At 38.4% G+C, this 72,089-nt stretch overlaps 3 protein-coding genes and 1 long non-coding RNA gene across 7 annotated transcripts; 3 read left to right on the top strand and 1 right to left on the bottom strand.

Moving 5' to 3' along the window:
* The first annotated feature begins 4,231 nt into the window (after positions 1 to 4,231).
* LOC110703724 lies at positions 4,232 to 5,443 on the top strand. Its single transcript, XR_002507747.1, has 2 exons — positions 4,232 to 4,696; positions 5,305 to 5,443. It is a non-coding gene; the product is annotated as an uncharacterized LOC110703724 (long non-coding RNA).
* A 31,061-nt stretch (positions 5,444 to 36,504) lies between these two features.
* LOC110703740 (E3 ubiquitin-protein ligase RGLG4-like) lies at positions 36,505 to 40,601 on the top strand. Of its 4 annotated transcripts, none has more exons than XR_002507764.1 (3): positions 36,505 to 36,812; positions 39,007 to 40,084; positions 40,419 to 40,601. XR_002507764.1 is itself a non-coding variant. In XM_021881523.1 (3 exons), exons 1-3 carry the CDS (start codon positions 36,550 to 36,552, stop codon positions 40,425 to 40,427), a joined length of 369 nt encoding a protein of 122 aa, XP_021737215.1. In that variant the 5' UTR covers positions 36,507 to 36,549; the 3' UTR covers positions 40,428 to 40,601. The 4 variants fall into 4 exon arrangements, 1 of the variants encoding a protein (XP_021737215.1); XR_002507763.1 differs by having other exon boundaries at positions 36,506 to 36,812; positions 37,129 to 40,084; XR_002507762.1 differs by having other exon boundaries at positions 36,507 to 39,124; positions 39,988 to 40,084.
* Positions 40,602 to 41,151: 550 nt separating this feature from the next.
* Positions 41,152 to 41,739, bottom strand: LOC110703756. Its single transcript, XM_021881542.1, has one exon. It carries the CDS (start codon positions 41,737 to 41,739, stop codon positions 41,152 to 41,154), a length of 588 nt encoding a protein of 195 aa, XP_021737234.1.
* Positions 41,740 to 49,459: 7,720 nt separating this feature from the next.
* Positions 49,460 to 67,229, top strand: LOC110703739 (galactan beta-1,4-galactosyltransferase GALS3-like). Its single transcript, XM_021881522.1, has 2 exons — positions 49,460 to 50,860; positions 66,163 to 67,229. Exons 1-2 carry the CDS (start codon positions 49,770 to 49,772, stop codon positions 66,509 to 66,511), a joined length of 1,440 nt encoding a protein of 479 aa, XP_021737214.1. The 5' UTR covers positions 49,460 to 49,769; the 3' UTR covers positions 66,512 to 67,229.
* Positions 67,230 to 72,089: the final 4,860 nt, after the last annotated feature.

Below are 72,089 nucleotides of genomic sequence, written 5' to 3'. Positions count from 1 at the left end.
GGAACTAGCGTCAGGGAACAAAGTCTAGCGCCAACAATTTGACGTTAGCGCTTGACGACAGCTACCGTCGCAAGGTGCTAAAGCCAAAAGGTGGCGCTGGACTCTGTTTGCTGGCGCCAAGTTCTTCCAATACCGAGCCAAAAATATGCGTTCTAATTTCGACCAGTTTTTAGTACTGTTTGCTCGATCCTACTTCCTTATTGAGTTTTTCTCACTTTTCTGAAACCCATATGTGTTCTACATATGGACATAACCCCCTTGGAATTCATGCTTTATCTACTTGATTGAATGCTCTGAGCAACAAAGAGTACATCCGAGAATGTTGAATTCACCAAACCATGGAAGCGAGTTTTTCTTAACTCGCAGTGTCCCATCCACTAGCGCCAACCATTCACAGTTAGGTTCCGCGCGGTGTATCCGAACAATTAACCATGGACCCTCTATTGACTAACACATATCTCGAACTTTAGAGAACTATAGCCATGGTTAGGTTGCAAACTCATTGCATCATGTTGCGCCTACTTGACTAATTGTGCATTATTGGTTGTGCATCCTCTATGTGTTTTTCCTAACTGTTTGTTTGACTTGTGCTAAGATTAAATAAAATGATTTATGACTAAAAGAACTTTGCCTAATTAATTAATTAATTAATTAATTTGAGTAATTAAAGTTTAATAATTTAATCAGAGTTAACTTAGTACGACTTTAGGCATACCTTGTAGAGTAATAATACCGAAAGCAGTTCCAGATCGACGTTCCAGCAATGGCGCCAAGATTTAAACTGCAGCTCCACTCCGTGGAGTGTAGCGCCTGGAGACAATCCTATCGTCTGGCGCTACATTGCAAAGAGAGGCTCCAGTCCTGTCGTTTTGGCGACAATTCGGTTTGTTGCTCGAGTCGTCATCTTATGTCTAATTGAACAGTTTTCTAGTCGATTCAGTTAATTTTTACTGGTAATAGTACCTTGTCAGGTGATTAATCGAGTCTAAGCACTAAGTCCCATGGTCTTACACAAGAGTCAAAGCATGTCACTTACACTCACTACATAAAGCACACACTAATGTACACTTTGACCATGTCTAAGGGAGTCTTATATGCGCGTATTTTCCGTCATTTTTTTAAGGGGGTAAGTCGGATATTAATCCTCCAATTAAACCATTTGTTTGAACCCCATAATTAACTCCCAAAAATATATACCCTATTTTTGCTTTTTTCTTTTTCAAACCGTAAGTTCAACGTCAATTTGAGTCAAGTAATACAACAAAAATGGTTTAATCTACAGCGCGTGGTCAAGAAAGGAAGGGAGTTTGATCAAAGACAACCTTTTTATTCAAGTCCAACTTTTTGACAAACCGATTTCTCGTAAAAGGAAAGCTAAGACAATAATGGCAACTTAAGAGGAAGTTAATGAGCTCAGGAACCAACTGATTACTATGACTAAGGCGTTAAAGGTTCTAACCCTCAAGATTGATGGTCCTGTGAAACAACAACAGATGGACCTCATGCAAGAGAGTCTGAGCAAACTGTCTAGTGACTATAAGTTTCTAGGAATTAGCTCACAAGGGGTCTCGGTGGACAAGGATCTTCTTCCGCAGAAGTTCAAGCCAACGAATTCCCGAAATTCAAAGCGACTGACAACCCTTATTTTCATTTAAGATCCTTCGAAACAATAACGAGTATTAAGGGTATTGACAAGAAGGCGTTTCCCTCTTTGTTCTCACTATCTCTCGAAACCGTTTGCCAACAATGGTTCTTTTCTCTTGAGAAAGAAAGAACCTCTACTTAAGAGTCTATAGTAAACGCTTTCATTGATAGATATAAATGCAATATTCAAGTGGAGACTGACTATAGGGAACTTGAAATCCTCAAACAAAAAGAGAATGAACATTTTACCTCTTTCTACAACAAATGGAGAAAGACCTCTGCTAAAATAATCGAGGTGCCGATTGAAAAAGAATCTGTGAGGTTATTCATCAAAAACCTTCAAGAGAAGTACTCCAAGCATCTCAAATACCATAATAATCTCCATACCTTCAAGGCCGTCTATGACATTGGAATCAATATTGAAGACGACCTGTCTAAACTAAAAGCTGCTAACAGTAACTCCAACAGTGGCTGGAAAGGCAAGAAGAACGACAATCCTTCTTATTCCAAAACCACCCACTCAAATAATGTTAGTACCTTTAACTTAAGTGAAGTCCTTTCTATGAATAATCAAGGACTAAAGAAACCATTTAGGAAGAACTTTACTCATATAGGTATGAGTTATGACACCGCATTTGACCGATTAAATGCAAAAGTTCTTATAACTCCTATTGGACCATTCAGGGACCCACCGGTCGAGAAGAGGGCGGCTAATTGGAACCCCAATGCACATTGCAAGTATCACCAAGGTAGGGGCCATCTTAACGATAATTTTTGGAAGCTTAAGGAAGCTATCCAAGATTTAATCGACAACAACAAACTGACATTACCTCCTGACAGGTTGAAGCCGAGCATTGATAATGCACCTCTCGCTCACTCTTTGGCCATCTCTGATGAAGAAAACGAGTTTGACCCCTCATCTCTCATCAGGCCTATCGAGGAAATCCATGCTATCGAATAAGAGGAGGAGATCTTTTTCGATGCCATGGATGACTTTCCAGAATTAGCAAGTAAAGAGAATGTACGGTTGCTTACATTATCCATGTTAGAGGGATCAAACTTGATACATGAAGCTCTCAAAGTTGCGAAGAAACAATTAGAGGAGCTTCAGAAAAAGTGTGACAAGGTTCCACCCACGAAAAATAAACCCAAGAAAGAGTTCATACCCATGGGAATGACCTATGATGCTACTTTTGATCGTCTCTATGATCAAGGACTAATCAAACCTATTGGCCCTACCAAGGATCCAACACCTGAAAAGCGATATTCGCGATGGGATCCCAATTCCTATTACAAGTACCATCGAGTGAACGGTCAGACCACGAATGAATGCTACAGATTTCGAAACCTCATTCAAGATCTCATGGAAGCAAACAAGATCCCATTGCCTCTAGCTAGCGAGAAAACGAAGAAACCATTTTCTTTGCAAGTAATTGATAAACCCAAGAAGAGTAATAGACTCTATACTCCAATTGGGATTCCATATGCTCAAATGTTCAAAATGCTCTCCGAGAGCGGCGAAGTCAAACCTCTCGAACCGAGACCATTTGAATCATTAAAAAGGACAGATAGGTTCTACTGTCAATACCATAAATCAAGGGGGTCACACTATTGAAAACTGTTTTAAATTTAAAGATTTAATTCAGAAAATGGTTAATGACAAAAGGCTAGTCCAAATTCCACAAGAGGAAGACATAAGTATTAATAGAATTTGGGACAGTGATGAACAAGACGTTTATTTAAAAGACATGGTAAGACCTCCACCTTCGGTGTCATATGCCATGGATGATTTCTGGGTTGAAGAAGATTCATCCATAGACGTCCTCACAAGATCCGGGAGAATGCAACACCCTATTTTGACACAACCTATGCCAACCACGCAACAAGTTCCCATACCTATCATAGAAGACAATGATATTGTCAAACAGTTCAAGAAAACCAAAGTTAAAATGAACGTATGGAAACTTCTAGCAACATCTCGAGAACATAGGTTGGCAGAAATGAATGCCTTGGATAAGATAGGGATAGATTCTGACACCACTCCTGAGGGGTTGGCTAACTTCCTTATGAGTGATCTCCCTAGTCCTATCAACTTGATCACCTTTTCCGACAAGGACTTACCTCCAAAAGGTGACAAGCATTATAAGTCATTAAACCTCACAGTGGTTTGCAGGAGAATGAATGTCCCTATGACTCTTGTAGACAATGGATCGTCCATTAATGTCTGTCCACTCAGAACTGCGAGGATGCTAGGCATAAGGGATGAAGACCTAACCCCGTCAACGCAAGGAATAAGAGCTTATGACAACACTCGTCGTCAAGATCTTGGTAAGATTACTATGAATATACCGGCGGGAGCAATAGAACACGCTACTACATTTCAAGTAGTAGATATTAAGGCTTTATTTAATGTATTGTTGGGACGCCCTTGAATTCATGACCTAAAGGGCGTCCCTTCATCTCTCCACCAACAGGTAAAGGCCATAGTTGGAGGAATCCCCATTACACTAGTAGAAAAATTAAAAATGCCACCGCTTAAAGGCCACCGGTTTTTATAAACCGGTGGTTTAAAAAATGGGCGGGTATAAGGCAAATATTATTGCCACCGGTTCAAACCGAACCAGTGGAAAAAATGTTTAAGGCCACCGGTTTTGAACCGGTGGCAATATTTGAATAAAAAAAAACCCGGCCCTTCTTCTTCATATAAACCCCTCTTCCCTCTCCTCTCCTCCTCTTTCTCTCTCCTCTCAGCCGTTTCTCTCTCCCCTCTTCCCTCTCCTCCTCTTTCTCTCTCCTCTCTTTCTCATCTCCTTCAATCGGTCTTCTCCTTCGATCTGCACCACCACCACCACCTCTTCTCCTTCTATCTCCACCATTATCTCTTCTCCCTCGATCTCCACCACCATTTCTTCTCCCTCGATCTCACCACCACCTCTTCTCCTTCGATCTCCACCACCACCACCAATTTTTCCACCACCCCCGCAACAATAACACCACCGCCGCTACAATAACACCACGAACACATGCATGAGCAACACCGACTTTAATCGAGGTTAGGGTTTGATTTTAATCGATTATTAAAAAAAATTTAATTCGATTTTAATTCTTTTTTACTCGATTTTAATTCGAACTTTATTTGATTTAATTTTAATCTATTTTATTCGATTTCTTCTTTGTTTTTCTGGGTTTTTTAATCCAATTTATCTGGGTTTTTAAATTGATTTTTTCTAGGTTTTTTTAATTGAATTTTTGGAGTTTTTTATTCGATTTTAATTCGATATCTTAGGTTTAATTTGATTTTAATTCTGGGTTTTTTTTTCTGAGTTCATGAAAATCAATTTCGGGGTTTTTGTTTTTATTTTTGTGGTTTTTTCTGGGTTTTTTTAAAACTAATTTTAGTTGATTTATTGGGGTTTTCATCCTTTAATTTTCATATTACTTTTTTCGGATCTAGAGTTCTTGTTTTTTCGGATCTATAGACAATTTTTTATTTTAGGATTTTCATCCTTTTCGTATTAATTTTTTATGCGATTATTATTAGGCGAATTTTCTGGGTTTTATTTTGTTAACTGATATTCTATGTTTTGTTAGGCGAATTTTCTGGCTTTTATTAGGCATTTTTTTGTGAGTTTATTAATTTTTGGGTTTTAATTGATGCAGGTGTTAATTGATGCAACAAGATTCAAGACTTTGATTTTGGAATAATGTTTTTGATGTTGTAATTATTATTATATATTTTTTTTGATTTTGAATTGTACAATAATAATTTGAAGTTGAATTTCATTGTTATTATAATTCATTGTAATTTTTTTTTTGTACTGTACAATTACTGTTATTGTTGAATATAATGAAATTATATTTCATTGCTCTCCTATTGTATTTGCCTGATATTTTAACTACAATTTTTTTTATTACTATTATCATTATAATTGTAGCAAAATAATAATAAAAAAAAAATTCAATCATGTATGTTATTGCCACCGGTTAACCGGTGGCATTTATATGTAATATCCAAAAAAAAAAAGCAAGAAACATTATTGCCACCGGTTAACCGGTGGCAATACTTGTTTTTGCCACCGGTTTTGAACCGGTGGCTTTTTAGAAGATTATTGCCACCCCCAAAATGACCACCGGTTCAAAACCGGTGGAATTGGGGGGTTTTGAACCGGTGGCCAATTCATATTTTCGTCTAGTGTTACGATCGATGCTTCACCCATGAGGATTAAAGCTATAGAAAATCCAATAATTAATGTGGATCACAATGAAGATGATGAAGATTTGTGGGGCTTTAATGAAGAGGTCTCCTTAATCGAGGAGGATGAAAGGACCCCTCTCTTCCATGACCCCCACTCCAATATGATAGTGAACGCTATTTTGAAGAAACAAAGACATTTTCCTGGGATGACCCTAGGAAAGAAGAAAGGAACAGCAAAACCGCTGGAATCACCTGGCCTCCCTAAATTAGACACTTTCGGACTTGGTTTCGAACCGACTCGGGAAGATCTCAAGCGATCCCAAGAAAAGTCAAAATCACGTATGGACGCTCGTATCCAAAAGAAAGGAATCCCAATGGATCAGTATCCTCTTACCCTCAATGGAAAATTCATAAAAGAAGGAGAGGACTATCCATGCTACGAATTTCCCGAACCTTTTATCGTAAATGGCATAAGGCAACCGGGATTCGAAATTTTCCAAGATTGCTATTTTATAGATGAAATCCCAACTCCTATTCATAAGGAGAAAGCACCCCCATGCTTTGACTTTAATGTCATGGGATTACTATTTGGGTGAGAAAAAGATGAGCCAACATACAAAGAAGATAACTCCTCGCTCATCCAAACGATCCTACAAAGCAAAAGCTTTTATCCCTCAAAGCTCATCACTCCAACGGAAGGATCACTACAAGGGTAGCACAAGACCGTCAAGGTGACTACTCTAAGCGGAAGAAAATTCTCCATCACAACAAGGCAAGGACCAATGTTTGAAGAGTCGTCTCAAGCAGAGTCAGAGTAAGAGTCTCTTCCTACAAAGTCATCTAAGTCTTTAGTTGTAGCACCCCCTCCTTCTATCTCTTCCCCTAGGATAGTTAGCGATCAAGTCCCTGAGGACATATCTCTCTTCGATGTAATGATCTCAGAATTTAATAACATGTCTTCTTCTGCTTACTCCTCGTATTTTCCTTTAACCCAAGATGAAGAGCATTGCTTAACTAACAATGAAAATGACAAAGAACTTATTAAAGCAATGGAAACACTTGAAAAGAAAACACCGATAATTGAGGAAACTGAGACGGTTGATATCTCAAATGATTAAACCAATAAAAGAGAAGTTAAAATCGGATTAACACTTAATGAACAAGAAAGAACCGATTTAATCAATTTGCTTAAAGAATTCATCGATGTATTCGCTTGGTCATATGAAGATATGCCAGACATTAATAGAGAAATAGCTCAACACACCATACCGCTAATTCTAGGAATGAAACCTGTAAAACAAAAGTTGCGTCGAATGAAACCCGATGTAGCTCTTAGAATAAAAGAAGAAGTTCAAATACAAATAACTACAGGTTTTATCAAGGTATTCAAATACCCTGAATGGGTCGTCAACGTCGTCCCAGTTCTGAAAAATGATGGAATGGTAAGAATGTGTGTCGACTATCGAGATCTAAAAAAGGCAAGTCCAAAGGACGACTTCCCTTTACCACACATCGATATTCTGGTAGATAACACAGCGAATCATGCACTTCTCTCGTTCATGGATGGATACGCGGGATACAATCAAATTCTCATGGCGGAAGAAGACATGGAGAAAACAACCTTCATAACACCATGGGGTACTTACTGCTACACGGTAATGCCATTCGGGTTGAAAAACGCGGGTGCTACTTACCAACGAGCAGTGACTGCCTTGCTCCATGACATGATGCATAAAGAAGTTGAAGTATATGTGGACGATATGATTGTGAAATCAAAAGATCGCCTAGGCCATCAAATATCCTTGAGAAAATTCTTCGAAAGGCTAAGAACATACATCATGAGGTTGAATCCATCTAAGTTGCTTTTGGAGTCACCTCAGGAAAGCTTTTGGGTTATGTCATAAGCTCTAGAGGAATAGAGATAAACCCAACCAAGATCAAGGCAATCATGTCAATTCCACCGCCCAAAATCAAAAGAAAATTCAAGGATTTATTGGCCAGTTGCAATACATAAGCAGGTTCATATCAAAATTGACAACAATATGTGAACCAATTTTCAAAAAGCTAAAAAAGAATGTACCAGTAATATGGGATCACGAGTTTCAAAAAGCCTTTGAAAAGATCAAAGCCTATCTCGCAAATCCTCCCGTATTAGCACCAGCACTTCCGGGAATACCCCATAGGTTGTACTTAACAGTCACCAAAGAGACAATGGGAGCCATGCTAGCGCAAGAAGTAGAAGGCAAAGAAAATGCGATCTACTATCTAAGAAAAAATATGTTCGAGTATGAAGTACGCTATAAACCACTTGAGAAATTGTGCTTTGCATTGGTGTGGGCCACAACCAAGTTAAGACATTACATGCTCGTGCATACAGTCTTTGTAGTTTCCCGATTGGATCCACTCAAGTATTTATACGAGAAATCTACACTCAATGGGCGCATATCAAGATGGATAGTCAACTTAGCCCAATTTGATGTAAGATTCATGCCCCAAAAAGCTATCAAAGGATCTGTGGTTTCGGATTTTCTAGCAGACTTTCCAATAGAAGATTCGACTCCAATACCCGACAATGAATTTCCAGACGAAGACTTGATGGTCACCGAGGACGATACTTGGACCTTATACTTCGATGGAGCCTCAAACCAAAAGGGATGTGGCATTGGAGTATTACTAGTATCACCTAAGAAGAGCATGTTCCAATCTCCATAAAGCTTGATTTCGACGTTACCAACAACGCTGCTGAATACAAAGCATGTGTGGTAGGCCTTGAAACAGCTTTGGCATTGGGAGTGAAAAATTACGAATAGTCGGAGACTCTTCATTGATCATCAATCAAATCTCTAAAAGATGGAAATTAAGGAGCGAAAGTCTAGCCCCTTACCAAACTTATCTGAAAACTCTCACTAATCAGTTAGAGAAGGTGGAATATACATATCTACCTAGAGAAGAAAATCAATTTGCTGATGCCTTATCAAGACTAGCCTCAATTGTTAGGATACCTACGGAAATCGAGCAAATGCCTCTAACTATAGAAAAAAGGCATAAATCGGCCTACATTCAAGCTATAGAAGATGATGAAGTGATCCAAGAAGAAGAAGAAGAAGAAGAAGAAGAAGAAGAAGAAGAAGAAGAAGAAGAAGAAGAAGAAGAAGAAGAAGAAGAAGAAGAAGAAGAAGAAGAAGAAGAAGAAGAAGAAGAAGAAGAAGAAGAAGAAGAAGAAGAAGAAGAAGAAGAAGAAGAAGAAGAAGAAGAAGAAGAAGAAGAAGAAGAAGAAGAAGAAGAAGAAGAAGAAGAAGAAGAAGAAGAAGAAGAAGAAGAAGAAGAAGAAGAAGAAGAAGAAGAAGAAGAAGAAGAAGAAGAAGAAGAAGAAGAAGAAGAAGAAAGAAGAAGAAGAAGAAGAAGAAGAAGAAGAAAAAAAAAAAAAAAAAAAAAAAAAAAAAAAAAAAAAAAAAAAAAAAAAAAAAAAAAAAAAAAGAAGAAGAAGAAGAAGAAAGAAGAAGAAGAAGAAGAAGAAGAAGAAGAAGAAGAAGAAGAAGAAGAACCGTGGTATACGGATATACTCAACTATGTCACCAAAGGAGAATACCTCCCCATGCTGACAAAAGAGCAAAACGAGCATTAAGGCTCTTGGCTTCCCAATACGAACTCATAGACAACGAGTTACACAAAAGGGTACCTAAGGGTCGAGCTCTCTTATATGTAGCAAAAAAGGATGTTCAAAGATCAATGAGGATAGTTCACAAAGGAATATTTGGAACTCACATAAATGGAAATTAAAAATGCTAGTCCAAAAGATAATGCGAGAAGGATACTATTGGACTACCATGAATAGGGATTGTCATCAATACGTAAAAAGATGCCCTAAGTGCCCAATCTACGCTAATTTACAACATGTTCCTCCATCTCTACTCTACACCTACACTTTGCCATGGCCATTCTCTACATGGGGAATTGACATCATTGGTAAAATCACTACCCCGGAAACAGGAGGTCATGAATATATTTTAGTGGCAATTGATTACTTCACAAAGTGGGTCGAAGCACAATCATACGCTAAACTCACTGCAAAACATGTAGCACTCTTTATCGAAAGAAATATTATTTGTCGATATGGAGTCCCACATGAAATGATAAGTGACAATGGAACTCAGTTTCAAGCCGAGTGCGAAGAATTGCCACAAAAATATGGTATTCAACATCATCATTCTTCTCCTTATAGACCGCAGGCAAACGGAGCAGTCGAATCAGCTAATAAAAATTTAAAGACTATCATCGAGAAAATGACGGAAAATTATAAGGATTGGCCTGACAAACTCTACTTCGCATTTTGGGGTAATTGCACGTCAATTCGCACCTCAACAGGAAATACGTCATTTTCCTTGGTTTATGGAATGGATGTCGTACAATCTGTAGAGCTAGAGATACCATCTCTACGCATTGCATTCGAAAGCAAACTCGATGAAGTTGAATGGACTAGGGAGAGATATGAGGAGCTAATTCTACTTGATGAAAAACGACTAGAAGCTCTACATCATACTCAGTGCTACCAAACTCGTATGGCTAGACAACTTAATAAGAAGGTCAAGACAAGAAACATTAAAGTAGGAGACTTGGTGTTAAAAGCATTAATGAAAAATGTTTTAGATCCAAGGGGAAAATTTAGACCTAATTGGTTTGTACCCTATATTGTCAAAACAATCCTGTCAGGAGGTGCAGCAAAATTAACTGATATGGATGGCAATGAGTTCTCAAACATGACAAATCTTGACCAACTTAAAAAGTACTACCCATAATTACTTGAGTAGGACACTCAAGAGAGCTACCTTTGGCCTGATTCCTTAAGAAATGATACGTAGGCAACCCTTTACGGGTGCGGCCACTTTATTTTTTTTCAAACCTCGCATCCCTAACTTAATAAAAAATTTGATAGAAAATCGACAAAACATCGGCGTCACAGAAAAAATCCTAGCGCCAGCCAATGGACCTTAGCGCCAAACGACAACCCCTGTCGCCTGACGCCAGACTGACGCAGCTGGCGCCAGTCATAAAATCGCGGCGCCACTTTTTTGAAAAGTACCTGGGAATATTTCGGTGTTTTTCGGAAAATTTTCGACTTCCGTACTCGAAAAAAATTTCTGGAAATTAAATTTTAAGTTTTCATTGCTTTAATAAATTAAATTTAAAGGAGATAATTTAATTAAAAAGGCTTCAATTTCATTAATAAAATAAACTAACAATTACATTATTGATGGAATTTAAATAAAGCTTAAATAAATTAACTTTGAATTTAAAATTAAGTCTAATAATTGAAGGCTAAGCAATACTTTAATTTTTCCCTTTCTTTGCTCTCTTCCAATTTTTATCTGCATCCTCTTCTTTATCCATAACTTTAGCTAGTAGGCATCCTTTAGAGGACCTACATTCAATTTTGGAGTAAATGGTTTCTCCTTAAGCTAGGACCCCATGTTTCTTCTCTACCCAAGCCTTCTTCTCTGTAGTGTCAGCTTTTCTCTTTCCTTTATCCTTCGTAGAGCTTTTCTTCTTAGGCATTGTAGGTGTTTTGAACTCAACTCTTTCACCCAAGCGTTCCTTAACGCGAATCACTTTGTCACCTAGACGAATCTTCACATCAATTTTACTCTGATTTTTCTTCATGTCCTTTGAAGGTTTCTTCAGAAGCCACTTCTTCACATCATTGGGCAAGGAAGGAGGAACCTTTTGGGTAATCACTTCCCATAAAGGTTTAGCGCTCTAATAAGTATCAAATTTGTCTACTTCTTGAGAGATAGGAAATTCATAGGGACGACGAAGATCCCCGGAAGGAATTGTTTGAAGTAGGTCATACTGACTTTTTACCCTGCAGGGGTAATAAAAAGTCGGTAAAAAGTCATTTTGGATAAGCTTGGAAGACGGAGAACGGTTGCTTGTTGACACCAATCATTGCAACCAAGGGATGACCCACTTGATGGCAAAATTGCAAGATACGAAGACTTTCTTCCATTCATGGCGCCCCATCTTAGAGAAGCATTTCTTCCTTCTCACAAAGCAGTTTGGAGTGTACTTTTCAATATTGTCTGGAGGACTAATTAATTCTAGTCTTTCCATTAGCCACATCTGTAAAAACATTCAATGCAAATGAATTATTATTACTATACAAAAATATGTTTTAGATTTTTGTAATTAAAAATATTATTTTTCTACCTGTAATAAAATTGGAGAGCCCCAAAAAGGCGCTTTTGGATTCTTCTTTAATCAAGACTAAGCATAGTCTCTCCAACAATTAAAGGCATTGGATTTCTCCCAGATTCAATCCACTCCAAAACAGGTTATATGATTGCTTGACCCTCATTAGTTCTACCACTAGTGAGAAGATATTGATTAAACATGCAAAAAAGAAAAGCCCTTCTTCTATAAACATGAAAAGACTCAGAATAAGGTCTATCAAAATAATGGAGAGCAAATTCTTCCAAATTAACAATGCTACCATCTACTATATTTGTTAGTTCTTTGTCTTTTAAATTGAAGAAGCGCTCAAAATCCTTATAATAATATTCGTTTATTCTAGGGATTACTACAAGATCTAATGCAGGGAAGCCTAAGATAGCACCGAATTCTTCCGGTAAAGGGTTAATTTCATCATACCCTAATCTAAAACAATGAGTATCCACATCCCAATATTCTAGGGCGGTATGAATAAAGTCTACATCAAGATCTACCCCTTTGACACCATAAATACCCCCCATATGAAAAACATCTAACTTTTTTCTCTCCTTGGCAGTTAGAGACCGACACCATTCATGGGTGAAGTTGGTAAAACTTTTAGAAACTAGAGACATAATTATTATTTTTTCAAGACCTAAGGTTGTTTTTAATCTGCTGAAATTATGATGAAAATCGGCTGCGTAGGGGGCTATTTATGCACAAAATCGGCGCAGTTTTAATCCGGAAAGGATTCGGAGTCAGCGCTCCTTAGCGCCACACGCCAGACATTGGCACCTGACGCTAACCCAAAACGCGTGGCGCCAGAATGCGCTGACGTGTCTTATCATACAAGCTTCTCAAAACCGCGTTTTTTGCCTGATTCGAGTCTGACCAAAGACTTTACGATTTTTTATTCTTTTTATACCTTTTTTCTAAATTATTTTTTCCTTCTTCTTAATTAATATATCCATTATATTAATTATATTATTTTTTGGATTCTATTTAGACTTAAATTTTATGTTTTTTATAAATCCAATATTTTTGCTTTTATTTTTTTCATTTTTTCTTTTTGGGGGAGAAAGTCGGGTACCCTCCATCAATAATAAAAATGACGGAATTTTAGCGCAAAATTAATTACCACAATTCTTTGCACACACAAACATGCACATAAAAATGAAAAATTAATAAAATAATAGATAAATAAACTCATAGTAGTATGTATATACATGTTGGGGTTTGGTGAGTCCGACTCACCGCGGAAACAAACCCAAAAACAAGACCGCACTCGCAATAAATAAAACCATAAACATAATTATATTAATCACAAGATTAAGATAAGCTAATTACCTTTGACGCGTGCTTCGCTCCAAAATGAGCTCTTACTTGAAAGCTTCAAGTCCCGCTCACACGGAGACCTCCAACGAAGTCTACCCGCACCAACAAAACCGACTAGGTCCAATGTCTTGGGGTTAGCAAGACCCAACCAATAAAACCCGAGTAATTATATTGAGTTCAAAGGTTTTCACTAATTGTGATGCCTTTTTCAACTCTTACTCAAGCATCATTCCCAATCCCCATACTTGGGTATTTATAGGAAATGATGGGAGTATCATTTACTCTCCCTTCAATGTGGGATAGTATGATTTTTCCATTTTATTTTAAAGCTAAAATAAAATTAATAATCAAGCTAGTAATAAATCAACAAGTGGCAAGCTCATGTGAGTGGTTAGGTGAGGACCACTTGGAGAAGGGGGGGACCAAACTTGCTCCCCACTCCCTCTCCCATAACCGGCCACCTCACTCCACACACACTCAAGGACCACAAGCCACATGGCACCCACTCTTGGGCACCAAGGCAGCCAAGGTGGGCTGCCATGTGCTGTTGTCCGTGGCAGCCACGCCCAGCAAGCCCAGCAGGCCCAGCACTCGCATGCGGGCTACCATGCGCTGCTGGCCAGCAAGCCTAGCATGCTTGTACGGGCTGCAGCTGGCCTTGTGCCTTGGCCAGCGCTGCTAGGCAGCAAGCAATGGCCTAGCCATGCTGCTACTAGATGTGGCGAGCTGGCGCGCCTAGCCTTGCGATGCTAGCATGGGTGCGCTAGCACGCACCAGCCAGCCTAGGCTCGGCTTGGTGCGCATGCTAGCCACCATGCTAGGCCATACGCCCTTAGCACTCGGTTTGCTTGGGCATTCCGATGCTAGGGGTATTTTGGTCTTTTGTTGATTTATAACTATTTCTCGTCTCGTCTTTCACTGTTTTTCGACTCGACTTCCGACGCTCGGTTTCGACGCTCTAAGCTCGAATTTCTGACGTCTAAATAAATATTACTCGGTCGACTCATTAATTCCTTCCGAATTAATTCGTCGTTTCGGTTTGTTGAATGCTTGGGTGTGACCCGAAGGGTTCAGTCAAGATTAAGCTGTAATATTAATTATTCATTAATTTTAGTGATCGGAAGCGGCCTCCACCCAGGCATTCCGATCACTTGACCTCACTGAATATATTAGCTTTCTAATAATTCTGAACCCACTAACGAAATAGTACACTTGTTCGAAGGACACCATTCCTTTCAATACAAACATGTCTAAATAATCAGTCTAAATAAAGGCGAAGTTCTATACAAAGTCAAAACAAAAAAAGCACAGGAATAAGCTACGGCGCCGGAGGACGTACACCCATCTTGTCATAAAACTACGTCGTACTAGGAGTGACCTCTCCACCAGCTCTAGCTCCAGCTCCGGTCTCCTCGGGAGGTGGAAAACTCAGCATAGGACCTGTCCACCCAAGATCAACCTGAGGATGAGGCTGAGGAGGCTGCTGCGATGACGAGTCGACCTCATACATCCCACCACCTCTAAGAGCCGAGGTAGCCTTCCCCTGGCCTACCGCCGTAGCATGCGCGCCCTCAGATGAAGAGCCTGAGCCCTCTACCGCCTCGTTGCGGGCAGCCTTGGAACGACCACCCCGACCGCCAGAACCAGTACGGCGACGTCTCGAGCTAGACCTCGCCGGCTCTCTCCGCACCTTAGGTCTCGTACAGGTATGAGAAGGAATGGGCTGACCCTGCAAGAAGAAACTAAAACAGAAAAGGCAAAATAGAAGCAGTAATGCAAAAATAAGAATGGAAACTACCTCTTAAACGGCATTGTCGCGACGACACGTAGCCACATTCCTCATCCGAACGAGCTGGCTCCGGAAGGCATCTATGCACCGTGCCATCGCCATGACCACCTCGCGCGAGAACTGACAAGGAAATAAAGTCAGTAATGATGCATAACATATATGGACACTAGTTGCAAATAAATAAGCTTACCCGAGTCTGGTGACGAGGGATCGACCGCTCCACGAAGCGCTCACCCTCAGGAGCCGGAGGAATCATCTCCTCGATTGGCCCGTATGTCCCCTGATAATGGTTGGAGATACGAGGTGGCACGAACTCAGTAGGTCCAGCCTGACAAAAGCAAATCAAAGTAATTAAAACATTACTTGGGGGCAACTTAACAAAAGGTAAAAGCTGAAAATTATACCACCACCTCCTCAGCCAGTGCAGGGACTGAAGCTAACAAAGGCACTAGCTCCTCCTCATAGCACCGTCCAGGGATTGTATAAGATCGCCAAGGGGTACCAGCTCTCTCTAACATGCTCACCAACCTCGCGGCGTTGAACATGTGACGCGGTGGAGGAGCAGGAACGACAAAAGTGTCCGAAGAATGCTAAATAGCAACCCTCTCTCCAAGGTATGAAACTACTCCATATGTCCCCAAGAAGTAGCAACGCTCAGTAGTATACTGCGTGGCTAACCCGGGGACAACCAAGCCGACCCACGGCTCGTATAGCACGTCAGAGTCCTGCGAAGAATGCCTATCAGATAAGAATCCATCAAAGGTAATGTGAAAGTGTTCAAATATATAAAGAGCCATACCAAGATGATCCAATCTCGGACATAAGCAATAGACATCCCAGCACGACAGCTTCCCCAGGAGGCACTCACTGGAAACCTACGCGGCGACGGTCTCGCCGGCACAACCAAGGGACAGTACTCGTAGAAACAAATCTACAAAAGGCAAAAAGCATCAGCAAGTGCTAATCAAAGCTTAGAGCTAAAATTTAAAGGGAGATAAAGTATACCTCTACGACCGTCCAAAATCCAGATACAGCGACGTTCCCCATGAAGGATCGGTGTCGACACGAGTCTCGTAACGCTCGAATAAATTCAGCATAGGCCAAGCTGGCCCAATCATAAGTCCAATCAAATGTAGATCACGGACTGCAGGTAGGTAGTAAAGAAGCACGCTGCTATCCTTGTTAGGGGAGAACGTCCCTGACAGCAAAAATAAGCACAAAGATGCGCACCCTCTACTCTCAAGTGGTCGCATCATCATTGAAAGCCACTGCTGGAGTCGAACGGCGAATCCCCTTGGCACTGAATTGAGTCGACTCTACCTCAGCACGAACCCGAACATCAATCGGACCCAACAGCTCCTCGACCTCAGGGGAAAAGACGCTGATCTCGTTGTCAAACGGCAGTGCAATAGAGTTAAACTCCAGTCTCGTAATAAGACTGAAGCCGGTCGGGGTGACCATCATCTCACCCTAAGGAAAGTGGAAAGTGTTGGTGGTGTCCCAAAAGAACTCCACCAAGGCACGAACCACGTGATGACTTCCTCTAGAGGCATCATGGCCTCTGAGGTCTCAAAAAGCGCAGCCAGTCCGCAAGACTCCCAGAGAAGTCTCAGCTCTCCGTCATTGCCGATATGCACCTTGTACATGTCGCCCAAGGTATCGCAACCTGAACCGTGGCAGTGCGCCCTACCAACCGTAATCCCACGTCGCACCCTCTCAGAAATGTGGTGGACAAGGGAGAAGTACAGAGTCCGCTCATCCCACTCAGGGAGAGGACCGAGAGAAGTGGACGGGTCGACTTCTTCCTCTACAAGCTCGTGCTCCCGTCGTACGTCTCGGGACCGTGAACCCGAACCTCGCTGTCTAGCCATACTATATTGTGAAAAATCATCATAAATTAAGGTTCTATAGTATCTAAGGTTCGCCTAGCCGCATGATATTATGTTAAAAAAAACAAAGTACGTAGCACTAAAACAGAGCACAAATTCAAATTGAGCATATACGGCATTTTTCAAGCATTCAAACAATTTCTTGCAATACTATAGTAATTATTGTGACAAATTGGACAAGAATTTCTAGAAAAAACATCAAGAACAAGCCACATTGTCTTCCCGACCTTAAAAGGTTCAACAATGGTGATTTGTTTGTTTCTTCACCAAATTGAGTCAAACAAGTCTCAAATTACTCCAAGGCAATATATAAACATATTCAAGCAATTTTATGGCATAAAACTTGACAAACAACGTGAATTAAGCAATTTAAGTTTCGAATTTTCAAGTATTCGTGAACAAACTTGTGCAAAATTCATTAAAACCGGAGTGGGTTTGAAGAAAACTTACATAGATCGAGAAAATAGATGGAATAATATTTGATTTGCAACAAATTTGAGCGAATTTGGTTTAGAAACGAGCAAGAACGGATGACTTGAAGTTTCGAGCGATTCTCGAGCAAAAAACGAGCATCAGCAGCGGAAATGAAGAAGAAAGGGGTATTTATGGAAAACCCGACTCTAGCGCTAAGCGACAGGCCTTGGCGCCAAACGATAAGGCTTAGCGCCTGACGCTAGTGCCAGCGTCTGGCGCTACAGCCAAATATGCAGAGCTAGCATTATATCAGCGGCGACAGAATGTTCAGCCACTCAGTGCGGTTGTTTCGACCTCTTGCAACATTTTGGGTTCCTTGGTACGCCAGTTAGCCCCTCTAAGCAATTTGACATGATCGGCTTGATTACAATTGCATAAAGTGATCGACCTAAAGAATGATCGTCTCACTTAGCTTAAAGCGCCTAAGCATTGGCTCATCATAACGCACCGACATACTAGTTCATAAAGCAGAAGGCACCGACATACTGGTTCATACAGAAGAAGGCACCGACATATTGGTTCAAAATTCAGCAAAAGGCACCGACATACTGATTCAAAATTCAGCAAAAGGAACCGACATACAGGTTCAAAAGCAGCAAAAGCGCCGACGTACAAGCATAGCAGAAGAAAAGTTCAAGTGAGCTTTTAAAGAACGACAAGCGTGGGTCTTCGGTAATTTTCCTTGGAATATTATCGCAACAAATGAGGATAGCGTCAAGCGAGGATATCTTCGGCAGCGTTCCCTAGCTTGCGGAGAATTGTCACAAACAACTGGAGGTGAATTTTAAGCGAAGTTGTCTTTGATCGTGTTCCCTGGCTTGCGGAAGATGGTCACAAAGTGCTAGAAGGTCGTTTCAAGCGAAGCAATCTTTGATGAAGTTCTCTAGCTTGCAGAAGTCTATCATGGCGGAACTGGAGGTAGTTACAAGAGTAGCAGTCTTCAGGCGACATTCTCTAGCTTGCAAGAGGTCGTCAAAAATACAGAAATACAACAATACAACAACAAATCGGTTACCTTAAGAGACGTGTGCTCGACGATGCAAGTCACGCGTTTCTTTAACTCTCTTATTTGTTTTAACTAACGCTAGTTTGTAGGTATCGGCGTTACAAGAATGATTTAGGATCGAAGAACATTCTGGATCATTCTCCGTCCCTATCGATACTTTGACTTTTTTTCGAAACTTGCGTTTCTCCAAACTCAATTAAAGTGGGGGCTTCTGTAGACACCCATTTGTATCTCCCCAAAATCAAACCCGGTGATGAGTACCTTTCACGTCGAATCATAGTCGAATGAAGTGAAAGTGTGGAAAGTCTAGTGTTGCGGATAGTTTTAATTTCTTTTCTTTTCTCTCTATTTTTGAAAATCTATTTTAAGAAAATACTCAATCCAGTTTTCTTGTTCCATAGCAAGGGCCAATAATGGTGTAGTTGGATGGGGCTTGAAAAGAGCTTTCCAACGATATATTATAAGCCCAATTCCAATGAATAATGAGGAAGTTATGGCCAAATTACTAAACTAGGCCCGGTTTGAGCCTTATATGCGGCCCAATGATCTAGAGGAGGGCCTAATATGGATTTATCATTCCTAATGCAATTAGGATTGGTTTTAGTCTTCTAGATTCTACTAGAAGTTTCTTTTCATTCGTAATTCAATTAGCATTGATAAATTTACTTTTCTTGACTTTTTAGAGTTTTAATCAGAATAAAAGAGTGTTTTTAAGGAAAATACATTTTTGCCCTTCTGTACGGCAAAATTTTATCTGAATTTAGAAAACTCGTGAAAAATTTAATTAGGGCCTGACGACAGACATTAGCGCCTGACGCTAATGCCTGGCGCCTGGCGCTAGCGTTAGTGCCTAGCGCTAATGTTCAGCGCCTGGCGCTAACTTATTTTTTCCTCGTCGAAACTCTGATTTTTTTTTCTATATTTTTGGCTGATTTTCTCTATAAATAGCCTCCTAAAATCTCCGTTTTTCATCACCAATTCTCACGAATTATAAATAACTCCCTAATTCTCTCTTCTCTCGAAGCTAAAGCTTATTCTCTCTCTCTCTTTTCAAAACCAACCTTTTTGCAAACAAAATTCCGCATTCACAAGACCAAGAAACACCTAGCCAAGTTCGAAGTTGCATTTGCCCTAAACGTGAAAAGTTTTAATTTCTGAGGGTTTGGTCCCAAATCTCTCTTTAAATTATTTAATTTAATTGTTTGATTTAATATTTTCCTTGAAGTTACTAACACGTGTATTTTGTTATTAGAAAGACGTACGAGGCATCCAAGTAAGTGCTTTAATGGTTTTTATTGATATTATTATGTAGAAATCATGCTTAGGTTGTTATTATGATTCCTAGTATCATGTTAGGATGTTTTATTGCTTCCTAGTATCATGTTTAGGGTAACAACTAAAAAATCCTAATGTCAAGTATGATTAAAAGTGTGATGCCTTTTATATTCTTTCCTAATATTTATTCATGTTTTTGCTTCTTAGTATCATGTTAAAGCTTTGATTTTTATTGTTTAGTGACATGCTAGGGTTTGTTATTAATCTTGTTGGATCATGCCTAGGATCTTGCTATGCTTTAGCTTTAATATGATTATTTTAATTATGATTATAATTGTTATAATTTATTGTTATAATTTATTATTATGATTATTATGTTGATTTATATTTATTATTTATTGCTTGATCACGCCTTTTATGCATGTTTAAAGGGAATTTGTATTTCTAATCACGCTTAATAAGATAATTAATAATCTAGTTTAGGGTTAATTTGATTATAATTCAAGTGATCGCCAATAATAGTTTTATTTGTGCATTAATATTAAACCAACATAGATAAATAGGTTTAGGGTTAATCCTATTGTTTGCATGTTAGTCAGAAAGCGCACATGAATACGAGAAGAATAAAGTAGAGGCCTATTATTAGAGCAGGTTCAATCTCTTTTAGGTTAGATTTGTACCTTCATCCCCGAACTACCAGTCATGGTTCAAGACCTATTGGAGTTGACAATCTCCTGGATCGTTAAGGGGTGTAACCTTCACCTCGTGAACGGTTTACAAGTTCCTAAAACTTGTTGGCGACTCTTTTTCTCTATATTCTTTCCCTTTGGACGCCACTGTACTTTAGTGTATGATCACAATGGGGTTCAGGCTAGGGATAACGCTTGAAATATTCCCTACAGTTGTCAATATTGACAATTTGAGTTTGCAACTCAATACTTCATGTTTTATCAAAACTACCAAGTATTTTGAATACATGATGTCCAACCATCCTTTCAGACTTTGTTATAAAAGTCATTTATGAGAATTGTATTTTAGAAATGCTTTACTTTTCTTTAAGAACCATTCTCAAAGATTTCCTTTACCAATCATGGAAAGCAATACAGTTTAATTTGGAATTCTACAAATATATGTGCAAAGTATAACAATTATCAAGTAAATAACATTAAATTTTGAAAATTAAAAGGTATTCATGCAAATTTTCAATCTTATTTAACGTCTTATCCACGCATTAAAATTGTCCCTATATCGCGAGAATAAGTCTATTCCAAGATCCAAATAAACAAAGAGTGGTTAAGCATGCTTTGGCTTGTCTTAACACTCAATCTCCTAAGGTAAGAAACGCTTTTGCTAATGGCTCCAAGCCACTCTTGGTTGAATAAATCGTCGCATCTAATGCTCTCTCAACAATTTATTCACTTTGACATAACATGTTAGGAGTCCATCACTCATATCGTTGAGTACAACCAAAACCAACTTGCATACCCGGTATGCCTTACGTTCCTTGGAGAAGTAGTGATGCCTCGCTTTGGCGTAGCCCACTGTTGGGGTTTGGTGAGTCCGACTCACCGTGGAAACCACCCCGACCCAAAGAACCACTCGCAATTAATAAAACCATAAAGCATAACAAATAAATATAAAAGGATAAAATAGGAATTTACCTTTGAAGCGTGCTTCGCCCTCAAATCCGGGCTCTTACTTGAAAGCTTAAGCTCCGAAAATACGCGAGCCTCCTACGGAAATCCACCCGCAAAAACTACTAGCGACTTTTAGGTCCGTTACCTCGAGGTTACAGAGGTCCGACCAAAACCCGAGTATTATATGAGTTTAAGAGCTTTTGCTAATGCAATGCTCTATTGAATTCCTACACAAGCAAGCAATTCTCTTGTCATGCTTTGGCTATTTATAAGGAAGGATAGCTTGTGAATTCCACTCATCTTTCAATGTGGAACTTTTCACAAAAAGATCCCACATGGAAAGATTGATGAATTCAATCCTTAGTTAAATAAACCAAGGAGCAAGTAACAAGTATCACATGATTAGGTGAGGACCACTTTCCCACTTGGTCCCCAAGGCATTTCACATGCAATGTGAACTAACCATGTGTCACCCAACCTTGAGCCCCAAGTTGGGTTCGATTGGGCCATTTTATTTTGGCCCGTGTCCATGACCCATCGCCCCGGTCCACGACCCTTGCCACATGTGTCGCCACAATGGCGCGCTGCAACATGGCACGCTGCCACTAGGTGGTTGCCATGTGTGCTGCCACGTGGCACGCTTCTATTGGCTGCGCTCTTCTAGCCTTTTGTGTGGCTAGGATTTTACTTGTTACTTGAAGCATTTTCCTGTCTCGCCAAATCCTAAATTTTGGCTCGTCATTTGAGATTCTCCGGCGCTCGGTTTTGACGCTTCAAGCTCGAATTACCGACATCTAAATATTTAATACTCGGGCGACGAATTAACTTCTTCCAAATTAATTCGTCGAGTCGATTCGTTTACTGCTAAGGGTGTGACCCGAAGGGTTCAATCAAGATTAAGTTATAATATTAATTATGCATTAATATTACTGATCGAAAGCGGCCTCCACCTAGGCATTCCGATCACTTGACCTTACTGAATATATTAGCTTTCTAATAATTCTGAACCCACTAACGGAATAGTACACTTGTTCGAAGGACACCATTCCTTTCACCCACCACTACCCTCGTTCGATTGGTAAGTGTTGTTTTGGAATGGCAAGTTTTACTCAGTATTTAGGGACCTAGGGTTTCTATGTTGGTTGATTTAAGTGAACTTAATTAATCATCACAACATTCGAAATCCTAAACATGCATCTAACATATAATTCATATACATACACATATATACATATATACATATATATATATATATATATATATATTTTTTTATTTATATATATATATATATATATCGAAAACATAAATAGAGATGCATTTAGCAACTAGCATGACCTCTTGAGATCTTCAAATCTTCAAAAGGTCTTCATTTGCAACTTCATGGCTTCGTCTTCCAAGAACCTCCATCTTCAAGACTTGACCATAATTAAATGCAGACCGTATTTAGATTTACAAAAATACATCACGGATCGCACTCCGTATTTTCTATCCTAATCGGGCCCCACTAGTTGCCATTTCATAAAACCTGTGAGAGAATATACATTTCATTCATCCATTCACTATCTGTGAATGGCTCATGCATTTTACAACGATAAACAAGTAACAATGCATAAACACGCGAGAACTAGTAACTAATCTAGTTGGTTAATCCAATTAACACGCCTAATTAAAACTAGTCAAAGTTGTTTTAACCGGTTATGTAAATAAGCGCAATTAATATTTGAAGCTCCCACTAAATTCCGCATCCAACTCAATTTATCCAATTAATTAAGCTGTTAAAACCCAAAATTTGTCAAAATAAATTTTGCCAATGCCGCTCAAAACCCGAGGCCTAGCCTCCAAAATTTATTAAAATAATTAAAACCGAATTAGATTAATAAAATTATTAAAACGACAATTTAAGCAAAAATTACGTAGTCCAAAATGTCTAAGTGCCTAGCACTAAGACATGGAGTGCTCACATCCCGCACAACCGTTTGATGCTCAATGAACGTGGGAGTGGTCCCGATGTCGCTAAGCATCACACCGCCCACATCAGCGAACTTTCACACATCAATAACGTGGCCCTTGATGGCCATGTTGTACGAACTCATTGCACTACATTGCTTCGCAAGCAACGTCTACGCATATTCCCTTTTACACGACATATGCGCCAAGCCTAATCACACTATGCTCGTGCACCACACCCGTGCCACAGCAGCCCATACACCATGCACCACAGCACGCACGCACGCACGCACTATCAAGGAAGCGTGCTGCTGCTTTATGCGGCGGTGCGCACCTAGCCACGGCTTGGCTGCACGCACCATCAAGGCAGCCCCTTGGCAGCCACATGCGGGCTTCTATGCAGCCCGGCTAGCCAACGGTGCATATGCTTTGATTTGCGTGCCATAGTCACGAGACTTTGATCCCAAAATTTTCCGTGACATTATAATTAATTCTAAATTAATTTTAGAACTAATTTATTGAGCAAAATGAAAATTTTAAACAAGTCTAACTTAAAAAAGAATTTCAAAGTGCATCTAACCAAAATAATTCCCAACAACCATTCTTTAATTAAATTTGTTTAACTTGGTGCAACAAAAATAAGAGGGAAATTACTCACTATTAATTTAATTAGTTTAAATTAATCTTGAGTTTTTCACAAAATAAGAGGGAGTTGGAAAAATGAACATAAGTTCAATAAAGATTTCAACTTTAATACTTGTGAATTCTTGAAAAATTATATCCTTAAAATATTTTCTATCACAAAGTTTCAAACTTTATGATTCCAATCAACTAAAAGATTATTAAATCAAAAAAGTTTAACAAAAATTCATGGAATTTAGTAACATAAAGTTTCAATCACTTAACATAACTAAAGATTGAATCTTTAGTACTTGGAAGCCTCAAAGAACAAAAATTTCAAACTTAAAGCAATTAGTTTGCAATTATGTGAAAAATAAAACCAAGCTTTCAAACACAAATTACCACCAAGCAACCATTCCTAAAGAGGTTTAAAATTGCATATAAAATATGTATTGAACCAATTACATAACCACCATAAATATGCAATTAATTTTCAAGGTTAGAAAGACTTAAAATTTTTCGTCTAAACGAAAAATCCCTCAAAAAGTGCATTTCTGGTCGTTTTTTGGCTAAAAACCGATTCCTAAGAGGGTAAAAACATTTCCAGAACGTCTTTTCCACACAAAATTCACTATTTTTAGGTCGAAATCTGGATTCGGGGCTGATGACAGCTTTAATACAAGGTTAAAATAAATAAAACGAGCTACTAATCTAATTAGCAACTCAAAACCAGAAAAATCAAGATATAAAAACACCTAGAAAAATATTATGATTTTAAAAATAAACGAGCGAGGCTCCGATACCGCTGTTGGGGTTTGATGAGTCCAACTCACCGCGGAAACAAACGCAAAACCAAGACCGCACTTGCAATAAATAAAACCATAAACATAAATAAATTAATCGCAAGATTAAGACAAGATAATTACCTTTGGAGCGTGCTTCGCCCAAACGGAAGGGGCTCTTACTTCGAAAGCTAGCCTCGAAAATACGACGTCCTCCAATGATAGTCCAACCATAACTCGACCACCAAAAATGGTCTAATGCCTTGAAGTTAGCAAGGCCCGACCAAAACCCAAGTGATTAGTGAGTTCAAAGGTTTTCACAATGGTGATGCCTTTTTCAACTCTCACTCAAGCGATTTTCCCAATACCCCAACTTGGGTATTTATAGGAAAAATAAGAGAGTGAAAAGCTCTCCCGTCAATGTGGGAAAATTTGATTTTTCCATTTATTTTAAAGCTAAAATAAAATTAATAATCAAACTAATAATAAATCAACAAGTGGCAAGCTCATGTGAGAGGTTAGGTGAGGACCATTTGTTGGAGGGGGGGGACAAAACTTACTCCCCACTCTCTCCCTCACCTTGCGCCACTTGGCAACTCCCACTTGGGCACAAAGGCACCCAAGCGGGCTTCCAATTTTGCTGATGCCCTACTCTCGGCCCAGCCATCCCCGCAACACAAATGCGGGCTGCTACTTGCATTCTCTCGGCCAGCACCCATGCACTTGCGTGCGGGCTGCTGCTGCCGAGAGCTGCTGCTAGCATGCCGCACACCTAGTGCGGGCTGCTAGCTGCAGCATGCTAGCACGCCACGCACTAGGTGCGGGCTGCTAGCTCGGCTATACCCCTAGCACTCGGTGTTCCGATGCTAGGGGTATTTTGGTGTTTGTTGATTTATTATTATTTCATGTCTCGTCTTTTACCCTTTTCGACTCGACTTCCGACGTTCGGTTTCGAAGCTCTAAGCTCAAATTCCCGACGTCTAAATATTAATTACTCGGTTGACTTATTAATTAATTCATAATTAATTCGTCACTTCGGTTCGTTAGTTGCTTGGGTGTGACCCGAAGGGTTCAGTCAAGATTAAGCTGTAATATTAATTATGCATTAATATTACTGATCGGAAGCGACATCCACCCAGGCATTCCGATCACTTGACCTTACTGAATATATTAGCTTTCTAATAATTCTGAACCCACTAACGGAATAGTACCCTTGTTTGAAGGACACCATTCCTTTCATAATTTTCTTAGTTTTCTTTGGTTTTCCATTTTAATGACTCATTTAAGTTTTGATTAGTTTTTATTAGTTTTTCATGATTTTAATCCTTAATTCATTGTTTTACTTTTATTTCTTTTATTTTTTATTTTACTTTATTTATTTCTATTTTATTTTATTTTGTCTTGATTTACCCTCTCGGGTTTGCGTGTATGTAGGTGTGGATTGGATTAAGGTATGTGTTTATATTTGAAGTAACGTTTGAAGCTTCGGGTCCCAAACAAGAAACTTCCCCGGTCTCAGCCAACACAACAGCCACACTACCAAGCAGCCAACAAACATAGCAGTCTTACCACCATCACCCACCAGCCACAGCTTGCTGCGCCTCTTCACCATCAAGCAGCCACCGCAACGCAATAGCATAGCAGCCCAGCCAGCCGCGCACGCGGGTATGAGACCCGCGGGTGCGGGCTCAACTGCACCAAATCAGGCAGTAAGTCACCGTGGTCTGGCCGCGGGCTCACCGCAGGCGCGGCCCCAAACCCGTGGGCGCGGGCTCTAGAACCGCAGGCGCGGTCTTCGTGCTCTGTTCACGCAGCTCCCCTGTTTACACAACAGATCCCTAATTTATTGCCACAACAGCCCGCAACAACCACCGTCCTCACCACCGTGACAAACAAGCTACTAATTGCCACCTTCAAGCTGCAACTAGCCGCAACAACCACCACCTTCCGGCCAAACCAACCACCCAAATTCCGCCACCAAATTTTTGCCAATAATCTCAGCAGCAATTGACCTTAATATTGCACTCTGATGGAAGAATCAGAGATGCGCACAGCTGGGTTCCAATTGAAACCTTTGATTGTGATGAAGTGTGTTGATCGAACCATGATGATGGTGATTTGGTGTGCTGTGCGAAGCATAGGATAATTTCCCATATTAGAGCTACCGATTTTGAAGTCCACAGAACTTGTTTTCTATTCTTTTAATTTCATTCTTTTATTTTTCATTTTTATTTTACCTTTTTATTTTCTATTTCTATTTTTTTTTCCTTTTCTTTTCTTTTCTTATTTATTTTCTTTTCGTTCCTTTTCTTTTATTTTTCTTTTATTTTCTTTTATCTTTTATTTTAATTTATCCATGTAAATATAAATACCCATTTTTGGGTTAGAGAGAAAACAATTAGAATTAGAGATCCAAAATTAGACCACATATTATTAGCTTAGTTGAGAGCTTCTCTCTCTAGTTTTAGGGTTAGTTTTAAGTGTAGATTTTACAGAGAAAAAGTGAGAAATTTTAATGGTTATTTGAGAGGTTGAAAATTCAAGATGACAATTGTATTGAATATCTCCATTATCAACAATGATGATTTCTCACTCTCTCTCCTCCTTATAGCTTTGTTTAATTTCATGTTTGTTTGAATTGAATTTGATGTTTGATGCTTGATTAGTGTATTGTTCTTGATATATTGTTGATTCCTGATTTCCTTAGTTATTTGTTGATAGATGATGATATTTGAGTACTTGTTTGGCTAGGAATTGGGTAAAACTTGTATGATTGATTGATTGTGATTAATTTGGGAATTGTGTTGATTGATTGTTGAGATTAAAGTAATTAATGAAGGTTTGCATGTGTGTAGTTCGATTAGGCCTTGAGAATTATGCTAGATTGCATTGTAATTGGTAATGACACGACCAATTGATTTAGGAATTGCAATTATTAATTTGTTTGGATTGTGATTCTCTTAGTTTGTTATTCATAGTGAACCCTAGCTTAACAATTAAGAGATAGCTTTTTTATTCCAATTGATAGCTCTTATCATTAGTCTTCACAACCTTTGATTGGCATGATCTTCCCAAGTTGTTGCAATTAACATGATTACCTGTTGATCCCCATTCCTAGTGGTTTATTTCCTTGGTTACTTGTTTTGTTAGTTGTTAGTATTCTCTCTTTATCTTTGGGTTCGACCTAGCTTAGGCACCCAAATCAAAAGCATTTGAACATTACCATTCCTTTGGGTTCGACCCTTGACTTGCCTCTATACTCGTTTTCCTCTCGTCAGCAGAGTTATCTTCGATCGTGTTCCCTAGCTTACGGAATATGGTCACAAGGTGGTAGAAGGTCGTTTCGGGCTAAGAAATCTTCGATAGTGTTCCCTAGATTACGGAAGATCATCACATCGGAAATCGGAGGCTATTACAGGAATAGCAGTCTTCAGGCGGTATCCCCTAGCTTGAGGAAGATCATCAAACAAACAAAAAGCTCTTTTGCTCAGAGACGCGTGGGCGTATCATTCAAAACTATTTTGTTCAGAGACGAGTGGACATATCTTCCAAAAGCTCCATTGTTCAGAGACGAGTGAACAATCCTCAAAAGAAGCTCTTATGTTCAGAGACGAGTGAACATCAATAGCGGCAAAGCACGACAACAACAACAAATGCAGCAACAAGTTGATTGCCCTCAGAGACGTGTGGTTGACGGTGCAAGATACGCATTTCTTAACTCTCTTATCTATTTTAACTAACACTAGTTTACAGGTATCGACGTTTGACCCTAAGGCGAGACTAGGTCGTTGAAAACTAATCTACCCTTGGTCAAAACAAAATTTATAATCTCTCAACACACCCCTACACAAAGCATAGAGTAAGTCGAGGGTCGAACCAATAGGAATGGGAAATGAATGCTAAAGTCAAAGCTAAAATATTTCGAAGCAATAAAGTGAGGTGTGTGTATCCAAAACAATCAAATAATCAAATTTAAATCAAATTTAATAAGCACTAGGGTTAGGATCCGCATGTACTCAGAGTGGACATAGCTAATTGGGATTGGAGATGACTAAGTCAAGTGTTGCGAGGGAAAATCAACTAAGCAATCAAGAGAGTAAGGTAGGCTAATCTCCTGGAGGTCAAGCTAGCGCCAACTACGAGAGACTCTAACTAGGAACCTTGCAAACCTACTAAATCGACAAAAGCAAGCCACATATCAATTTTTCGTATCAATGCAAGCTTACAATGCATTCTAGTGCAACAAATCAAAGTTAGCTACTCTTCAGTTAATCACACACATGCACTTAATCAATCAACAAATTTAATCACAACATCAACTCCATCAATTTCCCCCAATTAGCATCAATCCATCACTCATACAGGCTTCATCATTCCCCTAGCAAAAGAACTACTCACAATCCATTGAAATTAAGATCAAAACTAAGCTAATCAACAATTTCATCATCATCATATCAATAGAACTAGTTCAATCACAAATTCAATTCAAACTTGAACAATCAATTAAACAATTGAAATGATAAGCTAAGAATTGCATAAAAGTAAAATAAATCCTTACAAACTTGCTTCAATTCAATGGAGGAAATGCTAGAATTAACAATCTTCAATCATCAATCAACAATCAAGAACTTCTCTCTCTACAATCTAGAGTTTCTCTCTCTAAAATTCTAGCTTATTTTCTGAATTATTTCTCTCTAATGATTCTCTCATTATTCTCTCTCTAAAAATAGAGAGAAAATCTTGTATAGAAAAACTAACTAAGAGAAGTTAGTTAGATCATCCCTAAATAAACTCATACAGGCGCGACCAACCATAAGGGAGAGCGCGACCGCGCAAAACTGGGTACGGAACAGGGACCCAGACAGGCGCGCCCACGCCACCAGGTCGCGCGGTTGTGCCATGGTCGCGCGCGCCTGCGCCTGGTAGCTTGGGAGCCCTCTTCTCTATCATTCCGATGCTCTTCATGCGTTCCACTTAATGCTCCTTATAAACACGAACCTTGCAGTTTCTAAACTCCATGTTTGTGGGTTCAAGACTAGAAAGCACGCCCCCACAGCTTGAATGCACAGCTCAAGGATTTTAGGAACTTGGACTTCTCCATGCTTGAGCTTTAAATGGAGACCACTAGGCATCCTTATCAATGCCAAACTTGGGAAGAGTCTCGGGAAACTTGGAAAACGACCTTAACCTGAAAAATAAAGGAAAACAAGCAAATAAAAGAGAAAATAACAAAATAAACCAAGAAATGCATAAAGAAAGAAATCAAACTAAGAAAATGCAAACTAAAAGAAATAAAGAGTAAAATTAAGGAAAAGCTAAGAAAAATAGATATAGCATAGCATGAAATTCATCCTAAAGAGAACCAAATGTGTGCCATAAATGACACTCATCAAATTCCCCCAAGCTAAAATTTTGCTCGTCCTTGAGCAAAACAAAGCAAGAAAGAATAAGGATGGAAGACTTATTCAAAAAGAAAAAGGAAGATATAAGACGAGAATATACACTAAGACTCACTTTCGTAGGAATCACGGTTATTTTTAGCTACAACAAGCCCTTTAAACCCCAAAGTCACCTATGAGGACGAGTGAGGTATCGTAAAGGTTTCCTAAGATCTTAACCTATAACTCTCCACCAACAAACATGAGACAATCCACAAAGAGAAAAGTAAAAGAAAGAAAAACAAAATTGAAACCTTTACGAATTGAACTCTACAAAATGACCACTTTTCAAATGAATAAACATCTTTCTTAAGCAATAGAGGTATGCACGTTTCAAGATATCCGAGGTTGATTGAAACATAGAGTATGCTAAGCATAGAGAACTAGTTATCACAATTCACTTTCATCCCGTTCAATCTTACCGCATTCTCCCTATAGTCTCAAATCTCCCTCTAATGAGCATCTCAATAGCTCCTCAAAGGAGCTGGAAAAGAAACACTTTTGGGCTCCACGACGTCTTGACTATGCATCCCCTCTCTTTAGGCTTTAACTCATAATGCCCTCCCTCGAAATTTGAATCAACCTTTAGGTCAAAAGGTCTTTCCCATGGTTGTAACGTAAGGGTAAAAAGGGTTAGGGGTAGGCTAAAATTTTAAAATTTGGTGGTATCCCTAATAGTGAAGCAAAGAACGAGCCCTTTCTTGGAATCACAATCAAGTAGTTACCAAACAAAAACAAACTAACTCCCCCAAGCTTATTCAAAGCCATAATTACAATCATATTTACAAAAAGCGTAAACGCTTCTCCCCCACGCTTAAAGGAAGCATTGTCCTCAATGCTTGAAAAGGGGAAAAGAATCACATCAAAATATATTTGATTTTTCTCATTTTCAACTTTTTTTTATGCATAACTTCAAAGCAATTGTCCTCGCCTCTTTTAACTTTGGACGGCTTTTACAACTTTGCATTTATTATGTCCTTTCCTTTTTAACTTTGGATGGCTTTTTTCTATCATACATTTACCATTATTCACAAAATATTACAAAACACAAGCTTTCTTACAAAAGAAACCAATATCCATATTTATAAACCACAAACTCCAAAAACATGACCATTTGCTTCACAAAAACCAAAAATGGAACAAAAAGAAACAAAAGGCTCAAAATTCTAAAGATATGGCTTGAAAAGAAAGGAAAAGGCTCAAATGGTTAGCAAGAGGGCAAATGTAAACCCAAATGAACTAAAAATAAAGAAGATTAACCTAGAAAAAAAAATTACCACCCCGAAAAGATGTCTTTGTCCTCCCTAGATGGTTCGGTCTCGTGTTTGAGAATTATGAGTCAAGATTCAAGATTAGATCCGCAATAGTCAAGGATCCATGCCGCTCATGCAAGTTATGTAGAAGGATTGAAAAATGAAGAACCTCACATGGATGTAGCAAAAACTCATTAGAGGTGTCAAATCGACCATAGGAAGCAACTACCAATATACCACAAACAAGTAGAATCTGGTTTCATGATCCTCCTAGTTCTAGAACATGCTACCTTAGCATACAACTATCCTAGAGTCAACCAAGCATATTCTCAAACCGTGCATACCCATACCATTTAGGAAGATATTCATTCAAAAGCAAAAATCGGTTGTATATAGTCCAATTCAAAAAGAAAAACAAAAAAGTGACAAATAAAGCCTCAAAATATACAAAAATCCAAAAACAAAAAGAAAGAAAAATAAAAGATAAGAAAAGAGAAAAGACAAACATAGATAAAGGAAAAGAAGGAAAGTAAAGAATGGAACGAATATGCAAGTAGAACATGTAATTCCCAATCGACAAACAAGTGATCAAATGACAACATCGTCAATGATCCCAAACACTCTAGGTGTTAAAAGCATCCATCCTCGAACCATTCAACTTTTCCTAAAACTAATCCTAAACTATGCATTCAAGAAAATAAAAGAGAATAAAGGAAAATAAGAAAGATCTCACAGGCTTTCAAGCAATGCTAAAATAGTAAAGTGAAGAATCAACCACCTCATGAAGCTCCAAGAAACAAAGCATCATCATCAAAGCCATGTGAGAACAAAAATAGAGAAGAAAACTATGGACAAAGGAAACGGTTAGTAACTTCAAAACAAAAGAAAACAAAAAGGAAAGAAAATAAAAGGCAAAAATAAGCATAACTAAACTATCAAGAAAGCAAAATAAGAAAATAAGAACTAAAGAACTAACTAAACATCTATCTAAACAACGAAATACTAAACTACAAAATTTGGTTTCAAGGGATTTGGATTCATGGGATTTGGGTTATGGGGGTTTGGATTCAAGGGAGCAAACACACATCATCATTACAACAACAACAAGATCGAGAATGAGCAAACATCATCAAAGAAGAATCAAGAATGAGATCATCATACAAAGAATCAAGAGAAGCAAGATTAGTTTCAACAACAAATTGGCCACCAAGATAAAACCCCTAAGAAAAGGAAAAGTTCCCCCAAGCTAAACAAAGATACATCTCAATATCCCAACAATACAAAGCAAGCACACATAAGACAAGGGATGGAGGCACATAACACAAAAATGAGGGAACTAGCAACCACTACCACTCGGCCCGGAGCCATCATTATTGTCCCCATCATAGGAAAACCCGGATGGCGGACCATGAGGATCCCATCCTCCGGTGTAACCGGGTGGCCAACCATAATGCCCCCTAAAGTTATCTTGTTCCCAAGGGGAAAGGGGAGTGAATTTCTCGGGCAAAGCGAGCGATAGTGGATGATCGGGGTGTTTATGGGGGTAGTTAGGATCACCCCTATAGTCGCTCCCACCGGGAACACGATAATCGTAGTTATCGTGCTCATCAGGGAATGAGCGAGTCTCGGTGTTGGATCCCGAGGGTCCTTACCAATATGGGTACGTAGGTACCCCATCACCCCCAAAAGATGGTAGAGGACCATATTAGGGTGGAAAGTAAGGGTAGTTAACCGGGGGAGTGATTTCTCCCCGATTAACACCCGCATCATACAAGTGTTGTTGTTGGAGAAATATACCCTGTTGCATCTCCGAAATCCCTCTCATATGGGTATAGAGGGCCTCAAAATCTTGATCACACTTGCCCTCCAATCGGATTTGCATGCCCTTCATTTGAGCACTAAGGGCATCCAAGTCGGAGTTGGCATATTGGTGATGTTTCTCTTGATGTTGTTGTTGTTGTTGTTGCGGCTCTTCTTCTTCTTCTTCTTCACCCATTTCTTCACCATCATCATAGTAGGGCGGGCGGTGACTAATGGGGACATGCCAAATGTTTGCTACATTCTCTCAGTGGAGAGAAGTTAAGGAGGGGTTCGGGAGATAGCACCAATGCTCATTATCCCTTAACCAATCAAATACCTTGTCGTCATCATTCTTTGCCATGAAATGGATTTGCTTCAATTGCTTGACGTCGAGGTAAAGAGAATCAGCATCCCCCACCGGAGTGCAAGATGGAAAATAATGCCCTAGCTCAAGGTTGGTCACTAGCCTGGTGACCATGCTCCCACAAGGGATCTCGCCGGAATCCCTATCTTGCAACCCTTGGAAATAGCTTGAAAAAGTGTACCCCAAGTTTAGGCGACCTTGGTACTCCGCACAAGTAGCCACCCTTAAAATCCGAAGTTCCAATTGGCTCATCTTTCCCAATTCTTGCTTCGGAAACACCGAATATCCCAATAGCCTATGGAGAACCCGGAGACATGGTTAGTATACCTTGTTAATCTTGACATATCGGGTACAAAGTCACCGCAACCAGAAATATCGTCCCACCACGAATTCTGATCATACTCATCGCTGAAGAAAAACTCAAGATCCAAAATATCAGAATTTGGATCAAAGTCAAGAGCCGCATTAAAATCTTCCAAAGATTGATCAAATTGAATGTTGAAGAGTTAAAATCGGACAGGGTAGATACCACCTTCAATCACCACAAGATCAAACATGGCCAAGAACTCCAAAGTTGGTTGAACATATGTACAGAAACTCCGGCTCACAAAAGACCCCATGCGAAGGTTGTTGAGCAACTCCCTCAAGTCTTCATCAATCCCCAATTTAATCATGTTCGCTTGATAGTAGTGACTGGAAGGCTTGAGGGAATAGCTTGCTTTGAGCTTGAAGTGTCTAGATGTTTGGATTGGGTCGGTAATTCTAAGTTTGAGTATAGGGGTAGGTTGACGTTGTTGTGAGGTAGAAGGAGAAGGACTGGGTTATTCATTGGCTTTTCATTTCTTGAAGAGGCTTTTGATGTGTTTAGACATGATGATTTTCAAATGTAGCAATTCAATACACCACAATCACCCCAAGAAACTCCAACCAACAGTCTTGAATGCTTTAATCGAACTCCTTTACCAAAATCGACAAGCAACAATTCACCACCAAAGTTGAGCAATCCCAAATACACACAATTACCACCAATTCAAGCCATCAAATGCATTCAAATCATATACCAAGCACAAAGAAATCAAGAACCAAGGCTCAACATTATCAACGAAGCACCACTACCAAAAATCCGATCACAACAATTCTCAACAACAACAAACAATTTTGCCACAAAAACAACAAACAACACAATGTAAGCAATAAACAATCATCATTCATCACAAATAACCAACCAAAATCCAATTTCAAACATTAAAACCATCAAAATACATACTACTACTATTCATGCCCATGAATTAACTAAAACATGCAATTATATGGTATAATAAGCAATTAAGAGTAAGAGTAGATGATTATACCATACAAGAAGCAAGTTAGAGCAATCTTTAGCCACCAATTTCCACTCACACGAAAAACCCCAAATAAGCTTCAACAATGGAGGAGAGAGAATGGTGGTTGTTATGGGTGAAATGTAGTATGAATTTGTTAAAATTAGAAGAATTACAAAAGGATTTGATGAATTGTGATGGAAATTTGGTTGAATTTGAGTGAAAATTTGATGAATGTGAGTAGAGTATGGTGCGGTTTTGATGAGGGTGAAGGGGTTTGTGTGCGTGAGAAAATGAGGGTGAAGGGGAAATGAGGGAAAAGAAAGAAGAAAGAGGAACAGATAGGCATGGCTGGGGGTGCGCGGCCGCGCAACCTGGAAGCGCACCTGCGCCAGTGTCGCGCGCGGCGGCACACGGGCTAGGCGCACCCGCGCCAGCTGCAGCTCCTCTTGCCTTTATCCTTGGTGCGTTCATGCGTGGGTACATCGATAACTATCATTCCGGGATTTTTGACCCCATCATAACAATCAGTTTCTAAATGTGAAAAATATGGGTTCAACACCCCAAATAATGGTAGCACCACGATGAACTCACCAAGTTCCAATTTCTTCAAAATTAAGCACACATTTCCTAACTTACCTTTCTAACAATTCCTACCCCTTTTACCTCAAAATTTCAATAAAATTGAACATAAAACACATCAAAAACTGCGAAACACCATTCCATAGCTCGTTCCACTTGATGTAATCCAACTCCAAGAATTCAACCTATATATCTAAAGTAAAAACAAGTGAAAGAAAATAAAAGAAACTAGAAGAAAGGAAATTAAGAAAAATTGAAATCAAAAGAAAAGGTTAGAAATCTCCGGGTTGCCTCCCGGGAAGCGCTTGCTTAAGGTCCTTAGCTCGACCCTTCCTCCAAATCACGGAGGGTCAATGAACACCACCTTGTCAAAGGTAGCGGATAGAAAAACTTCTCCTTCATTTTTAAGCAACCTCTCATTGTGCTTGACAAAACTTCACTAACTTGCACATCGAAAACAATCTTTTCATTTCTCATCTTCAATCTCATTCTCTTCTTCCTCGAAGCTCGTGCTTTCTTCTTGATTTTTTTTTCTTTTTGTAGACGGTTTCACACCATCTACCTCCATGGAATCCTCCTCTTCCTCTCGAGGGTACAGTCAAACCAATGAGGAATGTTGATCCCCTATTCGCTCATAGCCTTTGGAAGCTCCTTCTTATCTTCACTAACTTTCATGCAATCAAAACTCACAAGCACATCATCAAAGATATCATGAACATTGTTAGATGAAGAATCAATCACATACACATTATCAAAATAACGAAGGGAATCATCACTCTTGATTCCTTTCACAAGGGACACTAGTACATAATTAACCTTAAGTAACACCCAATGGTAACACTTTAAAAATTTCATGAGTGTTTGATTTTTGGGTAACACTTTTGTAACATTGTGATATACGGTAACATTTTTAGTAGCACTTTACTATTATGTAACACTTTATTGTAACACTTTGATATTAGGTAGCAGTTGGTTGTAACCCTTAATTTGATATGATTATTTTTTTTTTAAATCCAATACTCTTTGTCAAAAGATCGACCCTCATAGCCATAACCTCATTGTTGCCCTTATCTTGCTCTCGCTGCTCCACTATAGCCCCCGTCCATTGCAGCCTCCCTCCATCGCAACTCGTGCTCCAACTTGAAGACATACACAGCAACAACAACCCGTGCTCCAAGTTAAAGGGACAACGATTGCCACCCACAAAGACAGCGGTTTCCACCTCCTTGCCTCCATCCCTTAAATTAGGGTTGAGGTTAGTTCTGCTTTCTCTCCCTTCCATTATAAACATGAATTTGAGTAGCTAAAATTAGGGTTTCAATTCCCTCTCTCTAATCTTGTTGATGATTTCTTAATTTAATGTTGAATTCGCATATTAACATATTTAATTTTGCTATTTTCCATACTAAATTTTGCATGCATCTGAATTGGGTGAAGTTAGGATTTTTGTGTTTTTCTTTTTTTTTTTCAATTATGGCTGATTTGTTTTTCCTTTGTAATTTGATCTTTTGTTAACTAATCTGACCAATTTTAATTTAATTATGTTCTTTTCTAAATTGATTCCTGGTAAGCTTGTCGACAATCAAATAATTGTGGGCAAAAGAGATGCAGAAATCCAAAAAAATGCCATTTATAATTGAAGAGTTGGTGTTTCATATATAAGTTACTGCTGCTATTCCTACTACTTCCAACACCACCACTCTTGGCAAAGTGGCAAGGTTTTCTTTTATTTATTTATTTTATTCATCTTAAGCTCTTATTATATAATTGGATTTTTATTTTTCATTATCTCGATTATTTTTTACTTTTTCCTGATTATTTGTTACTTTGTAAGTAATTTATGATAACTGCATCAATTGTCACATTTTCCAGGCTTTAATTTTGTGGGGTAAAGATCATAATATTATGCAATTTACCCATTTTTCTAGATTTTGCTTGATTTTAGGATTTTAGGTGATTGATTAGTTATACTCTGTTTCTCTCTTTCTCATGGTTGCATAATCAGTTACCTCTAGTCAAGCTCTCAATTGTTAGGTTACATGACTAATTTAAGAAATTGGCAAGTGTGTGATAATGCCAATAGGGAACGTACAGGTTGTATGACAAAGAGGTCAATTAGGAGTTATATTGATGGAGAATTAGTCCATTAGAAGAGGCTACACGAGAATATGTATACTCTTACACCATGACTCATGAGTGTGGAGCTCTTATGGCCACAGGAAGGGCAGTCTTACTGTCCCAATATTCAAAGTATGTTCCCTGAAACAAAGAGTGAGCGCGCCGTGCTTCCTCCTCGTGATATACCAATGCTCCATGCTAGTCTTAAGCAAACACTTATACCCCCACTTGAATCACTTGATTGAGCTTCTCTCCACACCAACATTTTTGATAGCTTCTTGTCGACTTTAATAATTTGATCCTCGCTTCAAGAATGGAAGTGTCCTAAATAACTTTATCAGTTGTGATTCATTTCCCATTCTAGAAAATTAGACAATGTTCAAAAATCAGATAACACCCCCTTGCAAAAAACAGAGCAGTTTAGAATTCAGATTAGCTAGCAGGATATAGAAGGAACACTCAGAAAATATTTTCCCACATCAATGATTGCCAAGAAGATGGTAATAGCCTTGGGGGTCAATGGGTAGATCATAGCCTAAGTAGTATCTCATAATTTGTGTCGTCAATGAAGTCGCGTTCATGTAGCTTCTGCCCCACTCCAAAAGTCAAGATACAACTTTTTTACTCTGAAACCACAAGATATTTACTCTGTTTATATAATCAGTTACCTCTAGTCAAGATCTCAATTGTTAGGTTACATGACTAATTTAAGCAATTGGCAAGTGTGTGATAATGCCAATAGGGAACCTACAGGTGGTATGACAAAGAGGTGAATTAGGAGTTATATTCATGGAGAATTAGTCCTATCATGTAATCAATATATTGATTTATATTATGAATTAGTGGCTATGTATATTAACTAGAAACTACAATATTGTTTGAGCCTTAGAGGCCATGGTTTTTAAGTTTCTATACTTTTATATTTATTTTTCTTGAGTAGTTGTACAAGGACTAGTAATTTAGCATGATAGTCTTACTTTACCGTAAAGTGGTACCCTGAGTTATACAATGTGACTAAAGTTTGAATGAGTAATTAGAATATCCATTTACTTAGTGCTAGCAAGGCACGTGATTTATCCAAATCCACTATGTTAGTGTATTATTCCTATTCATCTTTCTTCACAAAGAGGTGGAAATTCGAGTTAAAGCATGAGATAAGTGTATATTAATCTCTATGAACTTGTTATGAGAAAAGTAAAGGCAAGTTATGTATTACTCATAGCTAGAAGTCTAGAATTTAATTTTTCTTGCGATCTGAATGCTTGTAATGGTAAATCTAAAGTAAAAAGTCAGTGACCAGCTAATGATTTCTGGCTGGGTTTATGTAAAAGGAGAATAGGTGATCTAAAGGGAACCACCTTTTTCATTTGTTAGACCTCAAATCACCCCTGCTAATCAACCTCACTAGCAAATTTCAGTCTCTATAAGCGAGTTTGATATGACGATTTCGTAAGTACTTTCCTATTTTCTTACCCTCTTTATTCTTTGTTTATTTCTTCAATATCCTCATTTTATTTGTGATTCTTTATCGATAAAATTGTTACTCTTTGATTTTATTTGAATTTCATGTTTTTACCTATATTTTGATATTTATCTTGTAATCTTGTCGCATATCATTAGTGTTGTTAAACCTATTTATTTGTCAATTTGTTTTCTGTTTTGGTTAATTTTGTATGAATCTTTTTGGTAATTTCTTACAAATTTTAAAATCCATACCTTCATTAAGGAGTACGTCCTGTAGGTTTTTAGGGGAATTATCAGTTTCAATTTTCTAGATACACCTCATTTATATAAAAAGATACCTGAAATTGGTAAAGTAACCAAGCTAAAATTTCTAGTAAAAACTTTGGAACTAATTTTTGTTCATGTGAAATACAATTTTAAATAATTGATCTTAAAAAGCAATTGAGAATTTGAATTAACTTGTCACTGCAATCGCCAATAAGCCTGCCCAAGTATTAGTATGGTTTTCACTCTTTTTTTTTTTTGTTTACTATTGTATTCTACCAGTAATAAGCAATCTTTAAGCAATAACTCTTACATATGATACAATGAAGCCAATTAGTACTAGGACCAACAGTTACAGGGGTAAATATTCATAATGAAAAAGTTTAAATTATTCTACAGTAATATATGAGACTAAATCCTAATCAATTTACAGATTATTAAGGATGAAATTACTAAAGGTTATTACTGTTAGTTTGTTGGAAATTTTTTCTCATAGTATTTATGTTATACTGGCTCCTTTTCCTTTTATTGTTTGATTTTCATGATAATTCAATGGCTCACTATCTATCTCTCGATGTGGCAAGACCTACATCGTTTGCTCTTGTAATTGAGATGGCCATGACAATTGTTGAGGAGAGTGGAGGACAATACCATGTTTTACTCATTATTGCAGATGGGCAGGTATTTGCTTTCTTTTAATTTGAAGTGTGGGTTGATCAATTTCTTTGAGCTTCTATTTTTTGCACTATAAGATCTGTATGAATTGGCTGAAATGTTATGTTGACAAATGAACTTGCATTGCTCTTGGTATATGGTGCTCAATTTATCTGTTATAGATTTATAGGGCCGTAATAAAATATGACCTAACATGATCAAGATTGATTTGGACGGTTTTACATTATAGGCTTATGTATACATTTTTTGTGTTCACTTGTTATGCCTAATTATGTTTCTATGTTTAACTTTAGTGTATATTTGATTGGTTTTTAATTTTATTTTTTTGCTTATTGTGCAGATTGATTGAAGACAAAAATACTCGTAAATCTTCAAGCAATTAGTAGAAGATATAGAGAAACTTGATTTCATTAGTTTATTTCCTTGGAGTTGTTGTGCAGTTTTGTTCTTTTTTGTATAGTAATAGTGTAATGGATTACTATTAAGTTTTGATTTATTTGGTTTTATCTTGTATTTGACTTCACCTTACCAATTAAATATTGAATTTATTTTTATTGATAATGAATGTATCTTGTTGTGAACATGTGAAGTACTTCGTATCATTTTGTGATTTTTGTAATAATAAAACTAAATTAAAAATAATAATGTAACCCATTAATTAATAAGGTGTTACATTAGTGTGCAAAAAGTGATACATAAAGTGTTAATATGTGTAAAAATATGAAATAAAATGTTACCTAATAACTAAAAAGGTGTTACATAAGTTTGCAAAAGTGACACACAAAGTCAGATAAAGTGTTACTATATAAATGAAAATGATACTAAAGATAAGTGTTACATAAGAAATTAAAAGTAACACTTTTAAAATGATACTAATAATATAAAAAGTGTTACATATGAGGTTTTATAATAACACTTTTAAAAGTGTTACTATACATTACTTAAAGTGTTACATAAGTCCAAAGGTAACATGGGCGGATGTATCACCCACTAAAGTGTTACCTATTGTCTTTAATAACACTTTTACCACTTTATATAACACTTTTTGGGTGTTACTTAAGTTCAATTATGTACTAGTGGGATAAGGACTCATGCATTGGTTTTAGCTCAAAACTCTCTTTCTTGTTACCAACTCTCAAGGTAATTCGGCCTCCCTTAACATCAATCAAAGCTCCCGAAGTTGCTAGGAATGGTCTCCCTAAGATAATAGGGATGTGGTCATCTTCTTCTATTTCAAGCACAATGAAATCAACGGGGATTGTAAAACCACCTATCTTTAGGGGAACATTCTCAACTTTTCCCTTGGGAAACTTGATGGACCTATCGGCCAATTGCAAAGTCATGTTGGTAGGAAGTTCTCCTAGCTTTAGCTTCTTGAAGACCGAGAAAGGCATTATGCTCACACTAGCACCCAAATCACATAAAGCATTCTCAAATATCTTACTCTTGATTTTGCAAGGAATGGAGAAATTATACGGATCTTTCATCTTCTTAGGGAGGTCATTGTGAATCAAAGCACTACAACACTCACCAAGCTCCACCGAATCTATCTCATTACAATCTCTCTTTCCACTCAAGATATCCTTAAGGAACTTGGAATATCTAGGCATTTGTGTCATGGCTTCGGTAAGAGGGATAGAAAGATGGACCTCCTTCAACATTTCAAGAAATCTCCCAAATTATTCATCTAGTTTGTTCCTCATAAACTTTTGGGGATATGGAAGGTCGGGTTTTCTCACTTCCTCTTGCTTTTTCGCATGGCTCTCTTCTTTGATCACATCTCTTGACACATCCTCCTCTTTTTGCTCACTTGAAACACTCTTCTTCTTGTCCTCCTCACAATCCCTAGAAACTCTCTCTTAAAGAACTCTTCCACTCCTTGTGGTGATGGAATAAATGGGTTTCTTTGGATCAACTCCTTTAAAAGGAAATGAAGAAGGACTAGCTCAATCTTTCAAAGTGTTTGATAGTTGGGTGATTTGTGTCTCAAGCATTTTGTTATGTGTCATGATCTCATTAAATTTCTTATCGCTCACCGCCATATAGGTGTTCAAAATTTTTGTTTGATTTTCAATTATCTCCTCCAAATTGTACTTGGATGATTGAGAATAGGAATTTTCACCAACACCTTGAGACTTTGGACCAAATCCGGGTGGGGGTCCCCTTTGATTGTTTTGAAAATTTCCCCTATTTTGATTGTTCAAATTGCCTCGATTTTAATTGTTGCCAAAATTTTGGTTTTGGCCACCAAAGCCTTGAGATTGGCTTTGATTTCCATACCCTTGGCCTTGGTTTTGATTCCCATAACCTTGGTTATTATAGTTGCCTCGAAAATTTTGGTTTCCTTGGTTCCTATAATTACCATTGTTATAGTTATCAAATCCACCTTGTTGGTGAGAATTTCTATTTCCAAAGTTTCTTGGTCCATCAAACCTTTGACCATAGTTATTGTTTGAGACAAAATTCACATGTTCACATTCATTACTCTCACCATCATCAAGATTTTCAAACTCATTTGAACAAGTAGAAGCATCATGGTCATAAGGCCCACAATTATCACAAAACAAGCATCCATTGGGAATATTGTTGGAAGTAGAAAGAGGAGTAGAGTTAGAAGATGTACCTCTCCCTTTAATGTGGGAGTGATGACCTTTTACATTGGAAGTTGCACTCACAAGCTTGGCCTTGATTATTGTCATCTCCTTCCCCAAACTTGCAATTTGAGAGGATAGATTGTTGATGGCATTATGGTGATCAACCAAGTAAACCGTTGATCCATTCTTGCTTGAAGACTCTCTTTCTCCTTCTTTCCAATCCATGTAATGGCGCACCACATCTTCTATAATGTCCACAACCTCTTCTTCAGTTTTGTTCATGATTGGGCCTCCGGCTCCCGCATCAAGACACGATTTGCCTTGAGGACTCAACCCTCAATAGAAAATTTGAATGATTTAATAGGTTGGGATGCCATGATGGGGACATTCTCTTTGATACTCCTTATACCTTTACCAAGCTTCATCCAAGCTCTCACTAGGTTTTTGCTTGAAACTTTGGATCAAAACTCTTGCCTCCGCCGTTTTCTTTTGGGGGTAAAACCTAGACAAGAATTCCTTGGTAACTTCATCCCATGTTCTAAGAGAATTTGGCTTGACCTCCTTGTCAAACCATTCCAAAGCTCGAACTATGATAGAGAAGGGGAACAACTTGAGCCGAATAAACTCTTGAGAAACACCATTCACTTTGATAGTGTTGCAATACTTCTCAAACCCTTTGAGATGGTTTAGCGAAGTCTCAATCTTAGCCCCACTAAATTATCTTCTTTCAATCAAAGTGATCATGGCCAGTCTTATTTTAAAGTCATTTGTCGGTGTTGTTGGAAAAGCAATCCCACTTTCAAACCTATATGCACCGGGAGTTCCCAACTCCTTCAAAGCAACTCTTGGATTATCTCCCATGCTTACTTGATCCTCTTCTTCTCTTTCTTGGTGAATTTCTTCTCTTGGAGAGCTTGGACTCAAAGAACGATTAGCAACCCTTATCCTTGTTATTGTTCTCTCGATTTCCGGATCAAATGGCACTAAAGTCCTTCCTCTTATCCTACGCATACAAAAACTCAAAGCAAATATCAATAGCACGGCTTCAAATGTAGCCTAAAGAGAAAAATCTTTTTGTATTTTTGAGATTAAGGTGAAATAGACTCAAAAAAAATAGCAATCATCTACGCCATTCCCCGGAAACGGCGCCATTTTTTACCCTAAGGCGAGACTAGGTCGTTGAAAACTAATCTACCCTTGGTCAAAACAAAATTTATAATCTCTCAACACACCCCTACACAAAGCATAGATTAAGTCGAGGGTCGAACCACTAGGAATGGGAAATGAATGCTAAAGTCAAACCTCAGCTATTTCGAAGCAATAAAGTGAGGTGTGTGTATCCAAAACAATCAAACAATCAAATTGAAATCAAATTTAACAAGCACTAGAGTTAGGAGCCGCATGTACTCGGAATATACATAGCTAATTGGGATTGGAGATGACTAAGTCAAGTGTTGCGAGGGAAAATCAACTAAGCAATCAAGAGAGTAAGGTAGGCTAATCTCCTAGAGGTCAAGCTTAGCTAACTACGAGAGACTCTAACTAGGAACCTTGCAAACCTACTCAATCGACAAAAGCAAGCCACATATCAATTTTTCGTATCAATACAAGCTTACAATGCATTCTAGTGCAATAAATCAAAGTTAGCTACTCTTCAATTAATCACACACATGCACTTAATCAATCAACCAATTTAATCACAACATCAACTCCATCAATTTCCCCCAATTAGCATCAATCCATCCCTCATACATGCTTCACCATTCCCCTAGCAAAAGAACTACTCACAATCCATTGAAATTAAGATCAAAACTAAGCTAATCAACAATTTCATCATCATCATATAAATAGAACTAATTCAATCACAAATTCAATTCAAACTTAAACCATCAACAAAACAATTGAAATGATAAGCTAAGAATTGCATTAAAGTAAAATAAATCCTTACAAACTTGCTTCAATTCAATGGAGGAAATGCTAGAATTAACAATCTTCAATCATCAATCAACAATCAAGAACTTCTCTCTCTACAATCTAGAGTTTCTCTCTCTAAAATTCTAGCCTAATTTCTGAATTAATTCACTCTAATGATTCTATCATTATTCTCTCTCTAAAAATAGAAAGAAAATCTATATATAGAAAAACTAACTAAGAGAAGTTAGTTAGATCATCCCTAAATAAACTCATACAAGCGCGGCCAACCATAAGGGAGAGCGCGGCCAACCAGAGGGAGGCGCGCCCGCGCCATCAGGTTGTGCCATGGTCGCACGCGCCCGGGCCTGGGAGCAGGGGAGCCCTCTTCCTTATCATTCCGATGCTCTTCGTGCGTTCCACTTAATGCTCTTGATAAACACGAAACCTTGCAGTTTCTAAACTCCATGTTTGCGGGTTCAAGACTAGAAATCATGCCTCCACGGCTTGAATGCACAGCTCAAGGATTTTAGGAACTTGCACTTTTCCATGCTTGAGCTTCAAATGGAGACCACTAGGCATCCTCATCAATGCCAAAATTGGGAAGGGGCTCGGGAAACTTGGAAAACGACCTTAACCTGAAAAATAAAGGAAAACGAGCAAATAAAAGAGAAAATAACAAAATAAACCAAGAAATGCATAAAGAAAGAAATCAAACTAAGAAAATGCAAACTAAAAGAAATAAAGAGTAAAATCAAGGAAAAGCTTAGTAAAAGAGCTATAGAATAGCATGAAATTCATCCTAAAGAGAACCAAATGAGTGCCATAAATGACACTCATCAGCGTTACAAGAATGATTTAAGATCGCAAAACGTTCTGAATCATTCTCTGTCCCTATCGCTACTTTGACTTTTGTTTTCGAAAATTGCGTTTCTCCAAACTCAGTCAAAGTGGGGGCTTCTATAGACACCCAAATGTGTCTCCCTAAAACCAATCCCAGTGATGAATACCTTTCACGTCATTTGAGTATCGAACGAAGTGAAAATGTCGAAAGTCTAGTGATGAGGATATTTTTATTAAAATATTTCTCTTTCTGTTTTCAAAAATATTTCTTTTCTTACTCCTATTTATGAAAAATAGCCGGTCCAATTTGGTTTGGTCAATAATAAAGGTCCAATAATAGTATAGTTAGATTGGGCTCGAAAAGAGCTTTCTAACGATATATTTTAGGCCCAATTCCAATGACTTATGAGGAAGTTATGGATTAAATTAGATTAGGCCCAATGATTTTAAAGGTGGACCGATGATATAGAGGAGGGCCTATTAATTATATTTTTAAAGAATGGTTTATTTAGAATAAAATATATTAAATCTGATTTCAAAGACTGCTCGGACGCTTAATTACCTGCAACCGGAGTTAAAGGTAATTACGCGTGGAAAAGTGCGTTGATTTTTGGACCAGTGCGAGACGACAGAGTCGTCGCCAGGCGCTGACCTTCGTCGCCTAGCGACGAGTTTGTCGTCTGGTGCTGGCTCCTGTCGTTTGCGATATGAGGCATTTTATTTTAATATGATTTTTCGTCAATTCCATGCTATTTTTCTTATAAATAGGGGTCTTATCTTCCTGTTTTCAAATCCATCTACATTCACAATCTTCTCTCTCTCTCTATAAAAGCTAGAAGCTTTCTCTCTCTCTTCATTTTCTAAATCTTCCCTCTTACAAAATTCCTCATTCATTAGCTTTAGAAACACCTAGCCATGTTCGAAGTTACCTTCGCCCTAGATATGAAAGAAAGAGGTACGAGGCATCGAAGTAAATACTTTAATTGTTTTATTGCTCTTTTGATATGGAATCATGCTTAGATTGTTTTATTGATTCCTAGTATCATGTTAGGATGTTTTATTGCTTCCTAGTATCATGTTTAAGGATAATTAAGTTTCTAATATCATGTATGATTATTGTGATGCTTCCTATTTCTTTCCTAATATCATGTTAGTATCATTTTAGGGCTAAAGCTTTAATCTTTATTGTTTAGTGACATGCTAGGGTTTGTTATTAATCATGTTAGTATAATGCCTAGGGTCTTGCTATTATGCTTTAACATGATTATGATAATTATGATTATGATTAAGATGATGATCGTTATTATGTTGCTTTATATATTTATTGTTATTGATTGATCACACCTTTTATGCATATTGAAAGGGAATTTGTACCTGTAATCACGCTTAATAAGATAATTAATAATCTTGTTTAGGGTTAATATGATTATAATTCAAGTGATCGCCAATAATAGACTTATTTGTGCATTAATATTCAACCAACATAGATTAAACAGGTTTAGGGTAAACTTATTGATTGTATGTTAGTCAGGAAGCGCACATGAATAAGAGAAAAATAAAGTAAAGGCCTATTTTTAGGGCAGGTTCAATCTCTTTTAGGTTGGATTTGTACCTTCATCCCCGAACTTCCAATCATGGTTCCAGACCTATTGGATTTTACGATCTTCTGGATCGTTAAGGGGTGTAACCTTCACCCTGTGACAATTTACAAGTTCCTAAAACTTGTTGGCGACTCTTTTACTCTAACTTCCTTCCCTTTGGACGCCACCATGCTTAAGTGTATGATCACAGCGGGGCTCAAGTGAGGGATGATTTGAAATATTCCCTACACCGATGCATATGGTAAAATTTTTGGTTATCTTCAGTTATTTTATGGAAGTAATCAAGCATAGTCATCGCATCTCCGTCTTTCAACTTCAGCCATGTCTTCCTATTCACAATATTATACATGTCTTTTTTTTAAAACCCCACATTTTCTGCTCCATTCCTGTGGTGGGCTAGATTATTGAAAATATGAGGAATAGAGGATCCGGTTTCATAATCATTTCCAATTCTCTTCTCCACTGCCTTGTTTATTTTGTCTTTTTTGTACATTTTTGAGTCCTGGGGTTCTACTCTGTGGTTATGATTGTTATTTACATTATTAACCACCTTCCATTCACCAAACTCATTCATGGACGCATATAAAACAATAGGACACTCACACTTCTTAGACTTTCTTTTGACCAAAGGGTCATGAGTCACAGCCACCCTCTTCCCATTTACTACACTCTTATACTTTGTTGTGTCATAGGCCTCACACTTAAACACATAATTGCAGAAATTTTTGGGTGATGACCCATCCTTTTTAAGCATGGTGCCACCAGCACACACCACACCAAATCATTCTTGTTTCCCGTACTCCCTATAGTATCTATACAGTTCATCCCAAGTGGAAAACACCATTCCAACTGCAGGTGCATCCACTTTCATAGCAAGACAGCCACCATCATCCTTATCCACAACATTTTCCCTTACACGAGTACCAAAAGTAATCATACAGTCATCCTCTTCACCGCCTTCAATAAAATCAGTGATCATACATTCATCCTCATCACCATCCAACACCTCGTAAACCTCAACATCATTGTTACCCAACTCGTCATCATCAAAACAACAATCAACATCATTTTCCAAATGTACATTTTTTACCAACTCAATATTCTGCATATAGTACATGTACCAGTAACTAATTCAATCCTTTCCCAACAAACAATTAACTTGTAAAAAAAAATACCAACATAACATATTAATATACTATATCATTTTTTAAAAAAATTACCAACAAACTACAAAAGTATACCAACAACAAATACATATTGCTATCAATTTTACAACTCGAAAGGAGATAGGGCCTATTCTCATACGTTTATTTTCATTTCAATTCAATTCAGTTCAATTCAGCTTAGTTAAGTTAAGTTCAGTTCAGTTCAGTTCACTTTAGCTCCTAATTTCCTTCTCTTATAAAATATTTATTTCAATTTAGTTCAATTTAATTCAGTTCAGCTCAGTTCAGTTCAACTGAGTTTAGTCAATGAGAACAGGCCCATAATCAAGACTTTCAACCAGCATTTATCAAATGAAGCAATTACATGGATCTTAACAATATTCAGTCGATTCTTAACACATATATCAGCACATTCATTGCACAAATTTACTACAAAGATTTACCACCAACAAAACAATACAACACAACACAAATTCACTCCACACAAATAGCATTTAACAATTACCCAGTACTCATATTACCCATTACTTATAGCTAATCGAGGCACATTCACATTCACTTACAATTTTGCAAATCTAAATCAACTACAAATTCCAAAATATAAATTCTAATTATTCAAGGAAACACAATGACGTACAAGATCTAGTCGACGCTTGACGCTAACATTCTCCTCCTCCATTGTCGGCGAACTCCAACCGAATTCCTTTGTCGAAGCTACTTAACTCCTCCAATCTCCTCCTCCAGTGGCCTCGTTCACCTCATTTTCTATTACTCTTTTTATAAAATATCGTTTCCCGTTACACTCACGTGTCCCCTTTCTATTTTCTTTTATTTGCCTTTATTTTTAAAATAGTGGCGAAATTACAATGGTACTCCCTGCTAGAACTCTTTCCGTTTCTAGTTGCTAGATGTCGAGAACCCCACTTCTGTTTTTTTTTTATTTATTTATTTTTTATTTTTAGCTCTCCTAGGTTGTAAACTTGTAAAATTTTTTAATTTATATACTTCCTCCGTTTTTAAATACTTGCTCCACTTTTCTTTTCCGACCGTTTTTAAATACTTGATCCATTTACTTTTTTGGAAAGTTTTTACAATATTTAATTTATTTCTCACACTTAGTGGACCCAACATAATACTCTCTCTCCTCCTATTCTTTCACTACTTTTGTTTTTTTTAATTTTTTATTTTCTCAAGTACCCCACTACCTCCATATTTTATTACTTTCTCCAAATTCTCCTAAAACTCCGCGTATGGAGAAATGAAGTAAGTATTTAAAAACGGAGGGAGTGGTTCTCTACTTCTCTTGAAAAAAAAAAAAAATCAGCTTTGAAAACGCTCTCAAGTCTTAACCAAACGCAGCAAAAGACATTTTTCTCGCGTAATAAACCTCGTAGTAATCGTTTTAAAAAAAAGTCTAACGAGTTGAAGTTGGTGGAATTGACGTGGTAACTCCAAAAGTACAAGACAACTAAGCAAGATGCTTCTTTAACATTTTCAGACCAACTCCCCGCCTCTCTGAGTCTTTTTGTAGACGGCGATCTTCCATCGTAAAACTCTTCATTTTCACCTCCTTACAATGGTAAAAGATCAGAGAATTCGTAAATCATCTGACAAAAACTTGTTGATAGGATTTACCTGCAATTCCGCCGCCGCATTTAAACTCATCCTCGCCGCCCTCCTCCTCCTCTTGATCTGTACTTGCGCCGTTTTCCTCCAATTCCTCCCCACTTACTTCCCTCCTTTCTCTTGCGCCACCGCCAACACCACAAACATCGCACAACCACCCCCACCAAAAGTAGATCAGATTCTCGAACACGGCGTAGTTAAACGATGGTTCCAACCATTTGGGTCCGCCGCGTATAGCTTTATCTTAATGTCCGCCTACCGCGGCGGGCTCAATACTTTTTCCATCATTGGTCTGTCCTCAAAGCCACTGCAAGTCTACTCTCGCCCTACGTACCTTTGCGAGTATCAAAATTCGAATAATAACAGCTCATCTTTTGTCAAAGCTTATAAAATTCTCCCTGATTGGGGGTTCGGAAGGGTATACACTGTCCTCATTATCAACTGTACATTTCCTGATGGAATTGTAGATGATTCATCCGTTGGTGGCCAGCTTATTCTTCATGCCCCGGATACTAATCGAAGGAACAACTCGCTCATTGCTGTAGTGGAACCACCGAAATCATGGGATGTATCTCATTTTGTTTCCCCTCCGAAATACGACTACCTCTACTGCGGTTCCCCACTCTACGGCACCCTCAGTCCTCAGAGGATGCGAGAGTGGATCGCGTACCACGTGAGGTTGTTCGGGGAGAAGTCTCATTTCGTAATCTTCGATTCCGGAGGGATCCACCCCGAGGTCTTCGAGGTGTTGAAACCTTGGATGGACCTCGGGTATGTTTCCTTGCAGGATGTTAAGGAGCAAGAGAGATTTGACGGGTATTATCATAATCAATTCCTTCTTGTTAATGATTGCTTGCATCGATATCGTTTCGATGCTAAGTGGATGTTCTTCTTCGATGTGGATGAGTACATTTATGTTCCTCCGAAGTTGTCACTTAGATCCGTCACTGATTCGCTCGAAGAATTTACTCAGTTCACGATTGAGCAGGTTCCCATGTCTAATAAGCTCTGTCTTACTCAAGATGCTGGCAAAACATCCAAGTACGTTTCAATTTCTTACTCTATCTTAATTTTATTTCTGTTCATATGTTTATATTAAGATTATTATTGATAGAAATTGTTATCATTTAAATTTGTAATGGACATGGTTGATTAATAGATTTGAGGTTCCCTCACAATAGGATGGCAGAGTAACATAGATATGAAGCTTAGATGTCTTAGCTAGGCCTCCTATTTCTGGGTATGAGGTTAATTTTGGCACATCCGTAATTAATTTTGGCACACTAGTGAGAAAAGCATAAAAAAGTGTGCTCTCACATAAAGTTGTGCGAAAATCAATTTTTGGTGTGTCAAAATCATTTTCCGAAAAAATAATATACTTCCTCCGTATGGTTAAAGGGCTATAATGACGTCATAGATGGGTTTAATGGGGGTTTGGTAGTAATCGCAACATCTCAAAAAATTTTGCGGTAGTAATTGGAAAATTATCCAAAAGTATATTGAAAAGATAGATTTACATAAGGTTTGTAAAAAAAAATAGAGAGAGAAAGTAATAAAATTACATAGAAAATCAAATTTTTATATGCGGTAGCTAATTTTACACAAATATTGTTGCAAATTGGTGGATGTTTTAATGTAAATGAGTCATTCTTTTTGGGACTAAAATTAGGTTAAATGGGTTGTTCTTTCCGAAACGGAGGGAATAATATTAATAGTTGTTGGAAAAGGTAAATTGGGTAAACATGTTGGAACTAAAATTTGTCCATAAGAACATTCCCAACAATGAGCAAAAATTGGTTTTCCCATTCTCTCTCTACCCACTTTCTCTCTCTTTCATCCCATGAGCATTTTTGTGTTCATATTTTTATCCCACCAATGATCAAAAAAAATTTTCTTCCCCATTCTCTCTCTAGTACATCTTCTCTCTAATACCCTCTTATATTTCTCTCTATTATATTATTTTTGATTCTTTTTTTTTACTTGCATTGTGGACCCATATGATTACTATTCATCTTAAAAAAATGCTCATCCTATGAGCAATTTTCATTTTGCTCATGAGCATTTTTCAATATGCTCATTGATGGGGAACATCTTTTACCATTTTTGCTCATGAGCAAAAAAATGCTCATTGATGGGGATGCTCTAAGGGACCATCAAAAGGTGACGAAGAGAATAGTTATTTTGGTATGTCTTTAAGAAATTAAAACATGTATTGAATTTGTAGATTTTTTTTTTAGTAACTATATTTAATTTTCCTACAAAGACTATATTTAATTTTCCTACAAAGTCATGTTATAAATCTATTCCGTATTAGCCAACATGCTAAGCAAACGCTGTGGATAACCGAAGTTGGTGTGCTGATATTTTCTGAAATTAATTTTGGATGGTGCTTTCGGCTTTGTAATTGAATTCTAGAATTTTGATATTTGACGGAACTTAACTAAATTCATAGTCCACAATAGGCAAAGCTTGATTTTGTGCCAAGATATCCAATTATTTTGAAAAGGACAAATTGTAACTGTTTTCAAATTCGTCTGAGTTCATTATAAATGTTTTATTGCTCGTATTAAATACTTAATTAAGAATTTAATTATTTCTAGATACATCTTTAGTTCTTTACCATATTGCTTCTAAGAGCAAGTTTAGCCCAAGTTTTAAGATTTGGATGTGACATTATTTTCGGTAGTCTCCATTGAAAATGATGTCATCAAATTCTTGTTAAGACTCACTAAGACTTACACAAATTTATCACTTTAGCCCTAAGACTTAAATATTTGACATATTATATGTAGAAAAGTGTAAAAAAAAAAAAAGGGATAATAAAAATAAAAGTAAAGTAGGTGAAACGGGTCTCAATCTCAAGTCTTAAGTTGAGTCTTGAAATTTCAAGATTCAACTTGAGACTTGCGTGAGATTTTTGAAGAAAAATGGAAAAAGTGTTGAGTATAAATCTTAAGATTCAAAATGATCATGTAGATTTTGATTTGTATATTAAGTCTTAAGTATTTGAGAGTGTTGAAAAAAATGGGAAAAAACTTAAAAGTTGGGGCTAAACTTGCTCTTATGCCTCTACCTATTCTTTGCAAGTTTAACACCAAAACTGAGGTAGATTTTGATTTGTATATTAATATTTTGTCCCTTTGTTTGATGCTATTTTAGCATCAACATCTTCCTCTAAACAACTTGCACCGAACAATTACAAAAATTAAAACAGCTGTACTAGTTTCAATTTTATTAATTTATGTGGCTAATGGCTATCAACTTTGTCCAATGACTCATTTATCACATGACGTACTGCATGTGTACGTGAATGTGATTGATAATTATGTGCAAATAAATAATCCGTATTATTCATAGTAATTAATTACTCTTGTCTATCGAAACATGTCAAGACTTGTTGGAGGATTAGTTATTTTACTGATAAATATGATGGGCTTGTTTCTTGTAATACTTTTTTTTGGGGGGGGGATATCTAGGCATCAAGCTGACCTAGTTTATGCAATGCACACACTTTGGTGCAAAGTACTGGACCCCATTAAATAATAAATATCCAGCTTGGTCTAAATTTTGATCTAATATGTATGCTGCGCTAATGAACGTAGTACATAAGAGCATCTACAATTAGTGCTGTCAAATTTCAAACCGAAATCGTTTAACTGTCCGAAACCGACCGACTCAAATGAGAACCGAATCGATTAAAAACCGATTTTTTTGAAACCGAAAATCCATCCGAACCGTATTTTAGTAAACCCGAAACCGAATCGACCCGAATAATGTTAAACCGTAAAAGAACCGAACCCGTTAACAAATCGAACCGAATATAAACCGAACTGAAAGAAAACCGAACCGAAAAAGAACCGAACCGTATCTAACCCGAAACCGGTTCCAACCCGAAACCGTTTAAACTGGCAAAAAAACCGCTTACACCAAACCGTTAGCAAACTGCTACCCGTTTGCACCGAACCATTTAAAAACTGAACTGATTGTAAACCGAACTGGTTATAAATCGAACCGTTTATGAACCAAACCGCTTCTAAATCGAACCGTTTACAAACTTTTTTATATAATTAAATGGATTTTTTTTTAACGGGGATATAATTAAATAGATTAAATATTAGAAATCTTAGAATATTTTTTTTTAATAGCAAGGAAAATCATTCATTAAGGTCTTAAGGATAATCAGTGTTCACAAACAAGAGCAAAACAAGCAGGCTCAGGCCCTGCCTCAAACTATTAGCAACACTACTGCCTCTAGTCATGTATACATTTGAGGTGATGAAACCAAATGAACAAAAAGCTTGTAATATTAAGTACCAAGGCTTGGCTGAAGGCGTAATAAATAAAATTAATTCACAGAGACTATTAAGCATATGATTACATTGATTCTGTGAGTAATAATGAAATAAAGATGGGAGTGTGCTAGTGACATGAATATGCTATTAGGCTATGTTTTAATTCAAATTCAACTATAATTTAGTAAACTTGAAATGAAATCGATATGAATAACGTTAATGTGGTTAAACAATCGAAGAACCGAACCAGTTATAAACTGAACCGAAAAAGAACCGAACCAGTTAAAAACTGAACCGAAAAAGAACTGAACCAGTTATAAACTGAACCAAAAAAGAACCGAATTGTTTCTAATCCGAAACCGTTTCCAACCCGAAACTGTTTGAACCGGGATAAAAAACCGTTTACACCGCACCGTTAACAAACCGCAACCCGTCTGCACCGAACCGTTTACTACCCGGACTGTTTACAACCCGAACCGAATTAAAACCGCTTAAGAATAAACCGAAACCGAATCGAACTGATAACTATTTAAACCGAACCAAAACCGACCCGTGAGACAATTAAACAGATTCCAAACCGACCCGATTAAATACCGAACTGAAACCGAACTGTCAAACCGTTTTGACAGTGCTATCTACAATGGGTAAATTACATGTACATGTAGCTAAAGATTATTACATCATTATTTCTCAAGCTACATGATTTAACTACAACCTCTATTATGACAAGTTATTTCTTTTGTAATTTTATTATATCCCACATGATGACACAAAATATATAAATACATTAAACAAAAAAAATTAATAACATTAGGTGAAATAAAACTATATAGCTCTATAGAGCTATGTAGTTGGCTTAGCCACAAGAGAGGTTGTGGCTCCACAATAGCTAGCATGTCTCTAGCAATTATTTAGAAATTGCTAACAGGTTCTTATGCACAACTATTGTGGATGCTCTAATGAAAAAAATGCTCCCTTCGTTTTTTTAAAGTGTCTATTTTTATTGTTGGTGTATATGATAACCTAAAATAGAATCGATTTTAGCGAGCATAACACTAGAAAAAACAAAATGAATATATTTATTAACTTAGAAAAATTTGATAGTTGCAGCCATTTAAATTTTAAAGTTTATATTTTGCAAATTGTAGCCTTTAAAAAAATTGCAAATTTCAGTTCAAGAGTACTAATAAATTGTAAATTGCAGCCTACTTCAATTTTTCATTGATTTGCATGCCAAAATAATGTTTTGTTAATGGTCATTTTAGCAATAAAGGGTCCAAATTGAGCTCAAAATTGTCAAAAAATTAGCTTAAGTGCCTCATTTTCGCGGCAAAAAATAATTGCACAGAAATTGATATATTTTTATATGCAAAATGAGGCACTTACGTTATTTTAATATTATGTCGATTTTGAGCTTAATTCGGAACCTTAAGGCACTAGCGGAGCTAGAGGGGGACACGAACAACTGCCCCTCACTTCCCCAAAAAAATTAGCTATATACATTATTGTGTGGGATAGTATATACTTCCTCTGTTCTTTTTTACTTAATCTGTTTCTTTTATCACGCTTGCCAATGCAAAACTTTAACGATCAATAACTTAAATTCTCCATAAGTAAAAATTATAAAAGTTATATATTATGATAGTACTTATTGAGACGAATCCAAAAAAATCATACATGAATATATTTTTCCTTACATATTATTTACAAAAGACGGTCAAAGGAGGGGGGTGAATAGTGTAAAAGTCAAATCAAGTCAAGTAATAAAGAACGGAGGAAGTATAGGATACTCCATACAAATGTGATGGAGTGGTGATGAGTGGAATTGTTTACAAGAAACCAGAGATTCAATCCTGGTGTTGTATTCTTTCCATTCTTCTGGTTTTTTCCCCTAATTTTTTTTAATGAAGAATCCTTCCATTTTATTTATTAACAAGTATTAAGTATATTTATTACATAATTATTATTATTATTATTATTATTATTATTTTATTATTATTAGTATTTATTACTTATTGATTATTATTATTATTATTGTTAATATTATTATTATTGTTTTGGGGTTTTTTGTACGTACCTGAATGGAGGGTGTGTACGTCCCTCGGGAGACAGATCTGCAATGCAACACTCGAACGGCCCAATCACCTGCAAAACAACGGACCCCGGGGGGGGGCCAGAGGTCCACCTCCGACGATCAAGTCAGTGACTGAAATAATGTATTTTAGAGAGAGAAAGTAGAGAGAAGGGAGAGTAAATGTGGGGGGCATTGCCCTTGGAGAGAGAATTAGATCCCCTAAATCTGATGTAATAATCAGTATTTATAGAGCATTGGGATATGTGCCTCTTAGGTTATTTAACCTAAGTAGATTGGCTTCCCAACGTTTTACGGTTTCTAGGGTTGTGGGCTTAAAGCCCATTTTCGCCCTTCTATCATTGAGTGACACGTGTCATGCTCTAATTGGCTCATTGAGCGTTGAGCTTGTGGACACGTGTCGAGGTGACATTGGTCCACATATAGGGGGTATTTTTTTACCCCCAAACATTAGCCCCTCGGAAGGGGTAATTTCTTTTTCAAGAGGAATTACTCCTTTCGAAATCAAGGCTTTATTTTCCGCTTGTTCAAAAGCTCTATGGGCGGCATATGTCTAGTTCAATGAAAGAGAGATTTGATTAACTTGGAAAATTTGATACCTTAAATGGTTTGATATTTTCTAAGTTAATCAATCATAATAATGATTGCCGAGTGAACTAGACAGATGACGACTTTTATTTCTTTTAGCCCCACTATGGTGGTCATATGACCTTTGGGTGACTTAAAATATTTTTGAGACGTTTGACATCCCATAAGGCAGGAGGCAAATGGCCGCCTGGGGGCAGGAGGCAAATGGTCGCCTGACTCTTCACAAGGCAGGAGGCAAATGGCCGCCTGACTTTTCATAGGGCAGGAGGCAAATGGTCGCCTGACTCTTCACAAGGCAGGAGGCAAATGGCCGCCTGGGGGCAGGAGACAAATGGCCGCCTGACTCTTCACAAGGAAGGAGGCAAATGGTCGCCTGACTCTTCATAGGGCAGGAGGCAAATGGCCGCCTGGGGTGTTTGTAATCCAATTATACTCTCAATGTCCCTCTACCCCGTTGGGAGGACTTGTATAATTTCGGAAGGTAATCTAGGTTAGAACTTTGGTCGATCACCGGCTGATGTCTTTTGGACATCTGGTTCCCGAAGACTTGGTCGTTCTTTAGATTACCCAGGTGAGGCGACTATGAGTTGATCAATGAGGTCGTTCAATTTTTGCCGCCTGCATGCGTACGTAAAGCAAATGATAGAGTGCTTTCTGCGACGATTGCACCCGGAGGGGTGTCGTCGGACGCCATATTTCACATTGGAGCAGACGAATTTACCAAAATGTATAACCATCCGGCCATTAGCCTCATGTCTTTTTCAAGACGGTTGTATAGCCATTGCACAACTCTTTTTTCCCCAATGGGAGAGTCTGTGCAATTTTGGAATGAAAAGCCTAAGTAAGAACTTCGGTCGGTCACCGACTGATGTCTTAGGACATCCGATGTTCCGAAAACTTAGTCGTTCTTTAGACTGTTCTGGTCAGACGGCTATGAGTTGACCAATTTGGTCGTTCAATCTTTGCCGTCTGCATAGGTACGTAGAGCAAGCAAGTAGGTTGCTCTCTGCGACGATTGCACCCGGAGGGATGTCATCGGACGCCATTGTCCATGTTGGGACAGACGATTTTATGAAAAAAGCAACCATCCGGCCATTGGCCTCTGGTCTAGGTTGAGACCGGCTGTATAGCCACTAAGCGGTTTTGTGCCTAGTATAGTTATCTGGCCATTGGCCGCATGTCACTCAGACGTTGAAATCGCTACTAAGTTTCAAACTTAGTTTATTATCCGGCCTTTGGCCTCACGTCACTTGGACGTTAGTTTAGCTACTAAGTTTCAAACTTAGTTTATTATCCGGCCATTGACCTCACGTCACTTGGACGTTAGTTTAGTAGCTACTAAGTTTTTAACTTAGTTTATTTTAATGCATCAACATTATTTAGAGGAGAGTAAGTCAATTGTTACCTCAAATATTCAATGCTTGATGCTTAACCCATGTAATTGGGTAGCTTAGCCCTTGAAGAACCTTGGAAGGCCGGCTGCCGAGCTTAACCGAATGCGAAGGGTGCTCGACACTTATGCCGCCTGCATTAAAGTTGAGTAGGACTATGGATGCGTGCAGCTTGAGTGCACTTATGTAAAAGATGATAGTAGCCGGCTGTATGCACTTATGTACAAGATGATGGCAGCCGACACCGTCTCCATTGTTGCTTTCAACACCATCATTTTCCGACTCGGAGGAGCTTAAGCTTAATCATAAGATAGCATGGGCTTTGATATGATGCCGCCTGGCTGGTGACATGCAGCTTGAGGCCAAGAACTCAAGTTCACAATTTTTTTTTTTTTTTTTTTTTTTTTTAGAATCATAATAATGATTTCCAAATTTGCAAGGTAGTGAGGCTCAAGGCTAAAGCAGCTCACGTTATTGAAGATAATACAACCGGTATTTGAGGAACGACTCACTATCTTGCTCTTCTTCAAATTTTTGGATAAAAATATGACCATATACAGCTCTTCAGCCGGGAAGGGTAGATGAGCAAAGCAGCCCCTACAGCACATACAGCCGGCCTTGATTGATAAAAAAAAGAAGCCATTGCAGCCGGCTTTGAGCTTGACCAAAATAGTCATGGCAGCCGGCTTTGAGCTTAAACAAAGCAGCTATGGCAGCCGGCTTAATCAAGGCAAGAAACAGCCCCACAACCGGGCTTAATCAAGGCACACAACAGCCCTGATGGCTGGGTTAGTTCATAAACAAAGGTGCCCTACCGCCGGACTGAATTGATGAGAAAATATGCCCTGCAGCTGGACTTAATTGGAGAGCCAAGCTGCTCCTACAGTCGGGATTAATCAAGGAGCATGGGTGCCTATACAACCGGGGTAAATTGTTGAGCATGGATGCCCATACAGCCGACTTTTGTGACAAGCAAAGCTGCCACTGCAGCCGGGGTAAATTGCAGAGACAATGTTAGTTAATTTTTTAATCAATATAGGGGGAAGTGTTGATGAACAAAGCATCCCCTGTCATCGACCTCGAAGAATCAAAGATACAGCCGATCCAAATTGGTTACAATGCTACAGCCAGGTTGACTTAGAGATGAAGCTTGAACCGTCTGGCCGGCCCTTACTCAGCTTGGTTGCCGCTTTGAATTGCTTTGAAAGCTTAAGAATCGGAACCGGAGATATCGCAAGCTCCTTATTGTAGTACCATGCGCCATTTGTCATTTCATGCCGCTTGCCTTGAACTTAATTTGCCGCCTGTGCTAGCTTATACATGGTTGAACACAAGTTCTCGAAGGTTGGTCGGCTTTGAGATGTCAAGCAACTGAGCTTGAAGAATGATTTTGATCACTGATTACACAGGCGGTTATTTTGCATAATAATGATGAACAAAGAAGCCCCTGCTCACATAGGCGAACGCATCCAAATTGGCTTTAGAGCCGTTTGAGTGCAGCCGGGCTTAATTGAGGCAAGAAGCAGCCCAAAGCCGGGATGGATAGATGAGCAAAGCAGCCCCTACAGTCGGTAGGTGTGGCTGCTCTCTCAAGGTGAGCTTCTTTGCTATATTAGAGGTCGTGCGGCTCCATGAGTACCGAGTGAGTGAGCTCAACTAATGAGATATGGAATTGAAGTTCGCTGCTAGAACAATCTTGAAAGCCAAGCTCTTGAACTCAAGTAAATAATTAGAGATTTCTTGCTCACTACTTAGACGGCATACATATAGCCACAGCCGCATACATCGAGTAATTTATAATGCCAGCCGCTTAAACAAAGCAACCCCTACAGCACATACAACCGGCCTTGATTGAAGAACAAAACAGCCATGGCAACCGGCTTTGAGCTTGAACAAAACAGCCATGACAGCCGGCTTAATCAAGGCAACAAACAGCCCCACAACCGGACTTAATCAAGGCAGGCAGCAGCCCCTCATCCGGGCTTCATTGATGAATAATGATCAAGTGCCGTCTGCTGATTTGATAATTATTTATACATGCAGCAAGGCTTCAACACATATATAGACGGATCTCGTAAATTGTTGAGAATGCCGCTTGTAGATGGAAGATGAAAAAATAATGCTAGCTTGTACATGCGGCTTTTCCATCATCCATACAAGCTGCTCTGTTGCAAAAGGAAGATGAATAAAGTAATAGACAAGCTTCTTCCACTAGTTAAATGAAATAGTAGTAGACTAAGCTTTGTGAATTAATGAACAAGCTAGCTGTCAAAAGCAACCGCTTGGTATTATCAATTATGCAAAGCATTTTATTGATAATTTTGATGAAAGCCCAATATTTCATGTAACCAAATAGGCTTGAGCAATGATGAACACAGCAGCCACACAGCCGGTTTAATAAAGAAAACAAAGCAGCCGCTTGCAGCCTCTTTGAGTATGAACCAAGCAGCCCCTAGAGCTGGCTTTGATTAATGAATAGAGCAATCCTATAGTCGGCTTTTGTGACGAGCAAAGCTGTCACTACAACCGGGGTATATTGGAGGGACAAGCTGCTCATACAACCGGAATTAATTGGTGACCATTTGGACCATGGCAGCCGCTTAACCGAGGCAGGAAATAACCCCTTCAGCCGGCTTTTGAGGATGGACAAAGCACCCCCATAGCCGGGCGGGCTTGATTGAGGAACAAAGCTTCCCCTCACCCGGGCTTGGTTGAGGCAAGTAGCAGGTCATTATCCGGGCTTAATAAGTCAATGACATAGCCGGTTTTTATGTAGAACAAATCAGCAGTTTGTAGCTTTATTTGGCTTAGTTGCCCTTTGACTAAGCTCATAATAATAATTTTTTTTTTTTTTTTTTTTTTTGTAATCATAATAATGATTGCAATTTATCTGCCATTGCAAGCTCACATCACAGCCGTTTTTGAGGTTGAACAAAGCAACTCCAGCCGGATTTAGTTGTCTACAATCCAGGCGGTATGGAGTTCAAATATAATAAATTGATTGATTACGACCTCGACGGCTTGGAGTAAGTTCGAGCTCAATGAGCCAATGCTGCAGCCGGAATAATAACTTGATGATTGTAACCGGCTGACCCTATTGATACTCACAGTCGTTTGAGGCCAAGCACACCAAACGCTTCTTGATGCTTGTTCAAGATTAAAATCGAACGCAGGCGGGCTGACACCATTGATAATGCTGACCGGCGGAAATGCTTGATGATGGTAACCGGCTGGCACCATTAATAATGGTGACCGGCTGCCATCCTTGATAACCACCAACGCTGGTTGGCTATAATTGCCGGGTCTGACTTGTTAAGGCAAGAATAAACAATGGAGTAGCTCTCCCTTTTTTCCACCAAAGTTGTATATACATACAAACTGGTAGAACATCAGTTAGGCGTTTTTTTCACCCCTTTCACCAAAATGATAATGATGAATCAACACAGCCGGGTGTGTCGATGAACAAAGCAGCCCCTGTCATAGAGCTCAAAGAGCCAATGACAGCCAGTCTAAATGAAGAACCAAGCAGCCCCTACGGCTGGTCTTTGAGAATTAACAAAGCATCACACAGCCGGGTACAATTGAGGCACAAGGTAGCCCTGCAGGCGGACTTAATTGGTGAGCAAAGCTGCCCTTGCAGCCGGCCTAACTGACGAGAAAAGCTACCCATACAGCCGGGATAAATTGATGAGAAGTTGAGCCATGGCATACTCCCCGTTTGTGTATGCTAACGCAAGAAAAAGACTTGGCCGCTTGTGTATGTTAACACAAGAAAATAGCTTGGCCGCTTGTGTATGTTACCACAAGAAAATAGTTTGGCCTTGAAGTGTCGCATGAAGAAATGCAACTACTCTCGAATGCCGATTGAGCTCCTTGATGAAAATTCCAATGTCAGACGGGTATGGGAGCTGAAATTAATGGAGTTGATCAAGAGCCTTGCGTAGTGGAGTAGTTGGTCCACACTACACTCCACCAAAGCTTATAATTCAATTTCACCAAAGTGTAGAATTCAAGCTATACTTCTCATAATGTTTTTTCATCATCAATTACCATTATAATTGACTCTAATATGCCGCTTGGGCTATTTTTCCCTTACATGATAACTGAAATGTAAACTATCAAGTTTAATAAAATTAACTTGAGCCGGCTTTTGATAAAGAAAACAGCCCTGCAACCGGCTTATTTGACGAGCAAAGCTGCCCAAATAATTGGTGAGCAGAGATGCCCCTGCTGCCACCATCGATAGTGATCACCGGTTGACACCATTGGAGCACAGCTAACCTTATGCCGCCTGCATTACATGATGACTATGCATTATGGGGTTCGTGCGGTTGCTATATTAGTTGCAAGGCCGGTTGTATCAATCAGGCAACCACTTAAATGCCGCCTGAGTTATTGCTAATCATGGAGCTCACAAATTACCTCAAATGGAGAAAAGTCGCCTATGTTAATAGGGAGAAGCTTATTAATGAAATAGCGGAGTAGCTTGGTAGATAGTGCCGGTTGTCCTATTGCAAGCAAAACCAACTGTTACTTGCACAGTGTCGGCCACCATAGTAAAAAGCAAGCCGCTCAATTTTAAAAATGAAAAAATGATGAATCTTAAAAATTTATTGTATTACATTATGTATAATACAATTAGTAACATTCATATATATATTTGTTAATATATATGATGTTGATAGTACCAAACTATCAATCATGAATAGCATGCGGCCATGATGTTGATAGTATCAAACTATCAATCATAAATAGCATGCGGCCGACTCATTGAATGAGTTGGTTTAAAATAGTGGAGTTGGCCAATTTAGCCGTCTCTCCCCTAATAACATTTAGATTAAACGGCATTGCCCTTTAACCTTCAAATATGCATGACTTAATCTGACAGGCCTTTTTGGCTGCCTGACTCTCAACATTCAACCTCACGACGCCTGATGTACTTGACATCCGGCCTCACGATGCCTGCTACCTCCCAAAGGAGGCTCCCCTCTTGAGTCGGTAATCCACTACCGTTGTGTCATTACAGATGTGTCTCCCCACAGACGGCGCCAAATGTTTTGGGGTTTTTTGTACGTACCCGAATGGAGGGTGTGTACGTCCCTCGGGAGACAGATCTGCAATGCAACACTCGAACGGCCCGATCACCTGCAAAACAACGGACCCCGGGGGGGGGGGGGGCGGAGGTCCGCCTCCGACGATCAAGTCAGTGACCGAAATAATGTATTTTAGAGAGAGAAAGTAGAGAGAAGGGAGAGTAAATGTGGGGGGCATTGCCCTTGGAGAGAGAATTGGATTCCCTAAATCTGATGTAATAATCAGTATTTATAGAGTATTGGGATATGTGCCTCTTAGGTTATTTAACCTAAGTAGATTGGCTTCCCAACGTTTTACGGTTTCTAGGGTTGTGGGCTTAAAGCCCATTTTCGCCCTTCTATCATTGAATGACACGTGTCATGCTCTAATTGGCTCATTGAGCGTTGAGCTTGTGGACACGTGTCGAGGTGACATTGGTCCACATGTAGGGGGTATTTTTTTACCCCCAAACAATTATTATTATTATTATTGTTGTTGTTGTTGTTGTTGTTATTTATTGATTATTATTATTAGTATTATTATTATTATTATTATTATTATTATTTATTGATGATTATTATTATTATTTATTGATTATTATTATCAGTATTATTATTTCAATTATTATTGTTGTTATTATTATTATTATTATTATTATTATTATTTATTGATGATTATTATTATTATTATTATTTATTACTTATTGATTATTATTATTATTATTATTATTATTATTGTTAATATTATTATTATTATTATTGTTGTTGTTGTTGCTGTTGTTGTTGTTTGTTGTTGTTGTTGTTGTTGTTGTTGTTGTTGTTGTTGTGTTGTGTTGTTGTTGTACGAATTGAACTGAACTGAACTTAAATGAACTGAACTGAACTGAACTGAAATTATGAACTGAACTGAACTGAACTGAAATTATGAACTGAACTGAACTGAACTAAATTTCAACGGAAGAGAACATACCCTAAGTATATATTTAAGTAATAATTTTTATTATGAATTTGCATGAACAAAACCCCCTAAATTACGTTTGTCATAGGATATTATAAATCAAGACTACCGCATTTAATAGCCTATATTATTTAATGTTCGAATTTTTCAAAAATTCCGAACTCGCAAGCGGTTATTTTTGGAGGAAAAATTGGTATATGGTGTTGAATTTTTATCAAGTAGTATTTTGGAATTTTTGAGTTGTACACGTAAGTATTGATGTTTTTTCCCAAATATTTTTGTCAAACTATGTAATGTTCATCTATCCCCCCTCCTCCCCGATTTAATATGCCTGGCTCCGCCCTTACCTTAAACACTAAAATGGCCCCTAAAATTTTAACGGGATATTTTTTGGCATTAAAATTTATATAAAAAAAAATTCAAACTGGATCGCAATTTACAATTTTTTAGTACTTTTGGGTTGCAATTTGGATTTTTTAATTTTAAATGGCTTCAATTGGCAAAAATTAAAAAAAAAATAAATAACTTTAAATGGCTGCAATTGAAAAATTTTCTTAACTTAAAAAAGACTAATTTAAGTGCACTTGAAAAAAATAGAAGAAGTATAAAATTAAGTCTTAGCTTTGTATTAATGTTTATTTTTCAAATACATATTTTTAAACTTTTTTATTACAAAAATTAAAGACATTATGTGTAGCATACACAGACGTGTTTTTATAATCTAATATGAAATCAGTTAATGAAATTATGTGATCTAAACATACTTTAAGTAAATGTATCAACTAGAGTGACCAAAAAAGTACATTTTTTAAAATTGTCCCAATACCCTTAACTATATAGTTTTAGGCAAAAGAATAAAATAATACTTCGTATAAGAGATGATATGGTTTAGGGCCTAATCATATTTACTAAACTGAACTGAACTGAACTGATTGGAGCTGAACTGAACTGAACTGAAAAATTAAAATGCATAAAAATATATGAAAATGTTTATAAAAATTAACAACTGAGCTGAACTGAGTTGAACTGAATTGAACTGAACTGATTAGAGCTGAACTGAACTGAACTGAAAATAAGTAAATATGAACAGGCCCTTAAAATTAAAAAATAAAATAAAATAAAATTGAAAAAGTAAGAGAGAATATAAATGGGAATTACTACAATTAAAAAGAGAAGGAGAAAAATATTATAGAATGATAGTGGGGTTTAGAAGAAGAGGGAGAAATAGTATACAAATTATAATGTTAGGGTTTTCAATTTTGAGAAATGAGACATTTTAAAAAAAAATGTTATACATAAACCTTACGGCTATATATAAGCATTGAATTTACTCTTGGAAAATGTATAAAGTTAGGAATGCATGACAAAAACAGCGCAAATCGGTGTAATTAGTGTGTTTTTGTCATGTTTTTCTAAATTTAAACAATTTTCAAGAGTAAATTCAATGCTTATATGTAGCCCTTAGGGTTATGTATAGCATTTTTCAAAAATATCATAAAAATAAACATTAATACACTGATTTACACGTGTTTTTGTCATAAATTTATAATTTTTTTACAAAATCCAAGAGTAGAATTTATTATTATTATTATTATTATTATTATTATTATTATTATTATTATTACTATTTTAGAGAATATATAGCCTTAAGAATTACATATTGCATTACCTTAAAAAAAAAAATCAAAAAAAGGGTTGTTTTCAATGTTTTGTAAGGAGCTGCGCTTGTAGGGACAGGGAAACGTGTGAGTATTGGCATTTGATTTTTCTCTAAAAATGCCTTAATGATAAGATTCTTGATTGAAAAGCATCATTTTCTATAATAATAACAGTGTTGTAATAAATCCATTGAACTTCCCACTATTTGACTTGATCTTTCCTTTTGCTACACCGTTGATGCTTCTAATTGACACAATACTCACTTTGGTTACCCTACACTATCATTTTCAGAAAATGGGTGATGGAGAAGCTTGTATATAGAAACGTAAAGAAAGTAGCAAGGAGGGACCGGAAGTACGCGGTACAACCACGAAACGTATTTGCCACCGGCGTTCACTTGTCTAAGAACTTCCAGGGTGAGTCTGCTCATAAAACCGAAAAACTCATCAAGTATTTTCACTATCATGGTACAATAGCCACTCGCCGGGATACATGTCAACAATTTACCAACGACACTTCAATAACAATAGGAGACGACACCCCTTTCGTTCTAGAAACTAACATGAGATTGATCACCCCAAGTATCAAGAGGTTTGAACTCGAAACCATTGGAACTATACTTCAATCTACAAAGCAATGACAAATACACTTCACTAATAATGTGATAGATCATTACATCAACAATGTTCGCCATAAGAACATGGCCAATTTTTATTTTTTATTTTTTTATGTTACAAAAATTTGTAACATTGACGAACAATGTTAGAAGAGAGGGTCAAATCGAGCTGGCTGAGTAAGTGGATAAAGGCATCCTCTACTTTTTTTTTTAATCTTAAAAGTCATTAAATGACATAAGTCTGACAGCTGGACCAAGCGAAGCTTGGAATTAGATAATTGAAAATTTGAAACCCACATCATAGGATTCTTGATTTCCGTATAGATGTACAATTGCACATGCTACTCTTTTTCTTCATTAACTTTATTTTTTTCTTTGAAAAATTTGATTTAAATAATCCAACCTTTGACGTATTTATCTTTAATAATTCAACATTTTGATTATTATACAATAATCCAAGCTTTATATCTCATTCTATTTTATCAGGCCAATATGACCACTTACCTGATGAACCGGTTTTTTTTTCCATTTTTTTTAAAACCTCTTTTCATTTTTTAAAAAATTCAATCAAAATAAATAAAGAAAAAAAAGGGATTTGTTAAACATCGCCCACAAATTACTACATAAAGCCCACAAAATTCACTTGGTTTGACAATATTGCCCTTAACCTAAAAAAAACGCTCACACCCTCATCACTCAAACTCTCATCGCTCATCTTCTTTGAACCTCTCTAAAAAAAAAATTCAAACAACGGCAATGTCGAGGCGGCAAGGCAAGGAATTGGCGGCGGCGGAGGGAAGGAGGTCCCAAGGAGGCAAGGTACAATTTGTAAAAAAAAAAAAAAAAAAAGGAAAAACCGCCGTGACGGAGGCGGGGCGCGTTGGCTGGACGCCCAGCAAGCGGTGGTGGCGCCAGCTGCAGACGCCGCCACCAGTAGGCTGGCGCCTGGGCTGGACGCCATAGCCACGGTTGTGGCGTTTATTCAAGACGCCGCAGCCGTAGCCTTGGCGTCCAGCCCAGGCGCCAGCCCACTGGTGGCGGCGTCTGCAGCTGGCGCCACCACTGCTGGCTGGGCGTCCAGCCAAGGCGCCCCCCCCCTTTTTTTTTTTTTTGAAATAAAATATTGTTTTTATTTTTTTTTTAATTTTTTTTTGTGTAATATATTTTTGAAATGTTTTTATATTTTGTTGTTTATTTTTATAAATTTTTTCAATTTTGTCATATTTTTTCTATGTTTATATTTTGTTTACAATTATTTGTATGGTTTTAGTTTATTTGATTTGGGAGTGGTAGCTATTTTTCGTATAAATTTTTGTATGTTTATATATTTTAAAATTTTGTGTAGAATTTACTGGGTCGTCATGGTGCGGGGAAGAATGTAGAGCTTCTTAGTAGAAGCTATTCAGTGGAGAGGTCGGGGCATAGACATGTCAGATCCCGTGGTATTTCGGCCTCAGCTCGTAGAGAACGGATCCACTGTCGGGATGAGGATGACGATGACGATGATGATGCTGAGGAGGGTGACCAGGAGGAGGAGCAGGAGGAGGGCGCAGATGAGGATGAGGATGTGGACGATGGCAATGGACCGTATGATGATTACAGTCCATTCAGTCAAAGGGTTGATGACATGTACGAGACACATATGGTGGAGGTGCGTAAGGGTAGGGGTGGTAGGTTTGTTAGTAGATCTGGCACATCATCTGCGTCCACTGTATCTGGGGCAAGTAGGAAACGGTCGAGGGCCAGTAATGATTCTTGGGTTGTTAGGAGTGAGGTGCCCGGTGGGCCTGTTGACGGGAGTGTGATTCCTAGCTTTCTAGGACACATAGCTGCCCGTATTTGGGAGGACCAGGAGAGGCCTTCAGTTACGGGTTTGTTGAAATGTCATACCCGGGAAAAGACTTGTAGCTTTTTGCGTACATGGGCTGAGGCTTGGCCGGCGGAGAGCGAGATGTTCGAGCGACTGGAGGGCACTGGGGTGAATCACGTTCCTGCCACCATGCCCGATAAGATTAACAGTACGCTGATCACGGCTTTCATTGAGCGATGGCAGCCGGATACAAACTCTTTCCACCTTCCGTTCGGTGAGATGACGATCATGTTACATGACTCGAGGCCATTCTGGGGATTCGTGTTGAGGGTAAACGACTTTGTGCTGTGGCTGATGCGGATCAGGCAGATTTGCTGGCGGAGTTGTTGGCGGTGGACAGGGCTGCACTGTACACCGAGGCGCTAGGTGTTTGGGAACACGGAGGTGTGAAGATCGCATCCGTGTTGCAGCGGTGTTTGTACCCCAGTGCACGTAGGACGCACGACGCACAGCTGAGTGCTTATGTTTTTCTACTCCTCGGATGTACCTTGTTTCCGGTCATGATATAGCGCATCGTCGAGGGACTACGTCGTGCAATGGCCGGATATCATGACCGGGACGTGGGACCAGTTTCCGATGGTGGCCCGCTTATGGACTGCGGAGTTGCAGCGGCCGCCCTCTGGGGTTACTCCCATGTGTGACCATTACTACATGGAATGGTTCAACCGGTATTCGCACCCGAGGTTGATCGCAGATCTCGACCACAGCGATGATGATTATGTGCCACCGCCTACTGCCATGGAAGCGGTATGTCTTATATTATATTTATCGTTGTCTTTTAATTAAGTTTTATATGTTGTTATTGTATTTCATCTTCTGTTTTTTGTTGTATGCAGTGGATGGGAAAGATAATGCAGGACGTACAGAAACTCTCTCTTGAGAAGGACAGCATGAGTGCAACAGGGAGAGCTGTTGTTGATAGTCTGGAACAGACCCTTGCGCAGTGGGAGTCGTCGTCGAGGAGGGATTACTGATGGTTTTGTCATTTTATTTATAGAGCATTATGTTGGACATTATGTTGTAAGATTGTAACATTTTAGATTGTTCTTTTAGCTTCCAACTTAAACATATTATCAGTGCTGTTTTTAAATTTTGATATAACCGTTCGTGGATTACAAATAAAAGAGCAACGTACAAATAAGATTACAAATAAAGAATGTAAACATGAAAAACTAAAATGCAGCTAGGGTGTTCCATTCGTGGATCCGGTCATGATATAGCGCATCCCAACCCTCTACGCTCGCTGTGCGAATGTTGTACCACCGAGGTATAATCGGTGGCACTGGAAAATCGGTTGACATGTCTAGTCGGATGAAATGTCTGTATGACGACCCAAGAAACGCAATAGCTAGCTCTCTGACCGGTGTGGTGACAGTCTCACGCAACCGACAATAAGTGGTTCGATTCGGGAAACAGCTCTGCTATGGGGGCAAAGAGACCTCCCTCACAGTCGCTGACGATGGCTGCTGGATGAACATTATGCCCGATGTAGTTTCTCAGTTTCTCCAACACCCAATAATAACTTGGAGCCGTCTCATCCTTGATGATTGCATGACCAATCAGAAAGTTCTGGTTCGTTGGAGTCATCCCCATGATCTCAACCAGTGGGAACTTGTACTTGTTTGTCTTGTATGTTGAGTCGATCAAAATCACAAATGGCCAAGACTTGATCATATCAGCACAATCAGGATGCACAAGGAAAAGATGAGTCACCTCCGCTGTATCTTCATCAGAATCAAACCAGAACAGGTAACCACGTGATTGTGCCTGGTGTAGCAGCTGCTGTATAGGGTTCCTTCCCTCTGACCGTTCAAACCTGAGTTGCTGTCTGACGTTGTAGATGTGTCTTCGGTTTGGATGGTCTTCTGGAAATTTCTCTAACACAGATGCTAATATTTTAGCAGGCTTGACTTGAGCATCACTCATTTCTTTCACAACTAGTTTCGCAGCAAGACTTAAGCCGCTCAGTTGTCGATGACCCTCTTCATATACTATCATCTCATGGTTGTGATACCCCCATTTAGAGTAACCAATCACTTCCCAACCGTCACGACTCCGTAGTTGTCGAACCTTTACTCTGAACTCACACCCACAACCTTTCCGCTTTGTATCAAACCGAGTGGCTGTACGAAAATCTCTTTCTTCTCTTTTGCGATAACGGTCACATCTCAAAATGCGATCCATTCTACCATCCCGTTGAGATTTATGAGTTACTACTACCAAGCAAAATCCAGCTGCAATTGCAACCTGTTTTGCCCAATCAATCGCCTGTTGAGCTTCTTCGAATGGACCATCATGTCCAAATATCCCACTGTAATCATTTCCGTCTCCACCATATTCCTGCATCAATTATATATTACAATAAATACATTTAACGGATAATACATTTAATTTCTATATTTACACAGAATTAACACAAAAAAAAAGCATAATTATATATAATCAAACTTAATTTTTATAAAAACCCAATTCGAATTTTCAAACTAAATTTAAAAATATACCATTTCGAATTTTCAAACTTAATTTTAAAAAAACCCATTTCGAATTTTTTTAAAAAATTATTTTCGATTTTTTTTTAAAAAAAAAATTAAATAAAAAACAACAAAATCAAAAAAGAAAAAAAAAATTAATTTATAAGGGTGGCGTCTGCCAGGGCTGCCACAGCCACTGGACTGGCGCCTAGCAGGGCCGCCTCAGCCAGTAAAGTGGCGCCTGGCCAGGACGCCAGTCTGGTGGTCTGGGCGTCTGGGCTGGACGCCACTCTGGTGGTTCTGGCGTCTGGCTTGGACGTCCAGGCTACGGATTGGGCGTCCATCCTAGGCGTCGGAGCCACTCCGACGGTAAACCGTGAATTTTAACGGTGACTTACCTCGTTTTCCGTCGACGACGACGTACCTACGGCGTCCCCCGCATCTCCGGCCTGCCCTCCGGTCTCCCCCGGCGAGCCAGTACGGCTCCACATTTTTTTAAACCGAGATTATTTCAATTTTAGAAAATGGGCATAATAGTCACACCAAATCATATTTGTGGGCTTTATATGATAATTTGCAGGCGATGTTTAGCGTTTCACAAAAAAAAAAAACCCCTTCATTTCTCACCCTTCCCCAGCCTTTCCCACTTCCCCAAACCCACCACCCTCCTCTCTTTTTCTCCTACCCCATAGCTGCCACCACCGCAACACCACCGTCACTGGGTTGGTGCCCACTCAACGACCCCCAGCCACTAGAATACCATTCCTTATTGCTCCAACCGACAACCCCCATACAACCTCTCTCCTCTTTCGCCTGAAACCACCACACAGCCCTCATCGCCACCGCACCACTGCCCATACGTCAACCAAAGCACCCATTCAACAGCGAAGCCTCGAACAACAGTCGTTCAAGTAATTCACAACAACCGCCCACTTTGGCCACAACCAACGGTGGCCGTAACATCTCACCACCACCATGGCCGCCATCTCTAAACCACCGCAAGCAGCCACCAATTACAACAACATCGACCTAAATTAGGGGTAAATTCTAAGGTTTTGAAGATCGAAAATTTCCTACAAATGGAGGGAAATTGAAACAGAGAGAGAAAGAAAGAAGAAGAGAGATTTGGAGGAGAGAGAATTTAAAAAAATCGGCGGTGGCTAGGGGTACGGTTTTTCATAGTTTCGATGGTGGGTGGGTGTTTCTGGATTCGAAGTCGGGTTTCTGGGTTCGGGATGTCGTGTTTCGACCAAGGTGGTGG

The sequence above is a fragment of the Chenopodium quinoa genome, unplaced genomic scaffold (genome assembly GCF_001683475.1).
Source record: "Chenopodium quinoa cultivar QQ74 unplaced genomic scaffold, ASM168347v1, whole genome shotgun sequence".
NCBI classification, from domain to species: Eukaryota; Viridiplantae; Streptophyta; class Magnoliopsida; order Caryophyllales; family Amaranthaceae; genus Chenopodium; species Chenopodium quinoa.
The sequence above is the reverse complement of the archived record's forward strand: the minus strand, read 5'-3'. Positions and strand labels throughout refer to the sequence as shown.

Coding starts and splice junctions, on each gene's coding strand:
- LOC110703740 (XM_021881523.1), top strand. CDS start 36,550: ATGATTATTTTTTTTTTAAATCCAATACTCTTTGTCAAAAGATCGACC. Junction 36,813..39,987: donor TCCCTTAAATTAGGGTTGAG/GTTAGTTCTGCT, acceptor CGATGTGGCAAG/ACCTACATCGTTTGCTCTTG.
- LOC110703739 (XM_021881522.1), top strand. CDS start 49,770: ATGGTAAAAGATCAGAGAATTCGTAAATCATCTGACAAAAACTTGTTG. Junction 50,861..66,162: donor GATGCTGGCAAAACATCCAA/GTACGTTTCAAT, acceptor TATCATTTTCAG/AAAATGGGTGATGGAGAAGC.
- LOC110703756 (XM_021881542.1), bottom strand. CDS start 41,739: ATGTTGAAGGAGGTCCATCTTTCTATCCCTCTTACCGAAGCCATGACA.